Source organism: Malurus melanocephalus, unplaced genomic scaffold (genome assembly GCF_030028575.1).
Source record: "Malurus melanocephalus ecotype Western Australia unplaced genomic scaffold, MMel_1.1 scaffold_996, whole genome shotgun sequence".
NCBI classification, from domain to species: domain Eukaryota; kingdom Metazoa; phylum Chordata; class Aves; order Passeriformes; family Maluridae; genus Malurus; species Malurus melanocephalus.
The window spans coordinates 67,585-122,754 of NW_026624228.1; the positions used below are offsets into that span (position 1 = coordinate 67,585).

Consider the following 55,170-nt stretch of genomic DNA (forward strand, 5'->3'; position numbering starts at 1 on the left):
CAGTCCCGGCTCAGATCCCATCCCGGATCGCTCCCCCCAACACTGGGCTCAGTTGCCACAGCCCGGTTTCCCCCCTCCCAAGCCCCCAGTTCAGTTCTCCAAGCCCCTTTTACCCCAGTTTGCCCCCCAGGCCCAGCTCAGCCCCCTCTCCATGGTGCTCCCAACCAAGGCACCCTCTCAGCAGCTGTTGGGGGTCCTGGGGTGCAAACAATGGTTCCATGACCCCTCTGAGCACCCAGAAATGCACCCCAAACCTCAAAGGGGCCAGCTGGACCTGTGACACCCCTTCAGGAAGGGAATTTTTGGCACCCAGCACCACATGAGCCCGTGGGAAGAGCCAACCCAGCAGCCGAGCTGYAGACAGGCTTTATTTCCCTTTTCTTGTAAAATTTACTCACAAATGTGATTTCTGGGGACAGCTGCATCGCTCGGGGGCTCAGCTCCAGACCTGCAATGGTGGAAAAATTCCATCGGCAAAATCACATTGAAAAAAAATCACACTGAAAAATCACACCTTCAAACTCACAYTGAAAAATCACACCMAAAAAAAAATCCCATCTGCATTTTTTTGCCTCCCTCCACGGGATCCACACCCACGCACACATCTGGGAGTTACAGAACAGGGAGGAAAACCAACCTTGGAGACTCCCAAGGTCACCAGCACCGTGGTCAGATGAGCCTACACAACTTTTCTGTTTCACATGCTCAAAAAAGGCCTCTCTGTGACTGTTGAATTGTATTTATGGGTGTTTAACAAAATAAAGAGCGGGGCTGGAAATTAAAGAAGTGTTATTCTCACTCCAGACACATCACACAAGGATGGGGGGGGAAAAATCCCTTCAGCTGGACGTGGCACTGCCCATCCTGCTGTGGCTGTGTGAGCCCTGTCCCAGTGCCAGCGGTGCCAAGGAAGGAGCTGAGGGTTGGGCACGGGAAGCTGGAGAGCCCCAGTTGGCACTGGGGGTCCATGGGGACTTTAAAAGGGACCTTGAAGCTCATCTGATTCCATCCCCTGCCACGGGCAGCTGCTCTGGGCAACTTTTTCCCTTCCCTGGGAAATTGCTGCCCAGGGTGAACTAGAAATACAAAGGTAATTTTAATTAATTTATTTATTTCTTTACACATAACTGAAAGTGATGTTACAGTACATAAGTTATTTACAACTGTGCAGTAATGTGTTGCAAAATAAATTATCTAGAAGGCAGCAAAAGTACATTGTTAATGTATATAAAAACTGTACAGCATTTATGGGATACAATTTTTCTTTATATGAGTATTGGCTCTGTAGTGTTTTCAAGTTATGTTCTCAGAAAGAGAAACGAAATGCCCAAGATTAAAGGAAAAAATATATAAACCACGTGGATTTTACTCCATTAAAAACACAGTTGGCAAAGTCCTTTCTCTGCGTCGCCGTCTCCCCGGCCGTGCCACCCTGGCGGCTCCTCTGCCCGTCCCCAGCGGTGGCAGCGGCTGCTGCGGGGCCACCGGCACATCCCGGAGCTGTCCCCGCTCCGGAGCCGCCGCTGCCCAACTCGGACACTGTCCTTTTGTCTCTAATTGTTTGTTTTTTTTTGTGATTTTTTTTTTGTAGAATTTTTTTTTTTTTTTTTAGACATACCCATGATGGAACGAGAAACTCAAAACATCCCCCCCTCCCCCCATGGTTTCCTACTGCAGCTTCTCCCAAGAGAGGAGATCCGCGCCTGGTGGAAAACAGAGAGCTGGAAATCACGGTGTTCACAAGTACATGGTTCACGTGGTTGCTGGCCCCGCTCAGCAGCTTCTGCAACACACACACGGTGTCCTTGRCCTCCTCCCTCCGCGCCTCGGCCAGTCCCGGGGCCGCTGAGCGCCCGCTGCCCGCGCTGCCCGGAGCCTCCCCGCCGCGCCCGGCCCGCTGCCCCGTGGAGCCGCGCCAGTCCGCAAGCGAGGGACACGTCGTGAAGAAAGTGCAATTATTTTTCTTATTGTTTTCTGCCGATAGCTGCTTCCTCCTCCTCTGACCAGGGATTCATCAGCAAGCGGTTAAGGGTGAATGTGAGCTCGACCGCCCGACCTCGGAGCGCTCCCGTCCTTGCCAGTGTTCAGCGATGTCTCCTGGGCTGGAACTGTCATGCCGGCAAGAGCACAAAGTCATCGTTCACGTCGACCATTGGCACATAGAACGAGGGCACCTCGTTCACGCACAGGGATTTGTGCCCCGCGGGGTCCAGCTCCTGCACCTTCAGCTGCCACTCCATCCTCTGCACCGCGTTCAGGGCAGCTGCTTCGTGTTGCTGTCGCATGAGCAGGCACGTCTGGAGTGGGAAACAAGAATGGGATGTCAGGGATGAGTGGGAGGCAAAGGCAGGGGACCTGCAGCCACTGTGGGCAGTTATTAAATGCTGCAAGGGATGCCAAACAGGACAGCTGGACTTGGAACGTCCTGCTGAGCCCAGCTCCRGCAGGAGCTGAGGCAAATCCAAAAGTTTGGGTATGAAAGGTTTGTCAGTACTCCAGAGCATTAGGAACACTGCCCTGGCAATCTCAGGACACCCCTCTGTGCTGGGAACCCCTAGGGCAGCTCCCAGGCTCCAGGCACAGGCAGGAGCCTCCTGGAACAGCCCTGCCCAGAGCACGGRGCTCCCACAGCGCTCACCTTCATCCGGTCGTACTTGTCATCCACGTCCTGCAGCCAGGAAATGAACTGGCGCGCGTTGAAACGGTCTCTGACCGATTTGTTTTCGTCTCCCTAAGGACAGGACAGCGAAGGGAGGGATACAGGGGATTAGTTTTGTACTTCAAGCAGTTCCAGGTCTCACAGGGCACTGTCAAACCCCTCCTGGGGCACACTCAGTGCCTGCAGGGAGYGAGGATGGAGCCTGTGGTGCCAGCTGCTCCTGCAGCCCTTCGCAGGGATCCATCCTCTGATGGGGATGCACCCACAAGCACACACTCCCTGCCTCTCCTTGCTCTGCAGGCTATCTGTCCATGTCAGCCCTCACAGCACCTGCACCTCTCTGACTCCTTCAGCCCATGCCAAGATCGCAGCAGCACCGACACTTGGCTGGGAAATGCTGACAGATAAATCCGAACTCCTGGATCAATACTCAGGTTGCTAATAAATCCCAGGATCCCGTCCCTGCCCAGGATCCCTCCTGCAATGCAGCAGTGTAAGGATTCTCCTCCCTTCCTTCCACAGGAAGACATCTCAGAGTGCCGTAAAGGAAACCTTTCCAGTGTGCAGATGATCCTGACCAAGAAGGATTGAGGGTCCCAGGAGTCACGGATAAAGCTGAGCCATCTCTGCTTCCAACAGACACAAACTCCCTGTATCCCACATTCCTGGATCTGTTTCCTTCCCCAGCACACACGTGGGAACTCAGGGAATCAGACAAATGATGTTCAAAGTCATAGAATGGTTTGGGTTGSAAGGGGCTTTATGCTGTCCCACCCCCTGCCATGGGACACCTCCCACCRTCCCAGGGTGCTCCAAGYCCCGTCCAAMCTGKTCCTGCCAGGGATGGGACAMCCACAGCTTCTCTGGGCACCCTGTGCCAGGCCTCCCCRCCCTCACAGCAAAAATTYCTTCCCAATATCCCATCTGTTCCTGCCCTCTGAGGGGAGTGACATCTTTCATCTCTGTGCCACAGGTGTGACCTGAGCAGGCAGAGCCTCAGTAACTCTGCCTCCATCCTTCCCTCCATCCTTCCAGAACAGCCCAYCTCCCTCAGGACCCTGCCCAGCCCCTGACACAACCCCTGGCAGGCACTGACCTGATTTTCCAGAGGCATGTTGTACACCTCGGAGTCCAGCAGCATGGTGCAGGCGCTGAAGGGCACRGCCTGGTTGGCGATGGTCCTCGCTGCCCGGCAGTGCACCCTCAGGATCTCCTGCTCGCAGGAGACGATCAGCTTCTCCTGGGAAGAGCAGAGCAGTGAGTGTGGCAGCCTGGAGCTGGCCAGCAGAGGTGATGGCAGCCTGCTGCCCAGCTGGGTGTGCCCTTACCCGCTCGATGCTGTGCTGCAGCCTCAGTTTCCCYCGCACGGCCTCCTGCTGCTTGAAGAGCTCCTTGAGCGGCTCCGCGAGCGACGGCGGCGGCGCGATCTGCGGGCACAGGCACGGGGTGAGAGTGGCACGGGCACCTCTGTGAGGCACAGCCCGGGGCTGCCTGTCCCAGAGGGTGTGCTGGGCACAGGGAGAGCGGGGACATTCCAGGGGACACCTACGGAGATGGGGCAGAAACTCTGCCAAGGACAAGGTGCTGCCAGTGCTCAGATCTCAGCGAGGCTGAGGACTTGGCAAGAGGTGCCCAGTGCTGGGAGCAGAGCTCAGCAGGCACAACCAGAGCCTGAACTGAGGCAGGGTGTGTGCCAGGGCACGGGGCCTGGTCACACTGACCCTTTTCTCCAGCCTGGAGCACAAAGTTCATCGATGCATTTGTATTCCTGCAGCACAGCACTGATCCCAGAGCCAAGTCAACGAGCAGAGCTTGGGAGAATGATGGCAGGAGTTAAAAGCCATCTTTTCCCCATATTCCAGGTTCATTATCCTGTTACTACACTGCTGCAAGAGCAGTTTTACCTTCCTGCCTCAAATCCACTGGATTCTTACAAATTTTGCTCTAAAGTCTGTGCAAATCACAAATCCCTCAGCACAGCCCAAGGTCTTCTCTSCAAAAATGCAGCATCTCAGGGCCTGCATTTACCACAGCCTCAGGTTTTACCCAGGCTCAGGTCTGGTGTCATAYCCTAAAGGCAAATTGGAGCACACTGGCATTGCAAAGGTGGTCACAGAGYATGAGGGACAACTTGGGATGTGTCTGTAACAGCGAGGCAGGGGACATTTCCTGAGGCTGAAGAGAGAAGGAGACTCACCACTGGAATATGGAGCTTGCTTAAGGGTTTGCCATCCAGCAGGTAGGAGCCTGTGTAGGTGACGTACTCGGCGTAGCACTGAGGAGCTTGGGGAGTAATATAGCACAGGATTTTCCGCTTCTCCTCAATCTTCTTCCTGATCTGGAGGTACTCRAAGTAGGGGTTGGACCTGTCGCTGTGGTAGGGTTCGATGTCGTCCAGTTTGATGGCATCGACGATAGCTGCCAGTGTCTGCTGGATCATCTCCCTCGTCTGCTGGGTGGACGTGTTGATCTGCTGCTGCAGCTGCTGGTTGGAGCGCTGGAAGCGGCGCTTGCGCGGGTGCTGAGCCTGGGAATCGTCCTCCTCCGTGATGCGGCCTTTGGCACGCGTGACGGGCGCAGACACGGGAGGAAATTCCTTCTCGGATGCGGCGGCGTTCTGCTTGTTTTGGTTGGCGAGCATCTGAGCCCGRTTCCTGGTAATCCGCTGAGGAATCTCTTCTATTTTGGGTGGTTTGGGAGCTTCTGCTACCGGTTTTTGCACCGGTTCGACGATTTCTGCTGGAGCGCTGCCGGGAGGTGCGTCCGCCTGGGATGGCGGGGCCTGGCTCCCGCTGCGGGCACTGTCCGGCACAATGCCACCCTCGGAGCTGGCCACGGGCACAGGACAGGGCTGGGCATTGCCCTCGGCCACCACACCAGCCGAGGACAGCTCCTCATGCACGGCCTCCGCCTCTTTGCTCTCCGCCTGCGCCGGCTCGGACGGGGTCTGCTGGAAAACCTGCGCTTCCGACTCCTCCGCTGCCTTCTCCTCAGCCACACTCGGCGCTTCCGAAGCCGCTTCTTGCACAGCCACCTCTGCTTTCTGCTCCTCTGTGGGTGGCTCCGTGTCCGTGGGCAGGGTGGCCGCTGCCTGGCTGGCCGGCAGCTCCTCCGGCTCTCCGGCCGCTATCACGGACGCGCCGGATTTGATGATCCCGGTGCTCGGTTCCGAAGCCGCCGCTGGACCTTCCTCCACCGCTTCAGCCTCGGTCATCTCCGCCTCCGCCACGTCCTTGGGCTGGAGTGGCAGCTCTGGGAGCGAGAAGGGGCCGAGGTCCAGGTCATCCTCCGTGTTGGTGAAGGGGTCGGGCCATGTCACCGCCTCCTCCGCACTGGCAGGTGCAGCGTGGTTGGTTTCCAAATAGGTGTTTTCTGGGGCGGCCACAACTTCGGCCTGAGGTTCTGCTGGCATGCACGGGGGTTCCGGAGGGATCTCCGGGGCTTCTTCTGGAAGAGGCTTGCAGTTGTTGAAGAAGGTGTCTAACCTKGTAGGGGACATGTATGGAGCTTGCTCTTCGGTATTTGCAATTTCTCCTGGAACTGCTTCCTCAGCATCCTCCTTGACCTCCTCCAGCCTCGGTTCAGACACTGTCAGAGGGTAAGAGATGGGAGAAACGGGGTAGGAAGTCTCTGTGGGAATGAAGGCTACTGGCGCGGGATGAATCGGCTCCAGGGAACAGAGCGGAGGTTTAGGGGACTCGGAAAACCTCTGGGGAGATTTAATGAGAAGCTCAGAGCCCATGGACCAGGTGACAGAGTGCTCAGAGGGGTTACCCATCAGGCTGGGAGCRATGGTGGTGTCCGGGTTTCGGGAAGGAGGGTTATCCCAGTCTATGTTGTTTTGTTCTGGCATTCCCGAACTGAAATGGTTTTCCTCGATGGGTGGCAGGTAGGTGGATTCTGGTGGCATGATGGAGGCAGTGGCTTGCTGCTCCTCCGTGGTATCCAAGGGCATGCCGAGGTCAGGGGGAAGAGCACTTTCCACTGAAGGAGCCAGCAACTCGTCTCTGTGCGAAGGGGAGGATTTTGCTTGTAAACCAGAAAAGACACTTTCAGGTGACTGGGCGACCCCACTGACAGCTCCYGGAGCGCAGTGCAAAGCTTCCACTTTGGGGGAGGAAACCCCATAATCTGGGGAGTAATACCCAGGAGACAAACACTGGAACTTCTCAGCAGGAACAGAGGGAAGGGGAACTTTCTCTTCCATTAAATGCTGCACTGGAGAGTCRTAATTCGATGTTGCTGGGACACTCTGCTGCCTGTAAAACTTATCTCCAACACTGAATTCCTCTTCGGGCGCCCTCCTGATATCCACCGAGATGGAACGGTAGAGGTTGGAGGAGGGAATGGTGCGAGTCGGGGTCTGRCTGGGGTTCTCGGGGAGCCCGCTGGGAACGTTGGTGTATCTGTCGAAGAAGGAAGGAGAGCAGGCGTTCATGGACATGGTGGAGATGGGCAGCGAGTGCTGCGAGTCGGCACACTCGAACATCAGGTCCGTGTAGTCCTCGTTGCTGCACGATGGAGTCCTGGGTGTCTGCATCACCTCCTCGTAGCTCGGGCAGGACACGACGGACGCCGGGGTYGGGACGCCCGTGGGCCGGTTCTGATCTGGCCTGGGAGATGCCGGGAGGATCTCCTTCAGCTGAGGACCTGTGATCCAGTCCTTGGAGTCTGTCCCCACGGCAGGCTGAGCCTTGTTTTCCGGTGACAGAATAGGAGTCAGGGGACCCAACTCTTTGAGCTTCTTGTCCTTGAGCTGCGTGTCCAGCGTTAGAGGCTTCTTTGTTGGCAGATCCAGGCTCCTCTTGCGCACATCTTCCGAGCTTTTAAGTTTGTCCTTTAACTTGGGGTCTCCGGACCTGTGCCGCATTTTCTCCATTTGCTTCATTCTCTCCTTGTGCCTTTTGTGGCGTTCCTCRATCTCCAGGTCTTTCTGGCTCAGCATCCTCTCAAAGCTGGTCATCATCAAATCCCCATCTCCCAGGAGTTTCTCCCTTGGCCTGGCATCCTTCTTGCTGCTGTCTTTGGAAAGGGTTATTTTCTCATTCCCATTGCTTATTTTTATGGAGTCTGATTTGTCTTTGTCTTGATTATCCTTGAGCTTCTCCTTCAGTTTGGTTTCGCCAAATTTGAGGTTGTCCTCCTTGGATTTATCTTTAAAGGTGGTAACTTGAGGGCCGTCCTTATCTTTGAGTGTTGACTTTGGCTCATCTTTGTGATGTTTAAAGAAACCATCTGTGTGTTTGTCCCGATGCTTTTCCTTTTCCTCCTTCCATTTTTCCTTGTGTTTATCCCGCTTCTTTTTCTCTTTAGCTGTGCTGATGGTGCTGGAACTGTAAGTCTTCTCTTTTTCCGCCTTCTTTGACAGCTCTCTTTCAGAATCATTTTTATCCTTCTTTTCAGAAAACAAGTAATCAATGCTCTTCTCYGGTTCCTCATCAGCCTCTGCCTTCATGTTGTAGGAAGAGCCAAAAGCCTCCCCATCCACAGAGAAATCCTTTTCGTAATGAGTGGAATCCTTTCTGCTGCTGGAGTCTTTGAATTCTTCTGATTTTTCCTTTTTCTCCGTCTTCTCCTTCTTTGCTTTTTCCTTCTCGTGACTTTTCTTTGAGGAAGATGAGGAATGTCGGTGCCTCTCCTTCTCCTTGAGTTTGTCCTGCAGGCAAGGTAAAGGCAGAGAGTCCTTAAACTTTTCTTCAGCAGCATCAGCCAGGGAGAGGTTAGAAGACTCGAAGAGGCTGGTGAGTCCTGGCTCCTGCCCTCTGTCCGTGAAGCTGTCAGAGGAGATCTCACTGATTTTGTCATTGGAGTCGTCCCTGTAGTCATTCAGAGCCTCCTCCTCCAGTTTCTCCAGCAGGCTCTTCTCCGACTCCCCTCCTTTTGAAGACTTCTTCTCTTTGGAATGCTCCTTGTCCTGCTTCTCCTTGTGTTTGCTTTTCACCTTATCATCACTGCTGTGTTTCTTCTCAAGCTTTTCCGGGAGCTTTTGCTTGTTTTTCTTCTCCTGAGTGGAATCTATGGACATTCTGTCCTTCCTGTCCTTGTACTTCTCACTGGAGTCTTTATCTTTCTTCTCTTTGTGTTTCTCAAAGGAACTCTTCTCCTTCTTCTCCTTTCCCCCTTCCGATGTTCCTTTGTCCTTTTTCTTCTCCTTGGACTCTTTATCCTTCTGTTTCTCCGAGTGCTGCCGGTCAGAGGAGTATTTGCGGTGTTTGTCGGGGTACAGCTCCTTCTCGGCCGCCGYGCCGTCGTCCTTGTCCTGCAGACTGTCCAGGCGATGCATCTCACTCCCGGCCGAGTCACTGACCTTGAACCCACCCAGGCTGTAATCGTCTCTCTCATCCTCGCTCTCATCCGTGAAGATGTCAGCGATGCTGTACCAGCTCTTCTCCTTGCCCTTCTTCTCATCCTTCTTCTCGGAGAAATCGTCTCGGTCTGTGGAAAAGCTTTTCTCTTTCTTCTCCTTCACCTGGTCGAAAGAGCTCTTCCTCTCCTTGTCTTTGCTGTGAAGATCTTTGTACTTCTCCTTAGTTTCTTTCTTCTCTTTGAAACTCTTCTCTAATTCTTTGTCCTTCAAGATTTTCTCGGCAGCGGCTTTTTCATTTTTCTCCTTGTCGCCTTCTTTGGATTTTTCCTTGTATTTTTCTGGCTTCACCTTTTCTTTTTTTTCTTTATCAGGAGCATCTTTCTTCTCCTTTTCCTTCCCGGAATGGTGCCTCTCCCAACTCTCCAGGGTTTTCCCACTGAACTCAGGGTCAGATTTATCCTTGAAGAATGTTTCACAGCCATACTCCTTGAAGTCATCTCGATAGGGCTCCTCCTGCTTCGTCTTGGAATCTTTTCGTTCTTTAGAGCTGTCAGAGGAATCTTTTCTGTCTTTGGTGGYTTCACCCGTGTCTTTTTCTTTCCTCTCCTTGCCAGTCTCCACAGAATCCTTCCTCTTCTTATCCTTTTCAGGCAAGTAACTCGGAGTAACTTTGTGTCTGTCCGTTTGGTCCTTTTTCTTCTCCGAGCTTTTCTCCACATAGTCCCTCTCCTTCTTCTTTAAGAAAGTGTCCTTTTCATTCCGCTTCTCGTTGTATTCCTTCTTCTCTTTCATTTTATTTTCCTTTTTCTTGTCTTTAATTTCCTCTTTTACAGGCTCTATGATTAGTTTTGCCACCGTGTCATTTTTAATCTCCCTGAAATCCGTTATTGGAGAATCCCAGCTATCCTCACCCTTGAAATCGAAGGATGAATCAGAGGACAAGTCTGAAAACCACCTCTCCTGCTGATCATCCGAAAGGCTGAACTTTGTGTCCTCGCTTTCGGCAAACTGGGTTTTGTTATTAAACTCATCAAACCCAGACTCCTCCCTGTAAAGTTTTTCTTTTTTGCATTTTTCCTTCTCCTCCTTGAAGGATTTTTCTTTTTCTAATTTAGAAACCTTCTCCTCCTTCAGCTCATTYTTCTTCTCAGATTTGGACTGCTTGTCCTTTGACTTCTTTTTTCTCTCCTCCTTGTGTATTCTCGGCTTCTCCTCCTTGGGAGATTTCTCCTTGACAGGTTTCTCTTTTTCTGATTTACTCAATCCTTCTCTGAAGGATTTGCTCAGGTCTTTACTACCATCTTTGATTTTTCTTAACGATTTCTCCTCTTTTGAGGATTTTCCAGTCTCATCTTTAAACAACCACTCCTTCTCCTCTGCTTTACCTTTGGGGAGCTTTTCCTCCTTCTTACCATGCTCCCGATCGTGCTTTAACACTTTCAACTTGTTTTCGACTGGATTTTCTGTCTCTACTATCAAGCCTTTCTCAGGCTTTTGTTTAGAGTCCTCAAACTCAAAAGAAAATGTTTTGATTATTTTAATGTCTTGGCTGACGGGACACTGTCCCTTCTCTTTGTTTTTATGTTTGTGTTTTGTTTTATGCTTTTTAACAACCTTCCCCTCCTTGTCCAGCTTTGGAATTGCTCCATCCACATTGCTATGGAATGAATTCTTTTTCTCAGAAACAGTGTTGTGGGGGGTGTTTTTCTTTTTGTGCTCTGGTTTCTTCCTGACTGGCTTTAGTGACTCTAAGCTCGAGTCCTCGGACGAGTAGTCTGACTCGCTCGTCAGCCTCGTCCTGGTGGAGTCCGATAGGGAACTGACGTCTGACCAAGCTGGAGAAGATATGGTTTTCCAATTGTCCGTCCTCCAGTGCTTGGAGTGCTGTTCTGTAAGATTAGGATTATGTTTCTGGGATGCTAAACTCCCATGAGAAGAGGTCGATGAGGCAGACAGAGAGTTAAACAAGGAGGATTCTTTTAGCACTAGCCTCGAGTCCTTTACACAGCTAGAGCTCTGCAGAGAGTCTCTATCATCCTCCTCACTCTCCACGTTTTCACTCTCTGATTCAGAGGAACAAAACTTGTCATTTTTTTTGCCAAACCGAACCTCTTTGCTTTTTGTCTCCTTCTTCCGCTTCTTTTTTACTTTGCTTTTCTCCTTGGGCGCCTTGGCGCTGGCGGGCTCCCGAATTTTGCTGCTGGGCAATATGGAGTGGGTGGAGAGGCGCAGCTTCTCCCCCGTGCCCACGGCCACGCTGGTCTCCTCCTCGTCCGAGCTGTCCGACAGGATGCGGTGGGCAGCTTTCTTTGGTGTAATTGTGTTATTTTTAGTATAAGTTTTCACTTCCATTTTGGGTATGGAAATGAAACTGTTTGCTTTAGTCTCTTTCCTGTAATCCTTTTTCAGCAAATGTTTGTCATCGACCGGCGGGACCCGGTCCTGCTCATCGTCCTCATCAAATTCATACTCATCCTTCACCGGGGTGATGGTTTTGGGGGGCTCCTGGGCCTTGGGCTTGTGCTTCAAACCCTTCTCAAACTCTGAGTCTGTGTTATTGCCATCAACGGAGCTGGAGGGAGCGAAGGAAGGGGCGTCCTCCTCTTCTGAGGTCTCTGCAGAGAGGGAAGAACAGCGTGTTAAGGACTGCCAAGGGTTTTGGGGATGAAACATCACCGGTCTCCTGCACACACCAACCCCTGCAAGCAGCCCTGATGCCCTCTGGCCACACCCAACCTTTGCCAAGGTGGCAGCTGACAGCTCGCAATGCCAGGCTGGGGGATCTTTTTGAAAGGAAGCTCCTCCAGCTCCAACCTGCACCAGCGTTCCTCAAAACAACATCATGGGTGTGTCATGAGAACTTTGGAACAAGGTTATGACTGCACACAGTGTAGGTCAAGGCTCCCCCTAAGACTAGAAACTCTAATTTGCACTAATTAAAACCTGCAGAGTGTCCCACAGTGGTGGCACTGGTGGAACAGGCTCTAGCAGGGACAGCCTGAGAGCAGAACCTGAAACACCARTGCTGGGACAGCCGAGGAACAGGAACACACAGTGGGCATGCAAACTTCCTCCTCTCCACTGGAATTACCAACCTTCCAAAGGTGAGACATCCATTTACCTGCAATTGGCTTCCAATCCCACATCCCGACTGCACCAGGGAMGTGATCTCAACGTTGGCTTCCAGGGCAAACAGCCCCCGGAGCTAAAGCTGGTGGTTTTGTTGTCTGAATTTGAGTTACAGCTACGGGTGGGCTCCTGACCAYGGCAGCATCTGACAAGAGTCTAACTTCACTGTCCTCTTAAGGTCTCTGCATTAACAGACAGCTGCAGGCCACGAGTGTCACTGCCATGGCCACAGAAAGGCCAATCTCACCTGTGGAGCTCTCTTCGCTGGAGGGGTACGTGGTCTTCCCCAGGAGCAGGTTCACCATGGTGGGAGAATTCGCTACTTTCAAAGGTGTCTCACCCTTCCTGTTGCTTTGATGAGGATTCCCTCCATAATGCAACAACAATTTCACCACCTGRAAAGAGAAACTGAGGCTTGAAGATGTTCTGATTTCAGGGTTTTTTTGCGTGATTTTCATACATAGCTAAAAAAGCAGTRTCTTCAGCACATGCCTGGGGGTACTAACAAAAGAAAGGAGAGAAACCCCAGCAACATTCCCAGGGAAGWGGTGGGAACACCATCCCTGAAAGCATTCAAAAAACATACAGGGACAGGGTTTGGTGGTGCATTGGCAGCATTASGTCARTGGTTGAGCTTGAKGATCACAGAGATCTTTTCCAACCTTAATGTGATTCTAAGAACCAACCTGGGCAGGAAAAAAGGGGGAAGAACAAGGCACAAAAAACATGCTCCTGTGCCAGTTCCAGGAGAATGAACAATTCCCTGTGGAGGGAATCTCTGGGGCAGGAAAGAATCCCAGACTGGTTTGGGTTGGGAGGAACCTTCAAGCCCATCTYRTYTCACASCCCKGCCATGGCAGGGACACCTTCCACTAATCCAGGCTGCTCCAAGCCCCATCCAATTTGGAACTGAGCACAAATYCCTGCCCGCTACACTACAAACGAGACAAAACCACTCAGAATCTCTGCATTCACAGCTGACTGCTTGAAGCACAAGTTTCCACGAGGGTCATTTAAAGCASAGCAGTGAATTCCAGCAGCCCAACCTTGAAGTGGCCGTTGTTGGCCGCGTCGTGCAGGGGCGTGTCATCGTCCAGCCCCTTGGTGTTGACCTCGGCRCCCGCTGCCAGCAGCTGCTTGGCCACGTCGTAGTAGCCGCGGTTGCAGGCCTCGTGCAGCGCCGTCCAGCCTGCAAGGACAGGGACACTCAGGACATGGCACAACCTTCCTGGGGACACTCAGACCCAAGGAAAGTCACCTCCAGGCCCAGAGGCTGCACGGTCAGTGTGAGCAGGGTTGGGCTGCTCTCACAGCCAACTCGGCTGTGTTTGCCCAGATCCCCATGGCACAATCCAACCTGGCCTTGGACATTTGCAGGGATCCAGAGGCAGCCACAGCTGTGCCAGAGCCTCATAAGGAAGGATTTCTTTCTATTATTTCCATCTAAACTTTCCCTGCTTCAGCTTAAGGCCATTCCCCTTCTCCTGTCACTCCATGCCCTTGTATAACATCCCCCTCTGGTCTTCTCTTAAGTTTTAGAGTTGGCTTTAGGGTCTGATCCCTCTGTAAGGCAAACCATGGTGCTCAGACCAGGCCTGAGCTCACATTTGCAGACAGGGCTCCAAAATGGACCCCCACACCCATTTTCTGTGCGCTCTCCAAACGTGCAGCCACGCCGGGACATTGGCCCAGGCTCGGGGGGAAACCAAGCAGCGGGGTCTCCACAGTAACAGCTGCTGCAGCTCTCAAACAAATCTCTGAGGAGCGCAGAACAAAATATTTTATCGTGTTCAAACAGACTATTTTTAAGCAGAGTCTGTTTTGAAGTTTCCCAGCGCGTTTGCTCCGGTGTTTTGCTGATAGCGCCGTGGGAGCGCGTTCCGTTACCTTCACTTGGAGCCCTCAGAGGGGGCACCTGTGCCCGGAATTAATCACAACTGATACTTCAGTCTGGCACTGGGATTAATCATACGGGCGGAGGAACAGCCATATCTATTTATAGCCCCAAAACCGTGCACAGAGAMCAGCAAAGAGCAAAGTCAAGCTCTCAGACGTGGTGGAGAAAGGCTGATCCAGCCCCACCGAATGGCACCTTCATCAGCCCTTCACCATCATCCCATGGCTGCCTTCTCCCTGCACAACTTGGAGCTGTTCCCATCCCATCCCCATCCCCTTCCCATCCCTGCCCAACCCAACCCAGACCAGCCCAGCCCAGCCCATCCCACCACCCTAAGCAGGAGCTCTGCAGCACTGCTGAGGAGGAGGAGGAAGAGGAGGAGGAGGAGGAGGTGGTGCTACTCCTGAGCTGAGGGTCAGGAAGGTCAACAACTCGTCCAGCTCGGGTGCCTGGTGGGAGCCTGACCTTGCCCTTCMCATTCCTGCCCCATCTGCAGCACTCCCACATTCTCAGGTATTGGTCCCCACAGCTCTGGAGCAATGACTTCACAAACCCACTCTCAGCAGTATTTCTGTGCACATAATTCCTTCTAATTTAGGCAAAAATAGAGCTAAACCAGCCCACCTCCCTTTGCAAATCCCACTCCAAACTTCCAACACAGCACCGCCCTGGAAAGGCAGGAGGAAATGGTCCGGAGGGGCCTGGTCACAGTTTTGGTGTGTGGAGCCACAACAGCTCCAAGGATTCTCTGRATTCTGCCCAGCCCAGCTTCACCACCTCAAGCAGACTGGACAGCCTGGGAATTCTGCTTCCAAACTCCAGCAAGAGAACTGATCCTTTGTGGTTTTTTTAATGTGGCTTTTTGTTGTTGTTGTTTTTTGGTTTTTTTTAGAAGGGCAAAAAACCTTTTTCCTCTTCCAAGAGCAAAATCACAATTTCTGGCAAATGCCCTCTTTCCAAGGCACAAACCCATATCAGAAACAAACCCCTTTTTCTGGTTGGAGTCATTCCTGGAGGTGGAACATGCAACCAAGGTGGGAAGAAGCTGGGATTCCTGAGCTGTTACCTGCAAAATCCTTCACATTGACATCTGCACCCTCGATGATGAGCTCCTTGATGCGCCGGGCGTCCCCGCGGATGGCAGCGCGATGCAGCCGAGTCTCTCCTCGCTCGTTTCTCTTATTTACTTTATCTTTGGTTTTGGAGGCAGAGTTGGGAGTTCCCTTCTGACAAACTGTAGACTGAGAGGGATGCTTTGGTGTTGTGTCAACTGCAGGGAGGAGAGAARCAGCGTCAGCAAGGAATGCCAAGGAATTCCTGAGCCCTTAGAGGGAGCTCGTGCATCGCGGTTCGACTCGGCTGTTCCCGAAATATTCCCGAAATATTCCCAGCAAGGCAGCGAGAGGCAGCCCAGGGCTGGAGCTGGATGAACAGAGCAGCCTGTGTGTGTCCCACGGAGATGGGAGCCGCGGGTTCCCACTGCAGAGCTGCACTGCTGGCAAACACCGGGCAATCCCGTGATTCGGGAGCGCACAATGCAGCTCCTCACCCCCAAACCTCAATTCCCAAGGGAAGTGGCCTTTTACCACGCACATGTGAGATCTGACTGCCTTGGAAGGAGACTGTGCATTTCCTGGGAGAACACTGGAATGCTCTCAACATTCTGCAGCTTTCTCCCTTTYGGTTTTCACAAATAACAGCAATATAAGTAGTGAGATTGGGGTTTTTTTGGCTAAAAGCTGTGTGTAGGATGCGGATGTGAGCACATGGATAGCACAGAGCCTCCAAAAACCCGGGGTGGGGGGGGACGCTTGTGACAGATAAAAATGACTAAAACAAAACCCGTGGTAAACACATTCCAGCTGCTCCACATCTCGAGTTACAGCTGTGGTAGTTACACATCTTATCCCCTGCCATGAGAAGGAACATAAAAAACCTACGGAGGATGATATTTTGTCTTTATTTACAATCCTTTCACCGAGATAGCTGGAGAGGCCGGTGGGAAACATGGAGCTGAGGTGGAGGAGGCTCCTGCAGAACCCAAGCTCCAAATGAGCAGCCAGAGTGGGCTTGGTCCAGGCCTGGACTGGGCTCAAGGGACACTGGACAAAGGAAGGGCAGCCAGAGCCATGCGTAAATGTGGAGTCACCTGAGGGAGCAGTGAGACCCCACAGAGCAGCAAACCAGACTCCTGCACCACGCCAGGGGTGGTGGCTCAGCCCTGCTGCTCTGCCTGAGCACCCTGGGGACACCAGGAACTGGGAATTCGGGCATTTAGGAGCCTCTCGCCCATACACCCACCCCTGGGGACAAACCCAGTGKCCAGGCTCACCTGGGCTGTTTGCAGACTCTTCTGCTGTCATCTGCATGAGGAGAGCGACTTGCTGGCGCTCGGAGAGCGGGTACCCGGCCCGGATCCCCGAGAGGCCCATGCCGAAGAGCAGGCCAGGCTTCCTGGTGGCGGGCTCCTTTTTAATCCTCTTCCGCTCGGGACCCTGCTTCTCTGTGGGACCAGGACACAGACACAGGCCATCAACGTCACCGCAGCTGAAAGCCACGTTCCTTTCTGAGCATGGTATTAACAGTTCCCAGCAAGGGAGAGCTGAAAGATACAGGCTGACAGCTCGGAAATGTTGCCATCACAGCCATCATCATCATCATCATCATCATCATCACCATCATCATCATCAAAGCAAGGAGACTGCAGCCAAACAGGTGTGGACAGCACCAGGCTGGTCCTCTCTTCCCAAAGTGGTTGCTCCCACCCGGCCCAGAGCACCCACCTTCTGCAATCTTCTAAAAAAATCCCAAACAAACATGAGGGAAAGAGGGGGGAAGAAGCCCCAGAAGCGCCTGGCTTGTCATCCCAAATCCCAGTTTGATACTTCASCTCCTAAATCATCCAGCTGCAAAGGCAGCTCCTGCTGAGGGACCCCAAAGCTGGGATTTGTCACATTCTGCTGCACCATCTCCAGTGGGTCCAGAGAACCACAGCCACACCACAGTCACAGAACCATGGAATGGCTGGGCTGGAAGGGACCTTAAAGCCCATCCAGTGCCACCCCTGCCAGGGCAGGGACACCTTCCACTGTCCCAGGCTGCTCCAAGCCCCATCCARCCTGGCCTTGGGCACTKCCAGGGATGCAGAGGCAGCTGCAGCCGCTCTGGGCAAGCTGGAGGAGCCTCASTACCTTTATTGCAATAAAACCCAACCATGTCCCCCAGCTCTGCTCAGCCAGCCCCATCTGTCACACTCGATGTGGGTCACGGGCACACGGCCAGTGGGACGGAGCTGCGGTGCCTCCGTGCAAAGTCCAGCGGGTCAGGTGGAAGCACCAACGGACGGGGTCACCCCCGGCCACCAGACTCTGCACCACAGCACGGGTTTCCTCCTTCACCCACCGCTGCAGCCGAGGGRAAGGCTCCGGCAGACGAGGGCAGCAGTGTGTGGTGATGTTCCGCTCCTGCCGCTCGCAGCTCCCACGGCTCAGGCACAGCCAACTCCAGAAACCTTTTCTGGGCACGGTGCACAGAGCTGCCAACCCCTGCTGCTCAGGTGCCACCTGGGGCAGATGATTTCCATCTAGCCCTGCTCCCAGGATCCCGTACATTTAAGAAATAACGATTGTTCCAGGGAACCTCTCAACCAGGAGCATGGCCATCCCTCTTCAAAGCCGTCTGCTCAYTGCCCAGAGAAGCTGTGGCTGCTCCATCCCTGGGAATGTCCAAGGCCARGCTGRACTGGGCTTGGAGCAGCCTGGACAGTGGAAGRTGYCCYTGCMATGGCAGGGYTGGKACAAGATGAACCTTGAGGTCCTTTCCAACMCAAACCATTCTGTGATTCTGTGAAATACAAGCCCTGGAAACATGTCTGCATTGAAGGTGAATCCCAGCCTACTCCTCTGAAACCACATTCTGGTCATCCTGGCAGCTGCAACAGAGCTGGAAGATGAAATCAGATCACAGGACAGTGGGCAGCTTTTTAATGGCTTAAAATAAAATTAAACCCAGAGTGCTTACGGGAAGACAGYTCTGCCGGTGTGGCTCCAGGAGCCACGCTGCTGCGCACTGCGTCCTGCCAGGGGACACAGGGACACCTGATCCAWGTGTGCAGCACCTCCCTGCTCCTCCTGAGACTCTGAGCTGCTGCTGCAAGCTGCTTAAACCCTGCTCAGCCAGGCCTGGCTTCTCACAGCCRTGGTCACACCCAGCCATGCCCCAAAGCCAGGCACAAAGATGCTCAAGGGTCACATCTTGGCTGGTGCCACCAGGCAGTGTCCCTGAAGCACACGATGCCCAGGGCTGCTCYGCACGTACGGAGCCACAATTAGAATGGGAACATTTTCATTAATATCCCTTGGCTGCTGCAGGTTGTCAGCACGAGCCTGGGATTTGCAAAAATTGATTATCAAGTTCAACCGAAACCCCCTAAACTCCTATTCATTCTGCAGTTGCAGAAATTTCCTCCTCCACAGAACATTTAACATTACAAAGCATGTGATCAACAAGATAAAAATAAATTGGAAAGCGACTGCCGCGTTCTCGCTCGCTGAGGGAGGCAGCCGAGGACTCGGGCTCGTGCTTCCCGGTGGGATGGGACCTGGAGCAACCTGGTGTGGGTGGATTGTCACACCTGGTCCAGTGGAAGGTGTYCTTGCCCATGGCAGAGGGTGGAGATGAGCTTTAAATTCCCTTCCAAYGCAAAGCACTCCAGGATTCTGTGATTCTACRGCCCCAGTGTGGGCAGTGTGGCAGCCCTGCATGGCACAGTGAGGAGGGACCACATAAGCAAAGCCCTGGGTGGGTTTGAAACACGAGCAGGAGGATGGAGATGGAGCTGCTCCCAGCATCTGCCTCCCATCCTGAGCTCAGCAGAGTGAGGGTCCTGCTCTGCCCTGGGCTGGCTCTCRCAGCCCTGGCTGGTCCCAGATTCACAAAGCTGCATGTGTGCAGTATTTCAGCGCAGAGGGTTTTACTCAGAATCACATTTTCAGCAGATTTAAAAGTGTCCCTGCATAGAGATCTCCGCTCACTGGCTCCTGCAGGCTGCTCCTGTGCCTCAATTAACCACACCTCTGGAACAGCTTGCAGCAACATGACAGAACGGAGAGAAACTCTCCCTGTTACCCACCTCAGCAGACAGAAATAAAGCTTATCTCACACAAAAACCCCTTCAGCAAACCCAAACCCCAGAGAYTGGGGGGTGTGCAGGCAGGGAGCCCCCAGTGCTGCTCGGCTGCACCGTGCACTCGGATCCCAGGGGATGGAAGACCACGGCAGCCCACGGATGCTCCAGGAGCCCGCCATCAGCCACACCTCCATGCAGCTATTTTTAAAGCAGCTCGTTTGCTGCTTGCTTCAGCCCTTCTGCAAACCTCCTGAGCATCAGCCCTGGTTTAATTCGGGGATCCTGCTCGGCTCTTCCCTCACGCTGACGCCAGCAGGAACCGCGTGCGCAGGCTTAAAGGGGAAAGCAGGAGCTGAGCCGGGAACTGCTCCTGCCTTTCATCATACGGAGCCCGAGAGGCTGCACAGGCAGAGCAGGAGCAGATTCCCCAGATTCCCTGGACAAAGGGCTTTGAGCTTTAGCCTGCAATGGTCCTCGTGCCCACACGAGACTCTGGGCACTGCTGCAATGGGGAGCACAAATCCAGGGCTGCTGGAAGCAGCTCCACAGCGATTTCAGGGCAGACTGAGAGGGATTCAGYGCTGCTGGGCTGGCTCTGCACACACAGGCTGAACCCAGCCCCGGCTGAAACSGAGGGGCAGGGAAGGAAGGAGAGCAGGGCAGTGATGGAAAACCTCTTGGAGGTTTCTCCAGTGTGGGGACGCCTCGCTCCCTTATGCACCCAGAACACCCCAAAATGCAGAAAGCATCGGCTCCCACTGCTCCAGCATGACAACACACGCACGGACAGTGGAACCCTGAGGAAAAATACCATCTCCAAACCAGCAGCTCGCACCAAACYGACATCTCAGTGCCTCACGGCCACGCCGAGCCCCGGCTCACCGGCGAGAGGGGCTTTGCAGCCGCTCCTGCGCCGAGCGYGCACGGCCAGGAGATCAATAGGAATAAATTAGAGCAGCACAGACAGCAACAGAGACTGCACTGCACCCCCGGGAGAGCAGGCGGGCTCTGCTCCCCCCAGCCCGGCCCAGCCTGCGTAACCGTGACTCATTCCTGCTGCAGAGCTCCGAGGGCACTGAACATTTCGGAGTGTGTCGGCTCAGGGCAGGGCAGAGCGGGTCCAGCCCCGCACCACGGCCCCAGGATGTGCTCCCAGCTCACAGGGCACCTGCAGGGTGGGCAATGAATCAGGAGGTGAAAGGTTCACGGYAGCACGGTCCCACCACGTGGCGAGGCTCTGGGCATCCAGAACTGAAGGACAAGCAGGCTGAGTGGCATGGAATGGAAGCAGCACCATTGGCACAGGTGGACAAACGAGAGAGGGCAGCAGGACAGGCCAGGRGAACACTGAGTGGCAAAGAGCTGAGTGAGGAGGGTGAGCAGGAGAACCTAGGAATATAGAGGAGCGTGGCTCAGGCTGGGGAGACACAGTGGCACCAGGTCAGGGACACAGTGCAGAGCCAGTGGACCAGGGGGCACAGCCAGGAGGGGATTTGGCTTATGAACCCAGTGGCAAATCGGAAAACAAGAGGAACAGCAAGGTCTGCCTTGACCAAAGGCACCCTGAGCTGCTCCCGTACAGTGGGGAGCTCGTTCCCAACCTGAAGGATGGCAGAGCAGAGCCACAGCTTCATCCCACACTGCTGGGAAGGATGGAGGAAAGGTGCCAGCAGGAGGAATAAGCCCTTTTATAACCATCTCAGGTCACTGGTGCAGCTGAGCCCACCATAGCACTGCTCAGCTGGGCTCCAGGCATGAGGATCTGCAGCTCCTGAACCCACTGGMTGCAGTATTTTAAAATATAATTTGATTAGAGAGGTTTAATGCTGTGTAATCCAAATCCAGGTGCTCTCCCTACACTTGCAGGCCAGACCCCACAGCTGTGCCCTAATGTGTGAAAGCAGCTCCTTCACAGTGGCCACCGGCTCCTGAAATGCTGTGAGACGAGCCCAGAGGCTTCATCAGAAGCAACAATCTCCATGTTAAAAGTGAGTAATTCAGAGCAAGCCCAATTTTCAAGTCCAGACTGTTCATTTCCCACGAAATAGAAAGAGCTGGAGGAGGGAGGACGGGGGAGGAAGGCTCTGGCCAGCCCTCCCCTCCCGGAGCTGGGGCCAGGACACTCTGCAGACAGCACTGATAAAAGCTCTTGTATTAAGGAAAAAGCCATCATTGATAGATTTTTGGTTCACAGAGACACAGCACACTGCAACCTCTCCCTCTGCATGTTAAGGAGGTGATGAGGGGGGAGGAAGGAGATTTATGGCAGCTCCCGTCATAAAACGACCTGGTTTTCTGCGCAGCCCTTCCCAGATGGCTGCTGCACACGGGGAGTTTCTCAGGGTGATCTGAAGGCTGGTGTGTGCCAGGCTCTCCACACTGTACCGGCATTATGGAGCCCAGCTAGGAAGGGAGAAGCTCTGACATTCACTCTCTGCCTGGTTGCTAGGTGAGAACAGTTTCTTACTATTTTAGTAAAAGGATTGAAATGACACAAGCAAAGAAAGGCCCGCTGCAGCGCGGCCCCTGCGAGCCCCCAGCTGCACACACCGGAGCGCAGCCAGGCTCAGGAGCGGCACAAACACCACTTTGCCATGCAGATGCCTTTTTTAATAAGCCAGCAATTTGCTTCTCACGGGTTCCCTSGCCAGCCTCACCAACTCAGGACTAACGAGCCCGTTCCCATGCCGTGCCGCTCCAAACACTCRGGCATTAGGCAAGCAGCAGCCGGCTCCACGAGAGGATGGTTTGGGTCAGCTGATTCATCAAGCATTTTCTAACCTACTAATTAGCGTCACGTAACAACCTCGGGGGATTAGAGAGAAGGAGTTTGRAGCTCCAAGGCCAGCTCCTGCCAACCATACTCATGCTGGCCCTYGTCCACCACAGCACCTCCCTGGCCGGCCATGAACCCCCAGGATCAGCCCTGGGCTCTCAGCACTCGGAGCCAGGAGAGGTTGATGTGCACAGACCAGCCTGGAGAGCTGGAGGGGTTTGTCTCTCCCTTCATCCTCCAAGAGCAGCCAGAGAAGGAGATGAACACATAGGGAAGGAACTGGACAAAGAGGGAGAGAGTGGAACACCCAGGGAGGGAGCTGGGCACCCAGGGACAGAGCAGGATCCCAAGGACAGCAGGGCCCCCAGCATTACCGGGGACCACCAGCTTTGACCCAGCCTCACTCAGGCCTTCCCAACTCCCAGGGAGAGCTGTCAGAGACCAAAATTATCTCAGCATGCTCTGAGATTTGTACAGAGCCCCAGCTCTCCCTGCTGATGACTAAAGGCCTGGAAAGCAGAGCTGCACCTCGAGCCAAGGGACTCAAGTGACAGCGTGACACGCAGCTCAGGAACCCACGCGCAGGAGGAGCGGACACACCAATTCTGCTCTYCGTGCACCTCCCAGCTGCTCTCAGGCAGTGTTACCTGTGCCAATGTGCAGCCAGGACCCTGCTGGTGAGGATCCATCCCCGAGGGAGGAGCGGAGTGCCCGGCCCCACGCCGGCAGTCTGGTGCCGTTGAGTCAGCCGTGACTCAGCCGTGGCTCAGCGCCGCAGCCACGGCACCGCTGCGCCAGCCGCCCGTGCCCACCTCTCCTGCCAGGTGCCTTCCCAGCAGGACTGCTCCCTTCTCACTCCTGCTCCCTTCTCACTCCTGCTCCCTTCTCACTCCTGCTCCCTTCTCACTCCTGCTCCCTCTCTGCGTGTTTGTCAGCACCACAATGACCCCATATCCTCGGGCTCACAGCCCCTCCTGGAGCCTCACACGCCGCTGCCATCGCAGGGAGCAAAGCTGGCCGTGTCCGTTCGGTGGCTGGGGATGTGGGGAGATGCCACCTTCCTCTCCACCCGAGGAAGGAGAAGGCTGAGGCACAGAGATGCTGCTCCCACAGTGCTGGAGCTGTGACATGCACAGGCTGGAGGCTCACGGCTCAATGCCTTTTTTTTTTTTCTTCTCAAAAGACAGTTTATTTAGTTAACTCTGAGGAACCCGAGAGCCAGAATTGTTGCTCTAGAAACCATTTTGAGAGAGATTATTTTAAACGATTTAGCTCTGAACCAAACATATCCAAACCATACACTCAGAGCAGTGCTGGCCAGCAGCACCTCTGGGAGCCCAACCACAGAATCCCGAAATGTTTGGGGTGGGAAGGGACCTTAAAGCTCATCCAGTCCCACCCCCTGTCATGGCAGGGACACCTTCCACTGTCCCAGAGTGCTCCAAGCCTCATCCAAACTGGCCTTGGACACTTCCAGGGATTCTCTGGGCACCCTGTGCCAGGGCCTCCCCACCGTCACAGGGAGGAATCCCTTCCCAATATCAAATCTGCCCCCAAACTGTCCTGCAGCACTGGCTGCTGCCCCACACCTGCCCAGGGTGGGTTTTGCTGCCCTTCCACGGCAGATAAACCCACATTTGATGTTTCTCACCCCACATATGATGCAGACAAACCCACATTTGATGTTTCTCACCCCACATATGGAGCACCCACGTCAAGGTTGAACCTGAGCCATTGGGGAAGAAAGCAACACACACCGTGCTAAGGAAAATGAATCACTGCAACACATCGAGATGAGGATCGACGCTATTGTTTAAACATTTGAAGAGGAGAAAAATACCCCACTAGAGGCAAAGAGAGAGCTCTGCTAGCTCCCAGCTCCCACGTCCTTCCAGCTGAATTCCACGTGGCTGTGGAATATCCTGGCACACCCCCTGACGCACACACAGCAGCCCATGGACACAGCCTGGGAAGCACGACCACGTTACATAAACCAGCYGGGGTCAGCCACGGTGCAATCCTGCTCCTCCGAGGGCTGAGGGGCAGAGCAGGCAGCAGCAGCTTTCTCAATCTGCAGGAACACAGGGTGAGCACACAGCAGCCTTTGTTCCAGACAGGAGCCTGCCCTGCATGTCACATGTGTCCTGGGGTAGGTCCCACTGATGCCACCAGCACAGATTGAGACAGAGGGGATCCCTCAGCTTCTGAGCACCCACAAACATGTCTGTGCCTGCCTCTGCCTCGACCAACTCTCAACCCAGAATCTGCTCCTGGCCGAGGAGCAGACAGGCTTCAAACACCCTGCAGTCACACTGGGGTGGTGCAAGAGCAGAGCAAGGTGCCAGCMAGTCTTTTCCTATCTCCACCGAGCATTTTCCCATCGCCAGCATCTGATTCCTGGAGCAAACGGAGTCAGGGAGGAGGAACAGGCTCCTGCTAAGCACCAGTCTGACTGKGCACACTGATTTGCAGCTCCCTGCTGGGCTCTCCACCCCAGGGGCTGAGTCACTTCCTCCCCAGTCCCCACCAAACAGGTTGGTGAGAGTGGCCCACACCCTCCACACACCTTCCCAGGGTTTGTGAGAGCCCAGTTTGTCTCTGAAGGGGTCCATGAGTGCCATGACCCTCTCCAGGTCTCCCCTGAGAGCTGGGTTGCTGCTGCCCCTCGGCTCACCACTTCCCAGGGCAGGATGAGCTCTGGAGAGAAAGGGAAAGAGCTCTGCAGAGGAAAGGGAAGAGCTCTGCAGAGGAAGGGGAAGAGCTCTGCAGAGGAAGAAGCAGCCCTGTCAGGAGATAAAGAGTCACAGGGCTACAGAAAGCACAGGGGTAACAGAGCAGGGGGGTCTCCTGGGCTGCTGCTTCTCCCCAGCAGCCACAGCCTCTCCCAGAGCTCTCTCTGCTCTCCTCTGCTCTTCTGGCTGCTGCCAGCGTAAATATTTCCAACATCTCTGCAGCCAGAGAGAGAGAGAGCAGAGCCCTGGGAAAAGCAGATCCCTGCCGTGAYGTTCCAGCTGTCACGAGGGTCAGACAGCCCTGCAGCGAGTTTGGGCTTCAACTCTCAACCCAGAATYGAACATGGCACAAACACCCGTGACAAAGAGCAGCTCCAGCCCTGGAAAATCAGCTTTGCCTGGCCCCAGCCACCCTAACCCCCAAAGGTGACAYCCCAAGGGAGACACCACAGCAACCCAAAACTTCACCCTACAAATGGCCATCGCATTTAAGAGAATTAATGAATGTTTGGAAACTTTCACCCCAGACAGGGAGTTCAGGAAACACTGGGCCAGCCTCAGGACACGTCACCACCATGTGGAACAGCCCTCCCTGCTGCTGCTGCACTCCTGACCCTTCCAAACCTGCCCTCCCAACTTCTGAAGCAGAGCAGACACATCCCACATCCCAGATCATCACTCAGCAACACCAACTACAGCCTTTGTACCAGTTTTAAGCATATTCCCAACTCTCAGACCATTTTATCTCTTAACTCCATCACTGAGCTTTACCTGACCAGAACCATTTCCAAATGCAGATTTCACAGGAATGTACAGGAATGTACAAACTGCTGCCCAGAAATCCACAGCTCTGCYCCTTACAACCAAACAACACCGTTTTCTCCATGCCAAAGCTTTGTGACAGCTCTTCCCAATTGCTAACAAATCCAATAGCCCATCCAGGAGCTCATGTACCAGCCACTCCTCTGCCACAAGATTGACCTCAAACCAGATTCTATTTGGTTTTTTTTAGGCACTACTCAGCTTTATTCCCTTATTTTCCAAGTTCTCACAAGMAGGCCCTGCTCCATGGCTTGTTCCAGACACAGCTCCTGAGCTGTGACAGTCAGAAACAAGGAGAATGCTGAAAGAAGGGGGTCTCCTCACACAGCCACAGCTTGGTCCACCCAAAAGCATCACTAAGAACACGAGGACTTTAACCCAGCCAGCCCAATGTGCACGTGTGCAGCAGAGCAGTTACCCAGCCCCTTGTCCAGGAAAAAATCCAGCAAAATTCCATACAACACTTCCATATGGATCCCGTGTGCTCCCCAGCAGCTCCCAGGATCTGAGGGTGGAATGTGCCATTTCTGTACCTGTGTCCGAGTCCTTTTGATCTCCATTTGTTCCGACAGTGAAAGGCAATTTGCGTTTGGTCGCTCGCTCTTTCACCTCTTTGCCGCCATCGCTCCGGTCCAACTTTGGAGTCTTGGTTAGAGAAACTTTATCTTTATCCTGCAAAGAGAAGAGARCAGATCAACAAGAGCTTTCCTTCCYCAGGCTGTGCTCACCCGATTCCCTGAATCCTGCAGTGTGTCCCTTCCCTTTCTGCTGTGCATTTCCAGCAGCAGGGTTTGCCAGCTCAGCCTCCACCAAGATATAAAGTTGTACCACCACCAGAACACAGCCAGGCCAACCAAAGGAACTGTGTGGTGCCAAATTCCAACTTATTCATGTGAAAAATGAAGCCAACATTGTGTGTGAGGCCAGGGATGTGCCTGGCTGAGGGCACGGAGGGAAGGTGGGCTGGGATGGGGGAATCTGAGGATTTCTGAACAGGACCACACAACAAGAATGACCCATTCCTGCTCTGTATCACTCTTGTTTACTCRGGCTGGTTTGGATTTTACTGTGAARCAGAAATKCTGCAAACTGCTCAGAAGCAGKAAGAGATTTTGAAGGAACATCCCAAGCAAAAGTTCCAGATATTGAGCCAGGTGAGATTTTTCACATGACCAGGGAGAGCTGGCTCCCAGCTCAAGCTCCAGRAGTTCAGCATGCCCAAGGTCATGCCCTGTGTTTTTTTGTGTGTGAGGAACAGGATTATTTTAAATGAGCAGTTCTGGACTGACCACTGTGGCCCTGCCCGAACAACAAGAGCAGCACAAGCGGCTTTGTGACAGATCTGCTTTCAACAACCCAGCAAAACCCAGACTGTGCGCTTCAGAGGCAGAGTTAGACTAAATACCAGAACCTCAGCACACGAAATCATGCCAGAGCATGGCTGGGAGCTCCGAGCAGCCAGTTTAAGAGCATTCCCTTGTTTAGAGAGGCACAGCCCCGCTGGCTGGGGCTGGTGGCCCAGCAGTCACAGGACAGTGGTGTCACTGTCACTTTGGACATCGCTCCTGCCCCTTTCTGCGTGTTTGGAGCCCGAATTTCACCCACAGAAGCAGAGAAAGCCCTGACTCGCCCCAGGGGGATGTGTTTGCACGTCCCTGGCCACAGGCAGCGTGACAGCCCCGGGGCCGCCCTCCCCTCGATGCGCTCCACAGGATGGAGGAAATGGGTTGGGGAATCCCTTTTTTGGTAAAGCAAGAGCAACAAACCTGCCTGACAGAGCTYTGTGGTGGGAGGCAGCCAAAGCACGTTCCGAGCCCCAGGAAGGGCAGCCCTGCTCCAGAACAGCCACAGAGCACCAGCCCTGGAGCGACAGCACAGAGACCCCACAGCCAAAATAAACACTCCAGCATTTCCTTTAAACCCTCCACATTGAAAACCTTTTGACTTATTTTTTTTCTGAGGTGAACAAAAATAGTTTGGAATAACAAATGATGCCATTTCTACTGCTCTGAGGTGGCAGTGAGGCCAGGGAGCTCCTCTCACCTGCCAGGAATGTTGTGCTGTRAGCAGGTACCCTGGTCTGTCCTAGTTCTATGATTCTATGAAATATTTTATCAAAAGAATAAAATAAAATGTGTATGTTTCCTGAAAAAAAAAGCCACCAAATAAATAATGCACCTTTTCCCACAGTGGCCACCCACATCCTGAACTTTTCCTTACATYGAATTGAACAAAAGGCATCTCTGAACACTTTTAACACACAGGTCTGTGAGGTTCCTGCACTGTGAAGCAGTCAGGGCTGTCAGAGTTCAAGGATGATGCTCTTACACATCCAGGCAAGTTTTCTGCTGAATTATTGCTGCCCAGGATCTCTAAATCTCACTCAACTCAGGAGTGAGAAAAAGGACAGGAAAGATAAAAATRCAGCTCATTCTAGAAAGTTTGAATCCTGGAATTGTTTGGGGTTGGAAGGGACCTTGAAGATTATTCAGTGCCACCCCCTGCTATGGACAGGGACATCTTAAATGAACCCAGGGTGCTCAAAGCTCTGTCCAACCTGGCCTTGGACACTTCCAGGGATCCAGGGGGCACCCTGTGCCAGGGCCTGCCACCCTCCCAGGGAACAATTCCTCCCCAATATCCCGCCTAACCCATCCTCTGTCAGTTCATAAATACTGCCATGTTGCTAAAATCTCCCTGCTGGAGGAGAAACAAAGCAGAGGAATGATGAGCAAGCCYTTTGCAGAGCAGAGGGGGAGCCCTGGCAGTGCCCATGTGAACCCCAGCCCGGGCACGCTCGGGCASAGCTCCCTTTGCATCCCCCCCAGCGCTGGGAGCTGCAGATCCAGTCGGGTCAGCACAATCACACAGCACAGAGCCAAGGCACCGCTTTGAAGATTAATTCCTACAGAAGCACAACGATAACCTTTCCTACTAATTGGAGCAAGGAAGATCCAGACTTTGCTTCCCCCTGGAAAGCAGCGCCTTGCTGGGGATGCCTGCAGCAGCGGGTGGAACATCAAGGCAGYTGGAGAGTCCAATTCCTCAAAGTTTTCATTTTCTTACTTTAAGCTTTACTWCCCTAATTATTTCCAATTCTGTAATGCAGAATTGTCGTCCTTTACTGGAGTAAAACCTGGTTTCATTTTTAGGTCTTGTCATGTTTAAAGTAAGCTCAGACTCGGCAGAATCAGGTTTCACAAATGGAATAAATCCAAATTAAAATCATGGGATCTTGGAATGGTTTGGGTTGGAAAGGACCTCAAAGCTCATCTCATCCCAACTCTTTTTGCCTTGGGCAGGGACACCTCCCACTAGATCAGGCTGCTTAGAGCACATCCAACCCGGCCTGACATTGCAGAGAAACCAGTATGAAAACCCCTGTGTAAGAGCTGGGGCTGCCCAAGGCTGGGACAGGAGTCTGGGGATGGGGAAGAGTCGAGAGCCCAGCAGCAGCACAAGTTCCCCTTTGTAGGTGTTAACAAAATCCCCTCCTGACACATCACATTGCAGTAAGAGTTACTGGATGAGTAACAGAGCCCACCTTGAGCTCCTCCTGCACAAGGGTGGAGATCCTTCACCAGCTGCCCTCTGCTGTGTCTGGAGCACAAACCCACCAAGAACCAGCCCCAGAACCACCCAGAGTGAGGTGGGCATGGAACAGCTTCTGCCATCAGCACCACAGAGCCTGAGAGCATTCGTGACACACAAACTGGCCAAGGGCCAGTTCTCTGAGCAAAAACAACCCTGAGGCTTTTTGATACAGATTTCTGCAAGACAGAGCCATTCAGATGGGGCTCTGAGCAATCYGGTTTAGTGGAAAGGATGAGATGAGCTTTAAGGTCCCTTCCAACCCAAACAATTMCAAACCCATGCAAAGAAATCCGTGTTTCCAGCCCCATCACCTCGCTCACACAGAACCTGACTCTCAGCCCAGTGCTTATGCAGAGCCTTTCAGTGCCAGCCATGGAAATCCCCAAAGCCCTTTGTTCTCCAAAATGAGCTCCAAGCATTTCAGGTTGTGATGTCAGTAATAATTAGGCAGTAAGGAACAAAACCAGCACTGGCAGCCTGGGAGGAGCAGCCCAGGAGGGCTCCAATGCCCCACATCAAACTCCTGCTGTGGGCAAACAACCCACACTGGAAAAAGCAAACGCTGCCATTTGGGACCTTCTCTGCACCAGGGGGTCTGTCCTGACCAGGATCTGCCAGCAAGAAGGGAGAAGGGCCAGAAAGTTCCCACCCTGCATTACAGCAAGGAATGGATGCAGTTTTACCCAAAAAGCAACTGGAAAACACCAAATAATTCCCTGAATTTGGGCCCCTCGTAGCCTTTCCTAAGCCAGAGTACAACACACACACACAAAGTTCCAAAAAGTCTGAATTTATTTTGTTATCAATGCTGCAATAAAACACGTGATGAATGGAGGAGCTGAAGCCCTGTTTCCAGGAGCCTGAGGCACAGGAGTTTGTAGGAAATATGACCCTGTGATGAGCACSGGCTGATTAACTTCACTGAAATGTCATCTCTTCAGTCACCCAGATGCTTCTACAGTTTTCACACCCTGGTGGGTAACTCTGTGCTGGACAGAGAGCCCAGCACTCACTCATCCAGTCAGGAAAGCTCTGACAGCACAACAGTTTGCATGAAGAACTACAAACAAGGACTATGTTCCCTTTTCTGAAAAGGGGAGAAGAGGAAGGAGAAAAACCTCAAGTTTTTTTAACCTCTGCCAGCTCCKACAAGCAAAAAGCGAAGCGTGGTTCTGCTTGGTGCTCACTGCAGCAAAAATGCACTTTTGACTATGCAAGAGGGAGCATTTCCCCATAAAGAGGCAAAGGCTGTGCCGAGCACACGGTGTAACCACGCAGCCAGGCCAGGCCCATCAGGAAATGCTTTCCACAACTGATATAACTCTTGCTGTGCAGCTCTGCTCAGCCTAAGTCATGAGTAATCTCCTCCTGCTACGGGGATCTGTGGATCTAGACCAGAAAGGAGAATTATTCATATATGGCATGCAGATTTTACAAAAGCCTTCAGGCTGCAGGGAGCAGGAGGAGCAGAGCCCGCCCTGGGCAGGCTTGTGCAGCCTTATAAGGGCTCCACTAACCCAGGGAGAACAGCTCCTCATCAATGCCACAGAGCACCCAACACCCTCCAACACGCTCCTTAAACCTCTGCACTCCACGAGTTCCTAAATCCTCCCTGTGGAGGGCAGGGAGCAGAGAGCCAGGGGCGAGATCTGCTCACAGCCTCCTCCTCAGAGCAGGAGGGCTCTGGAACACCACAGCTCACCTGAGAGCAGCTACAGGCTCAGAGGGGGTCAAGCACAAAGCTCAGGTTCCAAAGTTGGTGATCACAGAATCCTGGAATGGTTTGGGTGGGAAGAGACTTTAAAGCTCATCCCATCCCACCCCTGCCATGGGCAGGGACACTTCCACTGTCCCAGGGTGCTCCAAACCCCATCCAGCCTGGCCTTGGGCACTGCCAGGGATCCAGGGGCAGCCACAGCTGCTCTGGGCACCCTGTGCCCTCACAGAGAAGAATTCCTTCCCAGTATCCCATCTAATCCTCCCCTACTTCAGCCCCCTGTCCCTGCAGCACTCAGCCCCCACAGCAGCAGGACCCCCCTCCATCTCCCAGAGCTGCAGAGCCTGGGCATGGAAAGCCCAATTAATGCCAAATCAACTACCCATATTAAGGTCACATGAAAACACTCGGTTGGCACCACTTTGCCACGCTCTCCTGTGCCCATGGTAGGTCCCCGTGCCTGACCCGGGCGCTGCCCTCCCTCTGCAGCCGGGCAGAGGGAAGCTGTGCCAAGTCCCAGCCCGGGCCTCTGAGCGTGTTGACAAAGGCAAGATAAATGCAAGGCAGCGGCTGCTGACAGGCAGGTACAACAGCGTCTGCAGGGAGGAGGTCGGAGTGCTCTTCCCCTGAGTCACTGCTCCAGCTCAGCTTCAGAATTAACCACAATCAGGGCCAAAGCCACTCCGGCTGCAGCTCAAGAGCCTGCGAGCGTCTCCTGTGTTGAAAAAGGCAGAATTAAAGGAGCAGGAACTCTGCCCCGTCCCCTTTCGGTGCCACTCTCGGCAGGCCGTGCCYCTGAATGGGAGGCAGGAATTGTGTCCTAGTTATTTAGCCAGCGGGAGATAACTCCGCTTCCCGGCGTGCCCCGCGCCGCTCGCCAAACCTGCTCTGTAAATAACACGCAGCCTTTAAGCTGCCGGGAGTGGATGAAATAAAATGGGAGCTGATTCATATTCCAACTGATCCTCTCCCTCCCCAAGCACCTGCGCCAGCATTAAGCTTCTTACCCAGCGCAGAGYGAGCCCGTATTTACATACCCTGCACTGCCAGGCACAGCCTCCTCTGCCAGGGTGAACGCTGGCATCTTCCCGAAGCTACTGGGCAACTGTTCCCCCTCCAACACCCCTAATCCTGGATTTTGCCCCCTCCCAGAAGCCCCACACTGTGCCCACAACATCCCTACACCAACCTGCACATGCAGTGACACAGAAAGGAGAATGATGCCACCGAGGTGGCTCCATAACCAAATYCTGCCTGGGATTTTCCTGCTGGTTAGTTTGTATTTTCCTCCTTTCCTCAATAATACGAGGAGTTACTGCCATCACCGTGGTGGGATTGCAGGGAAAGTGATGGAGCTGARGCTCACCATGCTCAGCCTCAGCTCCCAGGGCCTGGCAGAAACTCCCCGGGGAATGCTGAGAAACTGGAGCAAGGAGATGAAAGGGAAGYGCATGAGATTTGTTCCTCAGCAAAATTCAGTAGATGTAGGTTTTCATGTTTATTTAAAGGTAACATTTGCACACAGTTTTCTCCACAACTATTGACTGGAAATGACTGATACTGAGAAGGGGGGGAAAAGCTGAATGAGAGGAGGCTGAGCTCATGCCTGGAGCAAAACCAGATGAAGAGGAGAAGTATAAAGGTATTTATCCTCAAACTCAGATTTCATCTCAGCAGTTTCACCTAAGCCATGCCAAAAACCAGACAACACCTCAAATCAACCCTCAGAAGCAGCAATTTCAGCAGAGCAACTCCCGGGCTGAGCTTGGTCCAGCCGTGCTGCTGGGGGAAGCCAGACCAGCCGAGCTSACAAGGACCTGAATTTCCATCCAGAGGAGGAGAAGCTCCTCCCTCACCCAACACACATTTGAACCATCACCACAGCAATTGGGGCTTCTGCAACTTAGTGCAGAAACTCCAAAAACCACACAAAACTTACAAAACAGACTTTTCCAAAGCACCTCCTGTTCTCAGCTGAGTGGGGTGCAGGTGGGCACAGCCCTTCCTGGGAAGGAGCACAGCCACAGGGAAATAAAACTGGACCCCATCAGCTGGCAGAGCACCAAAACATCAACTTTAACACTCCAGGTTCACAGAGCAGCATCCTCAGAGCAAGGCAGGTGGCACAAACACATTACCTTTTTCCCCGTTTGTTTCTCCACCATGTCGTTGCTGAGAGAGAAATCTTCTGACTGTGGTGTTTTAGAACACCCACCCTTGGGCATCGTTCTGCCTTCCTTACTTGATCTTCATTTATGCTGCCATCGCCTCATCATCAACCGTCTGTTGGAGAGAGGAAAAGAGAGGTCAGACATCAAAAGGATCTTTTCATTGTGGGGGGGAAAGATGAGGCACTTCCCAAGGGATAAACCCCCTCCCAAGCCCTGGATGGCAGACCACCCTCAGACATGGGAAAAGCTCCTGCCACCTTCCCAGTGAGTAAAAAAGGCATCACACATGGAATCACTGAGCTTGGAAAAGACCTCCCAGAGCACCCAGTTCAACCTGTGATCAATCCCCACCTTGTCCCCAGCCCAGAGCACTGAGTGCCACATCCAGTTGTTCCTTGGACACCTCCAGGGATGGGGACGCCACCACCTCCCCTTCCACTGCCTGACAGTTCTTTCCAGGAAGAAATTCCTCCTGATTTCCAACCTGAACCTCCCCTGGCACAGCCTGGGGCTGTTTCCTCTCATCCCATCACTTGTTTCCTGGGAGAAGAGGCCARCTCCAAACTGGATCCTGCAGTGGCAGACAGGACCTGTTTCACAGGCAAGGAATAACCCAGAAAGAATAAAATCCCACCAAAGAGCAACATCCATCCTGYTCTTCAGCCACAGCATCAYCCYAAACCCACATAAAGCTTCCTGCAGCTGTGGCTCTGTCCAGAGCACAGGGACAGGGGGACAGAGCCAGGGCTGGGACAGAGCCAGGGCTAGAACAACCCTGCTCCCCAGTTTGCCACGTTGAATTCCCAGACACTTGAGTATCAAACAAATGACAAAATGTCCATTAAAAATGCATTTTTGAACATGTTGCCATCGTGATATAGAGCAGAAAGCACGGAGGGCTCAGCGTTCCCTCACCCTGCTCCACACCTTGGCCTGGCAAAGCCAACTTGGAGAGGACAAARCGCTCCTGCTCCTCGTGTGTTGCCTGGTTACAGGGCTGGAAAAGCAACTGCCATGTGAAATTCAGTCAGGCACRAGCTGGAACGGGGGTCAGGAACAGCAGCTGGAGCCAAGGCTTTTTTGGGTGAACAAGAATAGCTCCTCTCTRAGAGCAGAGGCTGGAAAGCATCCCTGCAATGGGGTATCTGTGAGCACTGACCCCCAGTAACCCAATGGGTTCCTCTGCCGAGGCTGGAATGACACAAACAGGAACTTTTCCCCAAATAATTGTCACCTGTCAGCTCTAGATTGCACCCATTTACATCTTACAGCAGTGGCTCTGCAGAGCTACAACTGCAGAAAATTGTCCAGGGAGATGGGAATTCCCAGAGAGGAGATAGAGGAGTCTTGTATTCAGAAGTTCCCTGGAAATCCCTTCAAAAATTTCTGTTCCATTTATGCCTCAGAGCTTTGGGACACTTTGGGTTGGTTTGCTTTTTTTTTAAAGGTGATTCAGAGGCCCCAGGCCAGCCTTGCAGCAGCACAAATTCCCAGACCAAAGCACCAGGCACAGACAGCGCTGGTGTTTCCAGCAGGAGACTGTAATTCCCAAGGCAGCCAAACCTCCAGCCCAGCTCCTCTGCCTGGGAAATGGGAAGGTTATTAKCCATATTTAGGAATGAAACTTTGGGAACTGAGACCTCCTCGTGGCCCTGCTCGACATGGAGATAGCTGAGCTTTGGGACACCCCACCAGAGCCTGAGTGTCCCCTCCATGCTGCACATCCATGGGGTGCCTCCAGGAGCAATTCCTGCCATTCCCAGCTCCATGAGCCTCTTTCTGCCAGGCACCATTACATTTAGCCAACTGGRAAAATGTAAAATTATTTCCCTTTGGTTTCACTTACTGGGGCTCATTAWGGTGCAAGTACAGGAGAATGGAGCATGTGCCTGGGAGGACGCAGGAGCAGAGGACAATAGTCCCTTCAATATTCACTGAAAATCTAAGAGGTGCAAATTCAGTTGGAGTGCTGGGCAAAGGAAATTTATTTACACCTTGCAACGGATATTAAACCCAAGCAGCTTCAGCTCTGCTAACAGTGGGACTGAGCCACACTCTGCTCCYACGAGCAGCCAAAATCCAACCCCAMATCATTACCAGTGCCTCGCTCAAAGCACCCAATGTATTCCCCAAAAATTCAAACCCACTCCCAAGCCTTTGTGGCTGCTCGTACCGGGATAGGCACCTATTCACGTGGAGCTTCCAAAACCTGTTTAACTGAGAAAAGGCCAGACGGATGCCAGATTAATTCTGCGCCCCTTCTGTTCGCGGAGCTGACTCATTACACTTGGAAAGCCGGCTGCCTCTCCGGGTAAACACAGCCCTGGCCTGTTCCACAGCTTGCAGGGAGTATCACATTTGCACAACAATTACCGACAACGCCGCAGCCTTCGTTTCATTTTTAAGCACGTTTAATAAGTTCGTTTCATTTTTAAGCACGTTTAATAAGAGTCAGCAGGGAGGCACAGATTCCCGGCTGGAAGAGCCTTCCCCAGCTCACAACGGAACATTTGCAGAGTGCTAAATCTGGGGCTGCAGAATAACAACTTGGCTTCCATCTCTCCTAATTTAGGAGCTGGACCAGCCACTCCCTTTCCACAAGGCCCCTCTCAAACTCACCTCCCTGCAGGAGACAAGCAGCACCTTTCCTATTTCACAAACAATTAACTCAGCTCCTCCGAGGAGCTGATTAATGTGGCTGCACAACACCAAGTGGGAGAGCGAGTGAGCTCAACAGAATATAATCCCTCSTAGTTCTCCAGGAAAACAAAGGAGCTGTTTACCCGTGGCCAGGGGCCAGCCCTGGCTGTGCAGGACTGGGCTCAGCAGACCCCACTGCTGGAGAGGATGGAGCCCACACAACCCCTGGGAAAGCAGTGAATGGACAGGGGAACCTGCCCTGGATGGGTTCAGGGTGGCTGGATCCAGCAGGGAAGGCTGTGGTGGTCCCAGCTCTGGWGCTCTGCCAGCTGGGAGAGAGCTGCAAGGGCACGGATGGCACCCAGCACGGTCACCCTGCTCTGGTCCACCCTGCCCTGGATGGGGTCAGAGCACCCCCAGCACCCCGAGCACCCTCCTGGAGGATGAGGAACAGGACTCTGCCATGGATGGGGTCAGAGCACCCACAGCACCCTGAGCACCCTCCCAGAGGATGAGGAACAGGACTCTGCCCTGGATGGGGTCAGAGCACCCACAGCACCCCGAGCACCCTCCTGGAGGATGAGGAACAGGACTCTGCCCTGGATGGGGTCAGAGCACCCACAGCACCCTGAGCACCCTCCCGGAGGATGAGGAACAGGACTCTGTCCTGGATGGGGTCAGAGCACCCACAGCACCCTGAGCACCCTCATGGAGGATGAGGAACAGGACTCTGCCCTGGATGGGGTCAGAGCCCCCACAGCACCCTGAGCACCCTCCAGAAGGATGAGGAACAGGACTCTCAGTATTACAATCACAAGCAGGGCTGGAGCTGTACAGGGTGAGTCTGGCTGGGAATGGCAGAGCCAGCCCTGGGCACACCCACCCACCATCATCCTCTGTCCACTCCATGAGCTGAGGAAACAGTTGGAAATGGTTTTTATTTKGCCCAGGGCACATCAAGTCAAAGCCACACACTGAGACCAAACATTTCCGAGAAGGACCTCAAAAGGCCACRGTCCCAAAAGGGATGAAGGGAAGGGATCTCTGGCCCTCAGAGGGAGGAGGAGGAAGAAGAGGGAAGCACTACTGGCTTCAACCCCAGGACATGTGGGCAGCCGGGAGGCAGCGTGGGAGCAGTGGCACTCGCTGGGCAGGATCAGGCTCCCAGTGAAGGCGATGGCAAACTGGGACACAGAGCAAGGACAGAGCCCTTGGACAGACTCCAGCCCAGGCCAGACACCACCAACACCGGGTCCCACAGGAGGGGAGACTCCTCATTAACCAACCCCATGGATCCCATGGACATTTAAATTGCCCATTCCCCACCCCTCCTGCCTCATGGGYCCAAAATCCRTATCTGTGCYRAGGGCAGGGACAYCTTCYACTGYCCCAGSSTGCTCCCAGCCCYGTCCARCCTGGCYTTGGCCACTGCCAGGGATCCAGGGRCAGCCACAGCTGCTCTGGGCACCCTGTGCCAGGSYCTSMCCACCCTCACAGGGAAGATAAAGAACATTTCCAGATGTATTTCCAAGGGGAATGACAGCCTTCYCTGGTCCCAGCCCTCCTTCCCTGCCCTCCTGCAGAGCAGCCAAACTCCTGCCACTCAATCTGAAGCCACAACAAATGAGCTCATGGCYACGATCTGTGCATTGGAGCCTGCCCGGACCCTGCCAGCTTGGAGTAAAAAAGATTCTGCAGCCTTCTTTAAATGCCAGAATAGGAGGGAGTTGGCTGGAGGCTCCTGCCCATGCAAACCCCCCGATGCAATTAGAGCCCCAGACATCATTTGCACAGATCCAACACATTTGTTTGGTCTGAAAAGGTTGGAATAGGAAAAAGCCTGTGAAAAACGAAAATTTTAGTACTTCAGGCCACTTTTAAGGACCCTGTCCTAAATCTTTGAAAATTGCCTTAGATTAATAACTCACACCCACAATTTGACACATGTCCCCCAGCTCTGGAAAGCAAAGGGAGAAAAACAAGAGCTGATGTCTTTCACTATGCAGAACCACTGAATCCCAGAAYGGTTTGCAAAAGGACTGGAAATGGACTGCAAAGCTCATCCTGTTCTMCCCCCTGCCATGGACAGGGAYACMTTCCMCTATCCCAGGGTGCTCCAAGCCCTGTCCAGTCCAGCCTTGGACACCTCCAGRGATCCAAGGAGAGCTGCAGCTTCTCACAAATGCCACCATCCCAGCCTCAACCCAGCCCTGCTGTCCCACCAATGTGTCCCCAGCACCTGCCCTGCACCAGTTTATCCTGCACCTGTTCAGCCAACATGACCCACAATTTGCCCCTAAAACTGCCTGTGAGCACCAGCAGGACGTGTAATTTGGGGAACAAGGAACAATTGTTCTTTGTGCAGCAGCTCGGCTCCGGAGGAGCAAAGTCCGTGGTTTTCCAGGGTGAGTACACACGGTCTGGAGCAGCAGGAGCTGCAAACCTGCACGGCAAACACAGGTGGTTCCCTCAGCACCTGACAATGGTAATCACAAAGATCAGCTATTACTGAGATAGAGCAGTGCAAGGTGCTAATTCTTACAGGCAGAACTCAAASCAAGGGGAACGGAGAGCCTGCATTTCCCGGTGGGGAGGTGCCTTTCCTGGTGTCACAGCTGGACTCACCCCGGTCTCACAGCTCCATCGTGTCCTCACCTTCAACCCCACATCCTTCCTCGCCCTGAGGAATCTGTTACCTGTTTGTTCCTGGCTTTTGCAAGGGGATGTTGCTCCTTATCGGGAGTTCTTAGAGATGACACATCTTTCTTCACGTCTTTGCGTGGCTTCTCTCCTGTTGTCACTGCCTGGTCCCAAATAACTGTCCTTTCTGCCCCCTTTTCCAAATACTTAATTCTGCCTTACCCCACTGTCGTGGGTTTAAAACCTGATTTTTTTCCCAATTCTCAGATGATGAAAGGGAAAAAAAAATTCGAGGAAAAACAAGTCCAAAGAAAGGAAGAAAAAAAAAGAGCAGTCCCAGAGGGCAGGCAGCTTCTTTTCCGCCGCTGAGCCCGAGACCCCTCCAAGAAAAAAAAAGAAAAAAAAAGAAAAAAAAAGAAAAAAAAAAGTGTGTGTCTTGTACCCTTCCCTCCCACTGTCTTTGAAGGAAGGAACATCACCAATGGGAAAAATCAGGTTTAAACCCACAACACCCACAAATCCTGACCTCCTGATATCCTGCAACAACTGGCTGGGGTAAGGCTTGCTGCTCTGACAAACACACACAAGACAAGTAAACTTACTGAGCTGGAATGATGGAATTCCAGACTGGGATGGAGGTGACCTGAAAGTCCATCTCCTTCTGCTCCCTGCCACAGGCAGGACACCTTCCACTATCCCAGGCTGCCCCAAACCCTGCCCAACCCAGCCCTCAACACTTCCAGCAATGGGGCAGCCACAGATGCTCTGGGAAACCTGTGCCAGGGCCTCACCACCCTCATTGTAATAAAAATGATCCTGCAGCCTAAGTTACTTAAATGAAATGGAATTAAATAATATTACTGAATTGCAACAGMTGTTAGTATTTCAATCTTTTGTGGGACAGACGTCCCTTTCTGGAGTTCCTCAGGGCCTGCAGAAAACACCACAGTGGAGTTGCACACATGGATGTGCACMCAAGGATCACCATGAAGATGATGCTCATGACCCTGCTGGGCAGTGTGAACACCCAGATCCATCACACAAGCAAAGGGGTTCAATTCAAACCACCACCCCACACCTGTGACCTGCCAGTGTCTCCTCCTGCCCCAGCAAGGGGTCAGTAGTCTCAAATTCTGGCAACTCAACATATTTCTATTGCACCAAGTGTTGCTATTTAACAGGATTATATTTGGAAATYTCTGCCCAACCACACTGTGATTCAGAATCTTCCAGCTGGGGCCATTCTCAGGAGACACAAAGTCCAAACCAGAAGAGCCCTGCACCCACGAGCAGCCACTCGGTCTGTGTGGTTTCTCCGGGAGCAGTTTTTCCCACAAACCCTTCCCTCAATTATCTGCACGCAGCTGCCTCTGGTATTGCTCCATTTRGGGATGCTGCCGATGATCTGGTTCCTGGCCAAGTTACAAAACTGTAGTTGGAGTCAGTGCTCGGGGCTGCGGTCTGGGAGCAGGATTAGGATGTGGAAACCTCTGGAGCAGCTGGAGCAGCACWCGGCCCTGCTGCACCACTGTCAGCCAGGCTGGGAAAGCTGATGGTGACACCGCTGTCCTCTCTCTGGGATGGCTCTGAATCACCAGCAAAGACCCAAACCTGCCGGAGAGGGAGGACTCTGTGCTTCTCCCATCTCCTCCCCACTTCTCCCAGACACCCATCAGGCTTCGGCCAGGGAGGAGCTGTAACCACGGCTGCCAACACAGTCACTACCAGACTTTCTGCACATCGACCTGCTTAAAACAGTGATCAGCTCCACGTGGATATTCCCAGTGCTACTGCACATGGAAAACTGCAGCCCAAAGTACCCAGCACAAAGAAAACAAGGGAGGAACGTGATGCTGGTGAGCCGAGAGGTCCAAGGAGGACGAAGCCTTCACTTGCAGCTCACCAGGATGTGAGTGGGATCTTGAAGGTCCCACCAGCTGGGAAAGACAGGGATCCCCCAGGGCTGCTTTACCTTGGCAAAATTTAAACACCACAGATCTGCAGAACCGGCTCCATTCCCAGGGYGGTTTGGGGAGCAGGGCTCTGCCCGGCACGGAGCCCTGGCTGCGCCTTCCAAGTGCAGCTCGAGGGGTTCAGGAGCATCAGCCAAGCCCCACAAACGAGCCAGACTCGATTTTCAAGACAGARAAACAAGTGAGCACAGACAATTCCTGACCATCACGGACCAAAGGGTGACAGATGAAGCAGCAGCGGCTGTCGGTGCCCTGGCAGCGACCTGCGTCACCCACCCCAGGGTGGCACCAGGGCACAGGGCTGGCAGGGACTGCTGGCTCGCTCTGCTCCCTCCTCAGCCAGCCTGAGGCTCCCCTGTGCTCCCACCTGCACAGAGTCCCTTTTCCCTCTCCTGGCACCAGGACTGTCCCAAGGGAAGGCTGCAGGAGCAGCTCTGCTCCTATGAAAGCTCGTGGAGCTCTGGTGAGTCCCATCTGCTGCTCAGCTGCACGGCAGAAAGGCTCAGGAAGGGAGCAGGATAAAGGATGCACTCAGGCTCATTTKGGCCGTTTAAATGAGCACAGGGATCACCGTTCTGTGGCCTCATCACTGACAACTCTGTGCCTTGTTCGCCCCTGGGCACTTGGAACTGGCTCTGACATAACCCAGCTGAGCAGAGACCTGGCCCTGGCACTCCGGATCACTTTAATTCCATAAACAGTCCATATTCCCAGAGTCCATCTCATGCATGTGCACATGGACACACACACACACAGATAAAGGACACGCAGCCCTCAGTAAAACCCAACCAAAACTCACTCCAGTCCTGCCCAATTTTTGGCATCACTGTGTCCATGTCTAGGGCAAAGAACAACCTTAACTACAAATAAACCACATCACTTAAATCCTTAAACCTGAGAGAAGACCATGACCAAGCAGGTTCATTACATAAGAAATAAACAAAAAAATATTTTCCAAAAGGTGCCACAACCATTGCAACAGGGTCCTCAAGTCCAGGAGAACCTCAACTGAGGGCTCTGCAACACCAGCTACCCCCCAATGAAATCCCTGCACGAGCCTCAGGGGATTTAGACAAAAGCTTTGGGATGTCTGTGTTTATATCTGGTTTCAGTCCATGATGTYGCAAGAGCCAGTAACATCTTCTCCCAGCTGTGAGCAGGAAAATCCATGGTAATGGCAGCAAAACATTCCTCGTTCTCCCCATTCTTGCACAATTCTTCTCAGGATCCCTCTCTCCATCTCAGCATCCTTGTGCTTCCTCCCAGTGTGGGAACCTCCGGAATATTTTGATGGATTCAGGAGCAAGAACAAATCTCACACAGGGGCCCTGAAGGCATCAGGCTTTGGGGRAAATCCAGCAGAGAACTTCACTCATTTCCTCTCATTTGGTGTCTGCAAACCCAGGAGTTTTGTTTTTCTCTTTTTCTTTCCCACTAAGGCCAGAGGCTTCCAGATTCCAGACTCACATTTGATACATGTATAAAATACTTCGCTGAAACACTGGGATTTGTTTGTCATATTATTGCCAGCTTTTGAATGACAGGGCAAGAACTGAATGGACATGGACAGAAGGCCAGGTTGAAATGGGCTTGGAGCAACCTGGTCTAGTGGAAGGTGTCCCTGCCYACAGCAGGGGAGAGAATGAGATGAGCTTTAAGGTGCCTTCCCACCCAAACCATTCTGTGATTCTATGAAAAGACTGACTCACAGCTCACATTGAACTGAATTCTGTAAGCATGGAAGGAACCTGGGGAGATGAGGGGAAGTCTGGGCCACGTGAAGCCCCAGCTTTGTGCCAGGGCAGCACTSGGCAGGGAAGCCTTTCTCCCAAGCACACCACGCACCACGGAGCAGCTCGGCACAGCGCCAAGGCCGGGCAGGCAGTGAGCTCCGGCCGGATTCACAGCTCCRTGCAGCCAGCAGGGATGGCCAGGGAAGCAGAGGGAAAAGGAGAGCATGGAAGGGCTCCTGTGCACATTTCTGGGCTCACACAGAGCTGCCTCCCCTTGTCCTCAGCTGCTTGTGCTCCCTCCCACAGCAGAACTGTCACCACGCTTTCTGTGCCACGCCAAAAGCCACGGAGGCTCCCTGAGCCCTGACATGCCAATACTAACAGTGGATTTCCTGATTGTTTCAGCCCGAGCTGGAAGCTGAGCTCGGGCTGGAGCTGTGCTGCTGACGACAGCCCATCATTACAGAACGAGCTGTGTGACAGGAAAGCGCTTGCTGAGCTTCCACAGGGCTCGGTGTGCCAYAGCCAAATGGAAAACACACAAATCCTGAGCTTCTCCAAGCAAACCACACACCCTCTGCTGCCAGGWGCACAAGGAGAAGCACCTTTCCTGTTACCTTCGTCATTTCTGCTCATCTTGTTCCAGAGGCCAAATTCCCCGTCCGGTTTTCCTATTCCTGGTCCAACACRCTGTGGCAGTGCCAGGAGGCTCAGGCCTGGCTTAGCTCTGTGCCAGGACCCCCACTGGACACACGTCACAGCCGAGGGGAAGGGGCCATCCCGGGCCAGGGGCCAGCAGGGAAGGTTTGGGCAAGGCACAACCACGCTGCTGGTTTGCAAAGAATCAAAGCAAGGTGAATTCTCCACAAACCTGCAGCTTTCCATCTCCCAAATCACACAGCTTTTGAAGGAGTTCTACTGTATATAAAGACACAGGAATGCATTTACCAAAAAGGGGATGTTTCTTGTATGGGGGAAACTCCATTTTCTCTACAAAGYTCTTGCTGAAGGTGCCACTGGAGCAGGAGCGATGGGGAGCTGTAAGAACAGACCTGCTTTAACAGATTTTTCTYTAAGGACTTAAGTCCCCAAAACCACAAACCTGAAAGCCCTTCATGATTTTGAGCCCAATGAAGTGACATGAGGCCTCTGGTAAAACGGTTTGTTATAAAGCTTGTGCTTCCACACTGGCCAGAAGCTGAGAATACCCAGAGAGGTGGTGGATTCTCCATCTCWAGAAGTGTTCAAGGCCRGSTTGGGGCTTGGAGCAACCTGGGATAGYGGAAGRTGYTGCTGCCCATGGCAGGAGGTGGGATGWGATSCAAATCAAACTATTCCATGACTCCATAATTCTAGGAATACCTAGGAATGACCAGGCCCGTGCCATGGTGGGACACGTGTGGCCCTGCAGATGTCCCCAGCACAGCTCCAGCACAGCTCACCCAGGAGCCCCAGCATCTTCCAAAAGGCAAWGCTCAGACAACACATATGTGTGGCAAATTGGGGGGAAAAAAAACCCAACAGATTCTCTGCCGCCTCCTTGTCTTCCTTAAAAAGCAAGGTCTGTCTCCCAGCTGCCTGCTGGATCCGCCTGCCTCCCCCAGGATGAGGAGCCCGGTGCGAACACGTGGCACTCGGCAGAATCTGGAGAAGGGAGGGGTCAAAGTCAGGCTTTGTGACCCTGGGAGGGGGCAAACAAGCTGGGAGTGACCAGTAACTCCTACCCCAGGAGCAGCCCACAGCCAGGCTGCAGCCACACCAAAATAACACATCCAGGKATGCGTGGAGCCAAGCCTTGGAGTGGGATCAGGAGGACACAGGTAGGAAGGAACAATGGGAGCAATACCATTCACTCCCGGTCCCCCCAGGTTTGTGACAGGCTGACGTGGCACAGCTGGCACACAGCACACGTGCTCCCAGCAGGATCACAGCGGGCAAAGGGGAACAACAGCCCCGAGAGCTGAGCACAGCCAGCTTCTCCTGAGACCTGAGGAATGAACCTTCTCCCGAGCTGGGGCAGAACCCTGGCAGAACCCAGCTCAGGAACACGGCCACACCGAGCTCCCACTGTTGGGACAGAACCCTGGCAGAACCCAGCTCAGGAACATGGCCACACTGAGCTCCCACTGTTGGGGCAGAACCCTGGCAGAACCCAGCACAGGAACACGGCCACACCGAGCTCTCACTGCACTGGAGGGCAGATGCTGCTGGGTGCCTGTGGAAGGCCTCGAGAGCAGAGCAGGAGTGTCAGCCTGGGGCAGGGCCTCATGCTCCTGGCTCGGTCTTTTATCTGTATGGGGAATCAGGGCACAGAAAACGACTCAACCATATCTTGTCCCAAACTGATCGTGCCCCTCATGCAAGCACACAGTGAGGGAGACAGGAACATTGGAGCTGCGGTTCCCAAGCACTGAAGGGTGAAGCCCAACCACCTCTCCAGAGAATCAATCCCACAGACYGGGCAGCCTCAGCATCCACCTCCTGACTGAAACCTGCACAGCAGAGCCCGACCAGCTCCAAAGAACCGAGCCTAGAAAACACCGAGGTTCAGGTACCACACACCTGGGCTGGGCCTTTAGGACTCAGGATTTAAAAGACAAAGGACAACACAACATCTGAATTCACCAACGGGCTCCAGGTGATCCCACCATGAGCTCCACAACCTACAGGAGCAACACTGGAATTTCTTCCTTGAGCTGCTGACCTACTAAACCAGCTGGAATCAGCAGTGTCAAACACACCATGGCAGAAAGGGGTTTTACAGCCTGGAAAGGGGTTTTACAGCCTGGAAGGGCTTTTACTGCCCGTGCTGGCTCTGCAGGGAGCTGCTCTCCTGGCTGGGTACACCCCAGCTCCCTGGGAGCTCTGTTTGCCCACGCCAGCAGCCGGCTGCCCCGGCTGTGCAAACACTGGCCCCGGGAGCCGCCGGCACCGCCGCAGTATCGTGGCAACGTGGCTGAAGCCGGCTTTGCAAACTCACCAAGTGTGCAAATTAATTTCATTATCCGCTCTTGCACATCATGAGGAGGGAAAACAAATAACCTGCCCGAAAGTACATTCTAGTAATTATTAACAGGGCGTCAGCGGAGCCCGGGGGAGCGGGAGGAGAGCTTGGCACTGCCTGGCCACCGGAGCACTCGGGACTCCGTAAATACCAAATCAGCCTCACGCTGCCTTTGTCCCCTGTTCAGCACAGGGATTCTCCGTGCGCTTGGCTGCACCTACACGTTCTCCCAACAATGACCAACCCAGCATTTCACCAGCACAGCTCTTGGCTTCCATCTGCTTTTGCTTTCACGGAATTGTTGAGATTGGGAAAGACCTCCAGGACCAACGAGTCCAAGCTGTGCCCAATCCYCACCTTGTCACCAGCCCAGAGCACTCAGTGCAATGTCCAGGTGTCCCTTGAACASCTCCAGACTCCACCGCCTCCCTGGGCAGCCYCTTCCAATSAYTGAMAACCTTTTCCATGAAGAAATTCTTCACAGTGTCCAMCCTGATGCTCCCCTGGCACAATGTCCCTCTTACCCCCACAAACACTCTGGAGCACCCAGAGCTGTCGAGGCTGTAAACCTCCTCTGGCAATGACTAAAGCCCAGGTTTGCACCGAGTGTTCTGATTCCTATCTTATTTTACAATAAATAAAAGCCTCCTTCAGCTTAGCAGCAATGCTAGTTGGTCCAGAAGTCCCCCTCCCCCCAAAAAAAGAGAGCAAACCCTGAGATTTAATACCCTGTAAGACACAGTAATTTAATCTAGTGCTATACACCAGGATTACATGACCCCTTCCCCATCCTGACAGGCACAAACCCCACGTCATATCAAAACATGTTTATGGAACTGGAACTTTTGCTTGTGGATTCACACAGTAGCTTTAACTCTTAGAAGAAATCCAMTCCCATGTCCCCAGGATGAAATGGCTGTGGGTGTCAATGAACCCATGGGTTTGACCCCACCACAAAGCACTCCTGAACACTGCACCTCTGTCAGGAATCAAGGGGATCCCTCCCTGCCCACTCTGGCTGCCTTCTGGAGGACAGTCTGGGGTGATTTAGTTGCTCACAGAAAACTGAGAGGTTCTCACTTTGGGGGAGAGTAGAGCAGGCCCCTCTGAACCTACCCAAGCCAGGCTGSRMAAGRTTTGGAGAARGGTGTCCCTGCCCATGGCACRGGGTACAACGGGATGAGCTGCAAGATCCCTTCTCACCCAAACCATTCCATGATTCTGTGATTCTYCAGGGCTGTGGCAGAGCTCCAGCAAATCTTCAGGCATTATTAGTAAGCCATTAAGAGACACTGTCAAGACAGACAGGCTTTGAGATTGCTTTCCAAGGCAGTTGTCAGGGATTTCGGGATGCACCAGGTGCTGCAGCAGCAGCTCAATTCTCCCTGTAAGCAGCCTGTCATGTGAGCAMTGTTTTAAAAGCGACCTCACAGCAAGAACCCGGGATTTTTCCAAGGTGCAGCCACATCCTAAACCCAGCCTGGCACTGCACAGGGGCGATGGGACTGAGTCAGAGCCTGGCTTGGATGTGATCCCTGCACAAACCTGCTCCCACGGGAGCACTGAGCTCCCTGCAGGCACAGCCTGGGGACAGAGCATCCTGACCCAGGGGTGCTGACTCACCAAACAGGATCCTCTGCCCCGGATCCCAGCGCTGGAGGGGCACCAGAACCCACGGATCAGATCTGGCAGTGCCATCCTCCCTCCCCGTGCCTTGTTACCAGCAGGAAAGATCCGGCTGCATATCTGCAACACTTGAAAYGAACTCGCCAGAGCTTCCAGGAGCTTTTTATTCCCCATGTTCTCGAGAATATCAATATAAACAGATCTGCACAGAAATTTTTTCATGCTCCTCTACAGGCCAAGTGCTCCTTGTGCTGCTCKGCAAGGCTCTGGAGCGTGGTGACATTCTAGGGCTTCCCCAGCCTTCCTCCTGCTCCTCCTTTTCCTCCTGCTCCACCGACAGAGCATAAACCAGCCAAGGGAAGCAGTGACTCCTCATGGAATCCATGTGCTCCATGCATACAGAATCCCAGAATGACTGAGTTTTGTCCTCCAGGAYCCCCACCTTACTACAGCCTTCATGGGACCTTTGTGCTCCACTCCCACCCACTCCTCTCACTCACGGCCTGTCTGTGAAGGTYCAGGTCCCCACTGGACAAATCCAAAGGTATTTTCACGTTCCCCTCTATTTCCAAGCAGGTTCTGTATGACTCATACACTGTCACAACCTATTTTCCCTAACTTAAGTCGAAGTGCAGGGATTTGAAGTCAAGTCATCCATTCATGTTGTAATTTCTCCTGCTTCCCTCTCTCCTCAGACCTCCCCAGCTAGATTTTCCAAAAGTGCTCTGGACCTGGCCACACGGTTTTACAGTAACAGCATTTATCAACACATTTAACCCTGCTCGCTTTCTGTTTTTGGGGTTTTGTTCCTTTTTTTAAATCAGCAGTACAGTTTTCCATAGTCTAAGTGGAATCAGAGATCATCCACAAGACCATTTCCACTCTCTTCTGTTTAAAGACACACTCAACATTTCTCAGAGTGCAGAGGCAGGACCCTTACCCCATGAGGGGGGCAATTTTCTCCCTTTCTAATGTGGAAAAGCACCTGTTTCTAGTTCTGGGCCATAACACACTGCCCATAAGGATGTGTGCAGGGAATGCTGCAGGTCCAGAGCTGGCAGCAGCTCTCCCATCCCTCACTGTGCTGGATGGACTGAAATTGCTGGATCAGGGCACTTCCACCCGCTGGTTTTCACTCCCATCCTTATTTTTTTGCATCTTTACATCCTTTTACATCTTTAACACGTGACCAGCTTTAAGAAGCYGAGTTCTGCCCTCATTTTAGTGAGAGCTCACCACGCTGCTGCTGCTGCCATCAGCCCAAGGGTGTGAGTCACAACCCAGCCTGCACATGAAGAGATTTATTTACCATTCCAGGGAAAATGTTAACGCCTCGGTGCTGTAGGGGCTTAAGGCTGTCCCCCTCCATGGCACCCAGCCCATCCCACTCCTCCTGTGTTGCACCATTGGAGAGCAAGGCTGGAGCTGGACACATCTCCAGCAGCTCCCCAAGAACACGGAGGCTTCACTGTTCCCATTCAAACCCACCTTCTCTGCAAAAGGGAACAACTCCATGAAGTTCAAGGAAAACTCCACATGTAATTATCCCGAATGTGCTCCAAAGTTCGTCGCCAGGCAGTCAGGGCAAGCTCAGGTTTAAAGGACACCTGATGTWGCCCCTGTGCAGGAATTGTACCTGCCAATGTTCTATAAATAATTRTATTAATTACTCATTTTAGCCAATCTTAAAATGGCCTCTCAATACTTAAAAGGGCTCATAAGAAAACTGCGGACAAACCTGCCAGGAGAGCCAGATGTGACAGGACAAAGGGTAATAGCTTAAAACTGCAAGAGGAGAAATTCAAACCAGATATAGAGAAGAAATTCTTCCCTGTGAGGGTGGGGAGGCCCTGGCACAGGGTGCCCAGAGCAGCTGTGGCTGCCCCTGGATCCCTGGCAGTGCCCAAGGCCAGGCTGGACAGGGCTGGGAGCAGCCTGGGACAGTGGAAGGTATCACTGTCCATGGCAGGGGTGGGATGGGATGGGCTTTAAGGTCCCTTCCAACCCAAACCATCCGATGATCCTGTGATCTGATTTCCCGCAGATATTTCCAAGAGTGGCAGCTCAGCTAGTGGGACTCGAGGGCCAGGTCTCCAGCTCCCACTTCCCAGCTAATCCATCCCTTGTCAGAGGTCAAACAGCCCTTTCCACAACAGCACAAGTGACAAACTCCTGAAGGCGACACAGCAGCCACCTCGGGCCACCAGCCCCATCCAGTGACACTGCACCACCAGGGACCATCAGAGATGGTTCTCCAAAACCTCCTGCTCGTGCCACGGAACCAACTTCATCCCAGACCATTCCCAAGGGGTGGCAGAGCAGCCTCCTGCAGTTCCCAGCACATTGGATCACAGGGTTCGGCTGTTCCAGGTCTGCATCCCTGGTGGCCACCTCCCGGTGCCAATGGGGACGGTCCCGATTCATGTTGGGCCCTCTAAGCTCTTTCACCTCAGAGCCTCGTGACTGGGATTGAGCCAAGAGATTAAAAACAGCTTGTGAAACACAAAGTGTGATTGTTTCCATGGGTATGGCCAGCGGGGTAYGGACACACGGGGTATGGACAAATGCTGTGGCTCAGGATCCACGGGGGATCCTATAAAATGCAGGATGTCACAGGTGCCCCACGGTGCCTGAACTCACTGGGGCTGTGCAGGGGAGGCTGCACTTCCCTGCCATGCTGAGCCTGTGCACACAGCTCATCCCACAACACTGGGATATACTGGAAATTTTGGCATGGGAGTTACAGCAAAACACAGCTTGTTTGGGCTTTTGCTAAGGATGTACAACAGCAAATTAAACCACAGAATGCTTTGGGTTGAAGGGACCTTAATCTCCTTCCACCTCAGCCATGGGCAGGAACACCTTCCACTATCCCGGGGTGGTCCAAGCCCCTCCAACCTGCCCTTGGACACTTCCAGGGATCCAGGGACAGCCACAGCTGCTCTGGACAAGCTGTGACAGCCCYTCAACACCCTCACAACACCCCTGTCCTGTGGGAGCACCTTTTGCTGTCCCACTCCAGCCCCACAGATGAAGGGTGTGAGGACCAAGCATTATTTGTAGCAGGTTTTACTTCCAAAAAGGCCGGTCCRAACCAGCTGTGGCTGCTCTCTCCCACCACAATTCATGCAGATGCTCTGCTCTTGCTGAGATGTGAACTGGGAATTTTTTCCCCTTGCTTTCTAAAAAGTGCCTGAGAAACAGGTTCAGTTTAGTGCAGGAATTTGCAGCCGGGAAGGACCAGCTCAGCACTTTGGACACCCAGCAAAGGCATCGATTAGGAGTGGCTTTGCACACTAATTGCTGTCAGAACTGCCCTCCCCTCCCCTCGTGTGTGTTGGGCCCTGAATGGGGGCATTGTCTCAGGGCTGAGCATTCTCCAGCCCCAGCCCCTGCACATGGGACCCTGRTGCTTCCCAGTAACAACAAAATCCCAGCAGAAGTCCATTAGCATCCAAAGGGAAGAGCCTGAATGGATCACAAGGATTCTTTGGAAAGTAAGAGTGAAACGAATGCAGTAAAACACCACATGTAAGTGATGCTCATTGTCCAAATGAAACCAGCAGCAGCAAAGACCTTGACTCCCCAAACGCCTTCAGTGCAGCACATGCTGCCGAGCCGGGAAACAGGCTGATAGGAATTTTAAGCMCTGGACTTGTCCCAAGTATGGATTACTCCATTTCTTTTCGAGCACTTGATCACACGGAGCTATATTTGGATTCCCAGAACGAAAGCTCAAATCTCCAGGAGGGTGTACGTGGCTACACACCCCCCACATGCAGGTCCCCACGTCACCCACCCACGGGACAGGCTCTGTGGGAGCTGCTAAATGTCCCAACAGGTTTGAGGGGATGGCAGGAGAGAGCCCAGTATTCTCCAGAGAAGCCGCGCCAAAAGCAGGACAGAAGAACTTTCTAGAAATAGTGAAACTACTGCAGCTTTTTCCTCTTTGTGCAGGTGCTGGGAACACAACTGGCAATGGGTAAGGGCAGGGTTCTCTGTTCCCAGCCCTCCAAACTGGGGGAGAATCTCGAGACTTTTCCATGAAAACAAAACATGCAAAGCCACTCAGCCAGTTTGGAGTTGGTTTGCTGGGTTATTTATTTAAYGTACAATTCCTGTTTGGAACTAGGTAATCTTCAAGGTCCCTTCCAACCCAAACTATCCTATTATTCCACGATAAAACCTCAGCCGTTTGTTCCTTCTTTAGTTTTCCCATGGCCACCACAGATCCCAACATCCAGGAGGGTCCTTGGAGTGAATCTTCCCAGGCAGAGGAGCAAGGAGCTGATCCTGGATGCCCTCCCTGGGTCCTGTGCCCTGCAGCATCTGAACCAAGCCRAAGGGACAGGGCAGTGCTTCCTGAGCCAAGCCAAAGGGACAGGACAGCTCTCCCTGGCAGCATGGAACCAGGACAGCAGAACCAAACACTCCCAAACATCACATTYTTAATGCCATTCTTGCAAAAGCAGAGCCTGGCAAAAAAAAAAAATCCATTTGAAATGCACCTGGGAATCCACACAGTGAGACCACAACTGTCCCCAGCTCAACCACCCAAAATAAACCACTTCTTGAAAGAAAAATCCATGCCAGAAATCCCAGGAACAGCACGTTTAACCCGCAGGGAGAACGTTCAGAGACAGTGGGCTGTGCATGGACCATCGTGGGCAGACAGGGGGGACCCCTCCAGGGATTGTCCTGGGCTGTGAGGGACCCACAGGAGCTCCAGACCCATCTGGGAACATTTCCCCAGTGCCAAAGGATGTGCTTCCCATGGCAAATCCCACCCCCTCAGCTGAACTCCTCCCTTCACAGGGGACAGGAGCTGTAAACCAGGTTTTACCTCTGCAGACAAACACTTGATGGAATCCCGGAATGGTTTGGGTAGGAAGGGACCTTAAACAATCTATTCCACTCCTGCCATGGCAAGGACACTTTACACTGTCCCAGGGTGCTCCAAGCCCTGTCCAACCTGGCCTTGGGCACTGCCAGGGATGGGGCAGCCACAGCTGCTCTGCTCTGTGCCAGGGCCTCCCCACCCTCACAGGGAACAATTCCTTCCCAATATCCAATCTAACCCTGCCCTCTGTCAGTGAAAAGCCATTCCCCCTTGTCCCCAGACCCTCTTCCTCCCCCTTTCACAAYCCCCATGAAAACCTCCCACCCCACAGATCAGGGTCAGTGTGTTCTGCTCCCACAGAGATCCCTGATGCCAAAGCACCTTCCCAGCCCTGCTCCCTGCAAACCCCGTGCTGCTGCTCACCCCCAGCTGTTGGCTGTGTGTGGCTATTTTTGCACAGCCTAGAGAACAAAAATATAGGCAGCTATGTTAGGTGAAGGCTTGCACTGTTCACGGTGTGATGACAGCCAAACTAGGTCAAGCCTTAGCCAGATTCCTTTAAAAAAGGAAAGGAAAAAATAATCAGTGGGAGAACAGCAAACTCCCAGGGAAAAAAATCGCTTGTGAACATCTACAATACATACTGTGCACTAGATGACTGGGGCAAAAATTATATATAWACACACACATTTATCTACATTTTTCTGTATTTTAAATGGTAGATTTTTAATTTTTAATTTTTTTAAGGATCACCACGTGCCTTTGACTGTAAAGAAGATATGTACTGACTTAAACCAAAACAGAGTTTTCACCTATGAAATACAACATGGTGGCCCATTTTTGGTTTAGGTTGTGGGCAACTTGATCATATTCCATGGCTTCTGCACCATGAATAAAGGTATTCTCCTGCTGCTCTGGGAGCAGGAGCTGGGCAGGTAAGAGGATCCCATCTTGGTGAGAAAGGCAACTTGATATCATTGTCTACAAGRGGAGAGGAAGGTAAATGACTTTAATTTCTATTCCAGAGGACAGACTCCCACTAGAGATTGGGTTTTGYTGGGCCTGAGGGAGCTGGGGGTGTTAAGCCTGGAGAAATGAAAGATCTGGGGAGACCTTAGAGCCCCCTGAAGTGCCTAAAGGGGCTCCAGGAGAGCTGGAGAAGGACTGGGGACAAGGGCCTGGAGGGACAGGACACAGGGAATGGCTTTCCACTGGCAGAGGGCAGGGATGGATGAGATATTGGGAAGGAATTGTTCCCTGTGAGGGTGTGACAGCAGGACAGGGTTTGGAATGATCTGGGACAGTGAAAGATGTCCCTGCCCATGGGACAGACAGCAGACATCTGGCCTGGCCCTGGATTGTCACCTCCTGGCAGAGGAAACCCTAACTCATCACCCTGCACAGGCTCATGGAAATGAGGAACTGGGTGATTTTAAACACCTTTCCAGTGAAAAATGTTCCCARGCTTAGCTAAACGTGCCAGATAAAACCTCTGCTCCTGTAAAACCTGATGCACGATTATCAGTCAAGGCCAACGTATTTACCCTAAAATTGGGTAATATTGTTTTATGGTTCTTAATAGTTGAAGCCGACAAAGCTCCGAACAGACGCTGCCGAGCAGTTTCTCAGCCTTTCATCAGCGCTGCGTAGGCGTTGAATTCTGGAGCTAATCACCTTAGCAACGGCTCTAAACATATGTGCAGTGACATCAGCTGATTTCTGAAAGCTGTAAATAGAGGATAATAGCACGAAAAAATTCTGGATCCAAGCCAAGACCTAAAAAACATACTATTAAAACACCGCCTGTAATTCAATGTATGCAAACTTGTTTGCATCCCCGCTCCCCAAAACCTGGGTAATTACACACCTACCAGCACAACTGGTGATTGTCCCACTGCAGGCTGCTCTCGGTTTCAGAAATTTCTCAGAAAACGAGGATTTGATAAAAATCCTTCTTTAAATTTAATTTTACAGAGCCTGGGGAAGAAGCTGCAATATSAGGCTGAAGGGACTCGCTCCAGCCTCTGGCCTTGGGTTTTAAAGTCAATGAGTAACAGCTTCAACTTTGGGAATTATTTGTAAATAAGAAAATCAACAATGTGCTCATGAGCTTCACCAGTGAGTCACGCAGGAACTGGAGCCATGGCAAATTCGGCTGCGAGGACGTGCTGCCAGGCCTGTGCCCTCAGAAAAGAGGAGCGCGAGGAACCCGCTCCTGGCAGGCTGTGCGGCCTGAAAGGGCCACATTCTGAATTACCTCATGTTTGGTACCTCATTAAGACCCTAAACTGTCCGTTCAGGGAGTCCCTCAATCAGCCATCAGCGTAAGACACGAGGACAATATGGTTTTTGTTCCCCTCGTCTCGTTGTGACCCATATTCCCGAGGCCTGTTGTGCAGGACGTGACCCGGCCGCCTAAAGAAACCTTTGCAGAGCCTCCATGGTGAGCTGGCAGCGGGGAGGGAGCGACSAGAGACGGAGAAACGGCCTTAATAGGATTTTCAAATGTCAAAAAATATCTTTAGCAGGCCCATTTAGGCAGAGCCTCAGCACTCRCTGAACTTGAAAGCGGAATTTGCCGTGCAGAGAACACCGTTCGCATGCTAAGTGAACGCCGGGAACRCTGCGGGAGAGACCCAAACCAGGCAGATCCTTCCCCTCAGGACAGCCAAGGGACCAGGAGGAGGAGGAGGAAGAGGAGAAGAGAAGGACATGGTGCCTCCTGCCCTCAGTGTGAGCACCCACCACACACAGCATGAGGAACCTCTGGGGCCATGAGGGCAGAACTTGGGGGCAGCTCCTGGATCCCGGCCCTGCTCAMTGGCAAAGGGAGAGGAAAACCCAGCTCGTCTGATTTTGCTGAAGCRTGTCCAGAGAAGGGAATGGAGCTGGGGAAGGGTCTGGAGCACCAGGAGAGRCTGAGGGAGCTGGGAAAGGGCTCAGCCTGGAGAAAAGGGGGATCAGGGGGGACCTTGTGGTTCTGCACAACTCCTGACAGGAGGAGGCAGCCGGGGGGATTTGGGATCTGCTCCCAGGGAATAGGGACAGGAGGAGAGGGAACGGCCTCAGGCTGGGCTGGGGAGGCTCAGGGTGGACATCAGGAGGAATTTCTGCGTGGGAAGGGTGCTCAGGCCTTGGCAGGGGCTGCCCAGGGAGGTTTGGAGTGCCCATCCCTGGAGGAACCACTGGAAGTGGCACTCAGTGCTCTGGGCTGGGGACAAGGTGGGGATCAGTCACACTCAATGATCTTGGGGGTCTTTTGCAACCTCAATGATTCTGTGATTCTGTGAAGTACCCAACAATAAAAATAAAATTAATAAGGCAGAGAAAGGGGAAATGCAAACTTGACAACTGCACCAGGAGGAGGATCCTGCACAGAGCCAGAAGCAAGAATCCCCCCTCCTTCCCCCAGGTAGGGTCGGGGCTTTTTCTCTGTCAATTAGAGCTACAAGGAAATCCAGTGCATTGAGACCAGCAGTGTTAATAGTTTTTGCATCTGAATTTAATTAGCCTTATTTTTTAACTGCAGGTAATTTACAGTGCCTCACCTAAACACGGAAATCAGGTAGTGCCTTCTGCTCACTAGAAAACCAACACCAAGGATAATCCTGCTATTTGCYTTATGCCTTTTAATGTCTGTAATCCACGGTTCCCCATTCCAGGAGACTGCCATGGTTACTCCTGCTCCCTCCATCAAAGGCTCCTGCSTGCGTCTTCTGCCGAGCTGCTAAGAATAGCACAGGCCCTTTCCCAGGCTGGGGAAGGTGAGCTGCAGGGAAGGA

At 53.0% G+C, this 55,170-nt stretch overlaps 1 protein-coding gene across 1 annotated transcript; it reads right to left on the bottom strand.

The window, feature by feature from the left end:
- Positions 1 to 1,091: 1,091 nt before the first annotated feature.
- On the bottom strand, positions 1,092 to 33,072 carry ANKRD11 (ankyrin repeat domain containing 11). The gene is made up of 11 exons (XM_057386564.1): positions 32,900 to 33,072; positions 25,984 to 26,122; positions 16,325 to 16,495; positions 15,059 to 15,262; positions 13,142 to 13,284; positions 12,343 to 12,490; positions 4,857 to 11,581; positions 3,988 to 4,086; positions 3,756 to 3,899; positions 2,639 to 2,731; positions 1,092 to 2,297 (listed from the first exon to the last, which is right to left on the bottom strand). Exons 1-11 carry the CDS (start codon positions 32,984 to 32,986, stop codon positions 2,112 to 2,114), a joined length of 8,139 nt encoding a protein of 2,712 aa, XP_057242547.1. The 5' UTR covers positions 32,987 to 33,072; the 3' UTR covers positions 1,092 to 2,111.
- Positions 33,073 to 55,170: the final 22,098 nt, after the last annotated feature.